Source organism: Hetaerina americana, unplaced genomic scaffold (assembly GCF_022747635.1).
Source record: "Hetaerina americana unplaced genomic scaffold, ioHetAmer1.1.p SCAF_8, whole genome shotgun sequence".
NCBI classification, from domain to species: Eukaryota; Metazoa; Arthropoda; class Insecta; order Odonata; family Calopterygidae; genus Hetaerina; species Hetaerina americana.
Window position 1 is genome coordinate 64,246,990 of NW_027287427.1, and position 72,089 is coordinate 64,319,078.

A 72,089-nucleotide genomic window follows, 5' to 3' on the forward strand; every position below is an offset into this window, starting at 1 on the left:
GCGAACCTTGACAGGAATTTTATGAGGTTCGGCCGGTCCAACAACAGGAATTTCATCAGGCTTGGCAGGGGACCTGGAAACAATTTCATGAGGTTTGGCAGGGGCATGGAGGTTGAGGAGGAGGACGACAACGGATCGGGTGAGCAGGAGGCACTCGACCAAAAGAACGGGGAATCGAAGGACGTGGAAACACGAGCCAATGGCTTGAGCGAGGCCTTTGCTGAAAAGGTGTCGAGAAAGACTCCTGGGGACGCGTCTGAGGTTTCTTCGAGATCAAAGCGGTCCGCGCCAGAAGAGGTGGAAGAATCTCTCGGCTACCCTCTCCCTGATTCCACAGCGGAGGAGACTCTAGAGAACCCATACGGTTCGCCATCCCTGATCGGAACGTCCCCTCTGTCTGCCTACCTATTCTCGCCGGAACTCCTAATGCTGCATTCCCTTAACAAAGACTCCGAAGACGGGAGGTACAAGAGGAATAGAAATAGTAATTTCATTCGGTTTGGTTAGTTCCAGGCTACCCTGGATGGTTTTTGCATCTTTACAGTCCGATAAAAAACATGGAAAATCCAATAAACAATAGCCAGGTTGGAGGTCGAGACACGAGTGTAGAAATAAATAGTGCCGATGGGTGGATTTGTCCAAGGCAAAAGATGTCTTCCTCATCAACAGGGAAAGAAGTCTCAATGTGAAGAAACTTTGTTCTGCTCATATGAATTATTGATTGATATAACCAAAGAGAGTAAATTATTCAAAATTGTTCCATTGTAAACTCTAAAACATAGTGTAAAAAATAAAATCTATTTGAAAAATGTTTCATAACATCACCAATGGTATAACCTTACCCAAGAGCTCATCTTCCGTGCAATATTTCAATAAGCCATTTACAAAGGCCAAGCCCTCTTAAGAACGGTGCTTGAAATATTAGTAATCTATTAATTTTCAACTGTATTTTATTTTACTTAAGTTCCAATTATTTTAAATGGGCAAATGTTATAATGTTATTTTCATGTCTAATTAAAATTTCTTATAAACATCGAATAAAAATGAGTTCAATAACTTAAACAGTTTAATTCTTCGTATTGACCAGACAATGAGTGTATTTTCTTATGGTGAAATCGTATTACATGGTATATTTTCTATTTAATTCAATTATTTATAAATAAATTGTTTGTACTTTTAGCCAAATCTAGAATAAAGAATGGTTAATATTTTATCGTGACATCGAGAATAAGGTAAAATAGCTTAAATGCCAAAATTAAGTAAGCAAAAGTTTTCCCTACTCTTTATGCTCTCCCATGTGTTATAAGAACCAACTTAAATAAGACACTGCTAGGATGATTCACTGACTCTGTTTATTCATAAAATTAAGATCAAAAGCAAAAAAACTTAGTGCTTGGTAAATGATTATACAAATCACTAAATTTTTTCGTCCATTTTAAAGTTTCACGACATTAAAAACACGCTATGGTAATCAATATTGAACAAAAGGAATATAAAAAGTTGAAGATTTGAATGACATCTTTAGGAGAATGAGACAAAAAGGGGGTTAATTATTAATAAGTCAACAACTCAGTACTTTCACATATGATCATTCAAAATTTTAACAGAGGTCTGAAGTTAATAAGGTCATAAAATGCAGATAAAATTAAACTCATAAAATGATTTAGTTTTGGTTGGAGACACGATAAGAGAAATATCTCCCAAAATTAAAAGTGGGAAGTCCGGCTGACTACATTGTTAGCATTAAATCAATGACTTAAAGCTAACAATTGAGGAGTCAGTCGGACTTCCAACAAAGATACCAATAAGGATGGCTGAGTGAAACCCAACAGAGATATATCCCAAAGTAATACCGTTGGTGAACGATAACATGGAAGCCGGACTGTTAATGCGCGTATGTGTACAAGTATGCAAGTCAATATATGTTTTAAAAGAAGCATTCAGGTGTTATTCGGTCGAGTTGTCGGATAGCGATTTTCATTTGATGCAATTAGTGCAACCAGCAGATAACTAGAAACTTAAGTGCTTAACCGATTCATCAGGTAAGGTACACTAGCTAAAGAACTTCTATGGTTTTAACTTAAAAGAGTCCAAATTTGTATTTCTATAGTGTGGAAAAAGCGGTATAATTTGCGACCTACGTCTTAGCATAAATACGTCTTAATTAACCTCTTCAAAAGGTTATCTGCGTTTGGTTTAATGCTATTTTTATGATTATTAAACATTAAATACAATTCCAAAGAAACTGATGGAGATGCCGCAACAGTAACTTTTAACGGAGTCATCCGCTAATGTGCATTTCAATGCAACAATTTCAGAGTGTAAAAATCATTCACCTTGACTGGGATCCCAAAAAGGGGACTGATTTTTACAATCTGAAATCGTTGCATTAAATACATAAATCGTGTTTTGTAATTAATTGCCTAAGGTACAAAAGAATTTGAGTTAGCGAACAGGTTCTTGGATTTTTTCCAGCTTCCTTAAAGAAGATAAATGGAATCCACTCAAATCACGGCATAGCATACAGAGTGCTGGAGGATAGTTGGATTAATTTCATCAATTCTGTGTGGGAGACACCGATAATTGTTGCTGCTAGTTAGACACTGCTTATTCAATGATACAGCCTCAGTGAGGTGATATTGTTAATGGAACACTAATTTCCTTAGAAAGGATATCTATTGACGATAGGAAAAGGAATATTTTAATATGGAAACCTAATCAGTTTATATCCCATTTTACTAGAAATACAAACAATAAATATCGATTCGTATGATATGATATTAAATATGACACATTATATGTGAACAATAAAATGTTATCGATCCATCGGTGCGCACATATGGGTACAGTTGGCGGAACCAGGGCGGACTGATTAGGCTACAGCCCCCATCCCGGCATTTTAAGCCTATAAAAATTGCTGCCTCAGTTGTGAAATCGATAATTTCATTCTTAGAGTAATTTCCACGCGTGTTTAGAAAAATAACAAAAAAATCGAACAAAAATATGAATGAAAAAATATGAACAAAATTTTGTTCATAAATAATTATATAATTCTCCACGTTTTCTATTTCCGCAATTCAATGAAATTTTAAGGGAAAAAACAGGTTGTCAATCAATTGAATTAATTAATAGACGAAATGAAGGCGAGTAGGTCTAAAGTTAGAGAAATAGAGAAAATATTTTATATCAAACATTGCATAAATGCTATAGGTAGCATAGCATAACAAACGGAGATAAAAGGTGCATTGTAAATATAATAGATAACAGGAGGCCACGCGATACCAAGGGTTAACAATAATCGAGATCCTGCTAATGTTTTATCAATATTTCGGTACTTATTGCTTAAATGACTTCATTAGATTTCATATATAAATAACGCAGTGGACTTGTTGATTCGGCAACTAGTGTAGAGGATTACTATGGCGAGGGTTTATTTATGTCTGCCCGAGATTTTCGGGAATTCCTTATTGCCAAAACGAGGACAACCTGGAGAAAATCCAAGATCTACATCTTCCGTTGAACTTCCTAATGGCCCTTAAAATGAAGATCTTCTGTGCTCAATTCCCTAAAGAGCCCCTAAACGTAGCAATCAGATACCTCTAAAGCATATCTCCCCTCCAAGAAGATCAATTTATTCTCAAATCATCCACTCATTCCTCAGAACGAAAAAAGTTCAGAATTTATTTGTCAGTGTCAGTAACTACCACACATTATTCGCCCCTCTCTCCAAATGAAAAGATCACAAAATTACTATAAAGACTTTTCGTGGAGGTTAAAATTAGTTTCATTGAGTGGAGAGTAAACACAGCTTCAGTCATATAGTGCTAGGTATGTAACAATGACATAAACCAACCATGAAAAATACCTCAACATAATCCAGATTTCATCCTTATGTGCATAATTGTCCTCATCTTTAAGATAATGACCTTCCAGGTCTGAATCTCTCAGTGCATCCGACCACGTCTGCCATTGAAACATAGTCAATTATTTCAATTACAGGCTGTAGCGAGCATATTAACTTCCTGGTCTGATCTGAGGCATTAATGTTTTTGTGCGACCACTGGGAACCAACGTACACAGTAAAATCAATATCGACTGGCAATCGTTAAGCTAAACAGTCACTCCGAATGTGGCCGCTCACTGAACCTCGACTAAATGATCGCCAACTTTTAACTTATTCCATGGGGGATATAGAACCGTATTCAATTTGTCATTACAAGTCATAAATTAAAAAAGAAAGACGTTCCAAATCCAATATGACATAATGAAATGGGTTGCTCACCGTTCGTTTTTAGACAAGAGCTGAGGATTTCGATTTATGTTCGATATTACATTAAGCACAGAAAAAAAGCATTCCTCTCTTCCTAATCAAGAAATGATAAATTTTAATACTCAACAACATAACAAATTAAAAAAAAGTTGAGCCAAATATAGTATTTTGTAAAATAGTGCTAGTTACTCGGACCTTCAGAGAAATTATATTTCACCAATAAGTAGCGCAAGTATTATATTGTATTTTAAATAAATGTCTTCGATTAATAGCCAATCATTTGATTGGAGACGATTAAATTTAATATCGTGATCATAATCAGTATTTTTGAAAACAGGTTTTTCTCTACTTTAGGGCAATTATTTATGCTTAATAGATGCAGAGTTTAAGAATTTCACTTCAAGTTGGTATAAAATCATAGTGTTAGCTTCAAGCAGAAAAAAAACTTGGAATAGATGTATACCGCAACAAATCATTGGAGAAAAGAATAAACATGACTAGAGGATCTCAATACATGTGTTTATGTAACAGTATCGAGAACCGTACTTATCACGAAAATAATACCTCCCTTCAAAACACACTAGAATGATGCAATAATGACCCTAAGTAGTACGTCAATTAGTGTTGTTATTCACTTCAAAATCTCATGTCGATGTATTAAATATAAAGGCAATCTTCGTGAATAATATTCCACAAACTGTGGTATCATATGTAATTTATTTAAAATTGCCCGTATCTATTACAAATGACCGCAATTTAAATGGTCACCCCATATCACGATTCTCAAGTCTCCCATAATGAACGTGAGAGTATCGACATCAAATTGGTGAGAATCGAAGCAAGTAGGAACCAGCGTTTCGTACAAGGCGGGAACGCGGCCAGATGCCGCGGCGACGAGAGCTTTTGACTCATAATTCGCGTCTCCCCCGAGTTGGAAACATTGACCGCGTTGGTTGGCGTGCCTGAAAAGCTCCGCTGTGGGCAGCGAAACCGAAAACTCCCACGACGACGCTCAAGACGTTTGTAGGGTTTCCGCTAATCCCTAACCCGTCACTCGCACGTCGTGGCCGAACCTCACCCTCAGGCAACCATTCTCCCCCCCCCTTTTTCACCCCTTCGCTCCCCAACCCATGTACACACACACACCCACACAAACACACTCCTTTCCCTCAAACTTCGTTCCCTCGCGCAAGACCCCACGCCTCCCTACGATCCCCCCACCACTTTCCCAAAGATCCCTCTTTCCCTCCTATCACAGCCACTTTTTAACCTTCTTTCGTCCTCCTAGCCACATTTAACACTTTTCCCACCCGGAACATTCATCTTTCTCCCAATTACTTCCCCCGAGGACCTTGCTTTTGCTTTATTTCCCGCAGTTTTTTTATGAGTTTTACACCACTAAAAGGGACGGCGTAGTTTCGCGTTGGCTGCATAAGAAGCTTTCGTATATCTTCAGGGCGCAAGTCCATTGCCAAAGAAACAGGGAGGAATCAGAGCTAGAGAAAACGGTTTTAGGCAATCTAAGGGACCACACAATAGGTAAGCATATAGTTGATATCCCTCTTCCCCTGAAAGTCAATATACGCACCCTGATATAAGAACGATTGCTTGCAATACAGTTCACGCTGCCGAAAATGGTGAATTAAATTCGTGCAGACCTAAGCGTGTCTGAATTCCTTCGCTTGACTTCCACCTCCGAAAATCGAATGCCTCGTGAGAGAGAAAGAATTTCGCTCTGAATAAAGGCATTAAAATCGACCCGGCCCAACGGGAGCTTAACTTCCGAGTCGCAACGTAAGGCGATCTCTCACTCATGCCAATTTCCATTAGGAGACTAGGGACCTCAACTTGACCTTCCTCTTTAAGGAGGGCAAAAATAAGGAATATTACGTAACCCTTGTCGTTGTTTCCTTATTTTTTTATGAAGGGCCTTCCTGCGAGAGCGTGCCAACCCACCCCAACCACCTGCACACACCCCCACCTTCCTTCCACCCTCCCTCCCCAAACCCTCTCTCTCTCCACTTCCCTGTTCTTGTAATCCCTTGCCAGTTCCCATCCACCGCGTCCAAGCGTTCGTACTCCGTATTCGTCCGCGAAAGATAAAGCAGCTGAAGAGGCGGAAACAATTTGCGTGATGAATCGTCACTTTCTTCCGGTAAAAAAACAAAATAGCCGAATAGCTTTGGAGTGCTCTTTAAATGTGCTCTTCATAAATTACCCATTTTACTTCTGGCAAAATTTTTTTTTCCTTAGCAAACGTGTTGGTGGGACCGAGTTAAAGATTTGTTAAACATCAAAACTCTTCGATGTTTTGTAGGAATCCAGTTTCCCTAAAACGCATTGTTTTAAACATATGTTAACATTGTCGACACAAAATATTTCACTGAGAAAGCATACCCTGCTTTATTGCATCACCTACGGAATAGATTGATATCTACCAATCTCGTACGCAATGGGCTGTTCGATTTTCGGTAATACCCCTCTTTTCCTTGGGCATATATTATAATTACATCATCAAGTGCACATTTTTTAATTTTTTTAAACGTGAGTAAGCTTCTTATTTTCATGTCCGGACCGATTTCCACATGGCTTTCTCGTTCCAATATTATGTTTCATCTTTCGTCGGGTCATTTTAAATAGTCATTCAACCGTCATCAAACTCAGTTTCGACATGGGTGTACCATTTGCTTGTGATATCCCTTGAACACCCTCGACGGGGTGTCGTTTTCAGATCCCTTCCTTCAACTCATACCCAGCCGCTCTCCCCGCTTAGTGTCGTGCGGTGGGCGATCCCCTCTCCTCTCCCTCCTCCCTATGCACCTGCAGCCATCAAACATCGCCCTCTGAGACCGCACGTGGGCGTCTCTCGACTCGGCCGACAGACGGGCGAGAACGTCGACCGAACGGGGGAGGACTTCTCTCGATCCCCGCCGGGAAGAGAGAGAGAGAGAAGAGCGGAAGAGAGTTGACGTTGAATCGATCGAGTGAAATCCACGCGGATATTCAAGGTGAAACCGGGTACTCTTGGAATGGACTCAGCGCTCAGGCGCGCCTCTCCAGGTCTCCGTCAACCGGGGCAGTCGAATGGGTAAGTTCGGATTGGGCAAGAAAGGGCGGTCCTCGGAGTCCAAGCACCCGAAACAGCCATCGGACGCGTCCACCTCGGGCAAGGGCCCCTCCTCCTCGTCGGAGCCGTCGTTCAGGCCTCCCACGCCTCCGCCGCGACCCCCGACCCCACCCCCGTTTAATCCTACCTTTCCAGCCCTCAGCCCCCGCTTCGGAACCCCTCAGCTGAGGCCGCTGCGGGGCAAGCAGACCCCACCACCCGTCCCCCCAAAGAGGCCATCGTCCCACATTCCCCGTCTCTCTCCCTCCGCGTCCTACTGCAACATCCCGCCTCCCCCGACCCTCCCTCCACCTCCACCACCCGTGACACCCAGAGCCTCCGCCTACGCACCGGTCGCCGGTAAGTGGTCGGCCCTTTCCCACGTGCCGCCCAGGGCCCTCCGACCCGCGCACCATATCCGTACCGGGAGTCTCCCAGTCGTTCCCCTCCCAAGGTGTTCCTCCAAGATACCGGTGTGCCGCTCTCCTCCACCTTCATTCCCAGCCCCGATCCCCGTCGCGTCCACCTCGCGCACCGTCCCGTTGCGAATCAAGTGCCCTTATCCGTCGGTTCACCCAGCAGCGTTCCAGCGACGGTAGCCTCACCTTTCCGCCAACCCACCCTCTTTCTACCGAAACCCACTTCAGCTCTTCCTCCTTAGGCATTACTCGACTTTTCATAGGCGAGACACTTCTGAAAATCCCATTTGTTCGCGGCAGGTTATTTTTTTCTTTAATACTCCGCCCCTAAGGTCTTCCTGGTTAATCTTTTTGGGAGGTGGTTCCATATCGACCTGAAAACGCGCAACATTCAGCGCTTTGTTCGGTAAATAACGAAGGTTTGATTTCTACTTCAGGATCCTTGCTGTATTTTGGAGCAGTATTAGTCGCTTGTTGAACTTCGAGATCACTACATATTTATAGCATTGTATAGCATACTAATTACGTCTTCCATAAAGTTGTGTCACAAATTTAAAACAGAAATTTTTTTATGGGTAGTTGGAAATATTTATATTTCATCGCAGCTTGATTACTGCCCTCTGTTTGAAGCTTTATAATTATCCTTTTTAAACTCCGACGAATAGTAAAGTGATATTTATATATACTACTTGTGCATAATATAATATATATTATCTATGTGCATGAAGTATAATAAGTGTTTTGTATATATTGTCGATAACTAAAAAGAATTTCACTTAAACTTTCACTAATAAATGTATATAATTCCTTGTAATTTTAATTACGGCATATTTCATGGCCATCACCACAGCAGAATTATTGATATTTCATGGTGATTCCCGCTGCAAAATTATTGCAATTCAAATAGTACTTTGATACTATCCGATCGATTGTGTAAATTTAAAAATTATTCTTACATTTGAAATTGTTGGACTGGCATTATTCAATGCGCCGCCAAATTTTGGCCAACGTAATAGATTAACTCTTCGCAATTATAAAGCATAGTATGTTAATTTTTCCTTTAAAATGCAACAACTGGCAATAATATGCTAGATCATATTTTATCATTCTGTTACCTCCGCACTAAATTTAAATCTACAGGCCAATTTTTATGATTTTATTTTCATTCCGACTATATTCTCATCTTTATCGGCTCTACAAATACAAACAAACAAATACAAACTCTACAAATACAAACTACAAATCAAAAACCAAATTTCCGCATTTCTCCCTCAAAAGATGGGAAACAATGAGATTTAAAAGTAGTTGATTTTTTTATCCGATTCAGGAGAATAGTGTTGATTTAATACTCAATTCTAGTTATTTGTATGAAAAGCGGTAATGGGTCATAATGAATATCTTCCAGTTATTCGTGCTGATCTGCATTATTTACGTTTTCCAGGAAAAGTTGCGATTGCCAAGTTGATTCGTTCTTATCACTGAGAGGTGCTCACTAAACATGGGTTTATTTTTCTCTGATTTCCCTTATTTAACCCACAAATACATTATTGATACATGTTTAAGAATAATGACAATATTTAACAAGTTCTGCGCGGTTCTCCTTTTCAAATTGCATTGGAAATTACTTTGTACACATCGCATCAATTTTTAGACAGTCACCACTGGGAGAGCATAGGGTAATGCTAACGCCCGAAGAAACAGCAGAGAAGGACTCAATTTTTTTAAGCCCTCTTGGACGTTTCCCAAACGCTCTCTCGAGACAAATAAGGGGTGTCTCCTGAGGAGCGAAAACACCTTACAGACACCTCGACCCGTTTTGAAGAGGGAAAAGGGAATGGGGGTTTGGCAAACTGGGAGGGGGGATGTTAAAAAACGAAGGATTTGGAGAAAATTTTGGGACGCAGTTCTTATGACCGAAACGGGAAGGAGGGTGAGCCGACAAGGTGTGTGGATAGGATAAAAGTACCCACCCCAGTCCTCGAAACAATAGGATTTGTGGCGTGTGTGTTTGTATGAGGGAGAAAGAGAGCAGGTGAGGTTTAGGTGAGGGACACCCTCTTTTATTACCCCTTCTCCCTCCTTACCCTCTTCCCCTAGTCCTCCCTCGCGGGCCTCCCCTCAATGCGTCCCAGCCAAATGTCCGTCCCATCCTTCCGTCCCACTCCCCCTATCGAGACCAATAAGGTGTCCTCACGGGCCGAATCCTCGGGCATTCCCGCTACCGGACTCACCAAACACTCACGACAGCGAAGCACCCACACAATACAAACCCCCACTCTCTCCTACAAGCGACGTCCAACTGGACCCCTCCCCCTTCCCTTTGGTGAGTCACCACGCCGGCCGGCCGCATGACGATATCAATCGCGACCCTGAACAAAAAACCGACACCCTCCACGCCGGACACTAATGACAGACCGCGGACACCCCTTGGCATGAGCATAAGGTAGACCTGACTTCCGAAACTCGCCCATCTCCCCGACGACCCCGGCAATCATCACTCCTGAGTAGCGGCCGGACGGACCAGGGACGCCACCCGCTTCGTGACAGCATAATCGCAAAACACCCCCCACCCCAAGAAAGAGAAGGGATAAATTAATCTCCTATCCCGCTCCCACCCAGTGAGACCTACGGAGGACACGGGGGCAGGGGTAAGAGAAGGACTGCGAGCGGGGAATGCTTTGGGAAAAGCTCGAAGACGGAACGGCGATAGTCAAGACGGGGAGGCGTGGTGCGGGTGCACCCTGGTGCTCCGGCAATCCGTCTACCGGTGTCGCTACCCTGGAGGCTGCTGGAGTGAGGAGAGGGATAGACCCTCGCAGCCTGGAGGTTGACGAGGAGGGGAGAAGACGCTGACAGTGGAAGAAGGAGATATAAAGAGAGGGGCGCAAGGAGGAACTGGCAAGGGGGCCGAAGAGAGGATCCAAGGGAGGCGGGGGTCCCGGCGCGCCTCGTGGAAGGAACACCAAGGTGAGCTTTTTATTTTGTGGCTATGCTACTTCCTTTTAAATTTCTAATGACCCATTGAAGTACTTTAAATGCCTTCCGTGTCATATTACCTACTTAGCCTCCCCACCCAAGAACCCTGGTTAAGTATATGCCTAAATATTTGCAATGACTGCTACATGGTATTCTTTCTCCAAATAGGGTGTAAAAATGCCCATGTTGTTATTTGTAACTCAGTCACCAAGGCGATCGATGTCATTTTGCAGTATTACGCGGTCATTTACATGTGCTACCCGTCTTTATATAATGTAATCATTAGCAAAGAGTCTTATTTGGGAATGTAAACTGTTTGGTGGATCGTTTACGTAAAGTAGGAAGAGTAATGGCCCTACAACACTACCCTGTGGAACTCCTGCTATAAAACTCGCCTCTTTTGAAAATGCTTCCCCTATTTTTACCTTTTGAGCTCTGCCTTGAAGAAAATTTTTAAAGAGATTAAGAATTTAAAGAATGTTCACACAAATGGAAAAACTTATGATTAATTATTTAATGAGATAATAAGGCTAAAGAAAGCGGTTCAAATATGACTTCACCGAGAAGGAACACGTGACAAACTGACACGATCATTTTCCTTCGATATAGCTTCTTTGGCTTTGAACCTCAAAACTGAAAATGAATCGCTTACAATATGCAAAAATTAACATTTTAATTGATAGTCTGCCGATGAATAATGAATTTTAATGCGTACAGAGAATAATTGAGATCTTGAATTGAATTTAATCGTAATTGTATATTCTCCTTTCAAGAGATCCTCCGAAAAAAGTATTTTCTACACATTTCTCCCACCAGCTGTCTCTCTTCCACAACCACAACTAGGAATTCATAGTTGGCATCCTCTCCATCTATTTCATTTTTTTCAATTCTTCCCCAACCTACGTACATTTAAAAACTCTCAATCTACGTCTATGCCCAGCCTCAACGACCAAGTTTCCGAAACATGCGCTCCATATTCAAGTTTTCTCTAGTCTTTTCTTTATATTCCAATTAGGGTGTTGTCATCAACTTCCGCCTCTTTGCAAACGCTTAGCTAAAAAGCAAAATATCTTTCAATGCCACGATCACTCTGATCACTCTCACCTCTCTCAACCAAAGCACTCCCTATATAGGTGAACTGTTCTACCTGACAAATTTATATTCCATAAATTTTACATTCAACTTAGTCCTTTTCTGGAAAAAATAGAACATTGCATAGAGGAAAATTTATTTGGATTTGGAAAAAGGAAGAGAAACTTTGGGAGCAATCCTTGAATTACGCTTAATATTAAAAAAATAATTTAAATGAATAGAAGCACAAGCATTACTGTTATAAATTTAGTAAAAGTAACCTACAAGGTAGAGTGGGACAAATTCTTTCACAGTGTGAGAAATACTGAATTCGATTGGAAGTGCAGTAGGCTTATTTCGAATGTTATTGATCTCAAAACTTTGAAATTGATATCAAAGGGAAAATAAAATTGATTAAATTACAAAAAGAGCAAATGGCAAACAAAGATTCGAGTGGCAGAATTTGTATTCAATTTATTTATCAAAGAAGCTATAGTGATAATGAAAGATAAAACAAATGGCTGTAACAAATTTCAAAGAAACTGCGGGAGATGCCGCAACAGTAACTTTTAACGGAGTCATCCGCTAATGTGCATTTCAATGCAACAATTTCAGAGTGTAAAAATTATTCGCCTTGACTGGGATACGAACCCAATCCCTCAATATCCGGTCGAGTGCTTTAGCCACTTAAGCTACCGAGGCGTCCTGTCAAGGCGAATGATATTTACACTCTGAAATTGTTGCATTGAAATGGCTGTAAATTAAATGGAAAAAACACCCGCAGAAATAGTTGTGCTATTTTATTAGAGTCAGAAAAAACATTGGAAGTGCAATGAAAGGCTTTAAATGATTGCAAATTGAAAATAAATGTAAATAAGACAAAGAAAAAGTCAATTTCAAAGATGATAGAGGAAAGAAAAAATGAAAAACAAATCAAAGGAATATAAAGTACTGCAGTAGTTTAACTGGATTGCATGATATCTCATACAAATAGTGATATGATAGGGATATACACCAGTAATATGTGTAGGTTTAGAAGAGAGAACGTATGGCAGAAGAAGTCTTCCAACGACTTATGATCAACAATCGTATAGTTATAAATAAGAAAGGATTTATTTGCAGTGTGGTCACATGCTTCTGCGAAATCTGGGGTATTAAAAAGCAAGAGTGGAATAAAATAGAGGATGTAGAAATGTGGCTATGGTTCCAGCAAAATTAACTAATAAGATTAAAAACAACCAAACTCAAGTTAGGAAAGGGGTAAAAGTAACTCTCAAGTAGTGAAAGAAGTGGAGGAATGTAGATTATTATTAAATGCTATGTAAAAATTAAAATCAAATTTAAATACACCTTATAATGAGTACAATTAAGTACGAGTAAGTAATGATTGCGTTAAAATATCCCCGAAAGTAAACTCTTTGCTAGAGGATAAGAAATGTAGCATTAAATATGGAAAATAAGGTATGAATTCAACTGTCTCAGGCACAACTTGGTGAAAATTCATGAGCACTGAGTATGTGAACTACGAGTAAACAATGTATATGTCCACCTAATGTGAAAATACTTTGAAAATATACATAGTTCATTTATTCAGCGAAAATATGGGTTTCCATTGCTGTGAAGAAATGAAAAGAAGAACTTCTGACTAGTGAATATGTATGCAGCGACAAATCTTTGACTTTAGTGATTGAAAACAATTTTTGAAGCCGCTGAGGTAGAAGAACCCACTTTTACTCACATAAATCTGCAAACCTTATGAGGAAGGAATCATGTCAAGCGAGAATCGAACCCTCAGCCTCCAGGTTAACAAACAAGGATGTTACCTCGCCCCTGGCGAGCTAATGATGGTGATAACTTAAGCAGTCCAAAGGCTATGAACCTTTTCTTTTAAGTTCCATAAATCAGGTTGTTTTCAAAAGAGTTCAGTGACTTCGTCCTCTCGGCATTTAGCAGCGTTGGCGCTACCTGTTTTTCACGCATAAAAAGGAGAATGAATCCCACAAAGCGCGAGTGGCAACTCGTGGCAAGAGCGTAGGAACATGTTTGGAAAATGTGAACGGCTCAGTAACCGATGTTAAATTTTCACGCCTACCTGCTACAATCGTTATAGGAAATTTGACTCATTCCACATCTGTGATGGGTTAACCATTAGCAAGAGTCAACCTTCTATGTCAAACAGTTGATTTTACATTTGAAACCAGTGTGCATTTTGACTTGAAGAGGTGTTCCCAGACCTACGAACTAATTTCTTTCAATGTTCTGGGGCAATAGTTGAAACTAAAGAATTGATTCGGTAATATTTTGATTTATTTCTTTATCTCAGTACTCTAAACTACTATTCATAAGTACTATATATATCAACAATAGATTGGGGATGATCTCCAACAAATATTACTGATCGCGTGATTTTCATCTTGTTGATCATATCTTATTTCCTTCAATTTTTCATTAATTCTACCTTCCTTCATTTCGTCTGAATAGCTTAACCTATTCTTTTTTCTTACCCACGTACCAAACCTCCTCCCTTATAGACTTCTTACAAACCTCACTATCTCTCAATATCTTCTACATCTGATTTCTGGGGTTATCTGGAATTAGAGCGCACAACTTTCACCCATCTTCCATCATTGACTTCTCTATACCTAAGAGAGTACATTGGTAGATTGTGTTGAATGGCACTTTCATACACTTTTATGTGTATATGTATGTATGTCAAACACACTTGAACTAACTTAAAAACGCCAGGAGATGTCAATGAAATGAAATATTTCAGCTCCACATAATTTCTGCCAATTTTCATTTTTTCTACTCCTCACCCTTCGAGCTTGTGTTCCACTAAATTATATCATCAAAATAATTGTGATAAAATAGCAACTGCAAAATAGGACATGATATTTTATGATCGCTTTTATTTGTCTCATCATAAATTTGATTCTTCACCAACTTTCGCCAATTCCTTCTTCATTACTCATTACCTCACTATCTCATTACTTCACTTCCGCTTCATCTAATTATCTTGTTACCTTTGGCAGGTATACATATCTATTTTTTTCATTTTTAACGGTACAGGTTTTGAAAAGATTATGAAAAATTTGGTGGCGGAAAAATGTTGCCTATATTGCGATATTATATGATGCTAACTTTATCGAGGTTGAAAATGCTACCATTTCCAACTTGAAAATATATCGGCTTAAATATAAAGTCTCTATCTACATAAAATCTTGCAATGTTTAATATTTATTAATGTTAAATAATTATTTAGACCAGTAGAGTTACTTGTTTAAAGACTTAATATCGTATCGTAAACTCCACTCGAAATCTGTGACAGAATCAAACATATTCCAAAGCAATGAAACGTCCAAGACAGGGTTCGAACATCACCTTGAAATTAATCGGGAAGCGAGTTAAACTTCATTCATTTCTTTCAAGTTATTTTATTTAGCTACTAAAAGTAGGTTTTCGGCGGTTCCCAATGACTACATATTATCTTCTATGTATTATGAGGACTTCTTTTGTTTGCCCTACATTAATCCTTCCATCATTTCATCGTTACTTCTTCCAACCTACGTGTTACCAATAAAGCCTATTCTCTGCTTTCCTTCACTCCGCTTAACCAACATTCTACCTTCTATCACGACCTTCAAAATTCCAATAACTTTCAATAATTCCTCCATCTACCTTTCCCATCTTCTTCGAATTTTCGTTAGCAAATTCTTCATTTCGGCCGCTTAATTTCAAATTTTAGCTTTTCTCTTCCTCTCTGTCCAACTTAATTCCTCTATTCTTCGCCGCACCCCCGTATGTAAAGCGTACAATGTTAAACTATCATCTTACCAGGTTACATATCTATACAACGATATGCTTTACATTTAACGCCTTACAAATCTTTACTTTACGTCTACACCTAGTGCAACTGTCATCAGTTCGCTTTTTTGAAGTTTTTATTTCGCTAATTTGATTAATTTCCTGATGCCGCAAATAATATGCGCACCTTTTTCTAAAATACTTCCGGAACATTAAATGAATCACTCTTAACGTGAACGGAAACAAAATATTGCTCAAAATGAGGTTATTTACATGAAAATAATCGGTACTCCAGGAGAAAATGTGATGAAACATTGAATGCACGACGCGGTTGAATTGTTTGGCTGATGGTTTCAGCCAATCATTTGCAGCTCTCGAGGTCACGTGCAGGAACACACATTTGGATTTCGGCTCAGAGAGTGAGAGAGGGAGGAAATGCAAAATCGAGTTAGCCCTCTCGGGAAACCTTATTGGGTGATTTTCAGAGCTGTGTCTCGAGAGCAGGGAGTGTGTCTCTCCCATTACCAGACGTTAAAAAAATGGTGGTCATAAATCCTGAGATATCATAGCGCAAAAAGAAATAGCTGACCACGACCTCGAGTTTGTGGTCATGTTAGTCATATCCACGTGAAAAAAAGTGTGCCAAATTGTTCAATCCCCGGGTAATTAAGTGTCATTTTTCATCCATGACCACAAAATTTAGTGATATTCATCAGTCAATCGACATTGTCATACTTGAGGAGCAATTTAATTAATCGATTGCAGGGAATGCAAAAAAGATGTTGATTGTCATTATTATGGTTACTTTACCGTGTAAGGTAGGTTTTTGAAGGGCACAGACTGATTATCACTGCATTCCTTAGCTTCGTCTAATTAGACACAACCTGATAGGTCACACTACATTGAATCCCTCTTCAATTCCGTTTACTTCCGTCCTTCCATCATTTAGACCAACCTTTTGTTACTCCTATTTCGTCAGCCTAACGTTCTCTTCTATTTTACAGTCTTCAACATTCCATCGCTAATAAAAATATATATTGAATCAATAGTTACTGACTAATTTGGATTTCTCCAAAAAAACGCCATTTCCTCCCCCACCATGTACGTACTTCATGTGATTTCCAGCCCGTTTATTTTGCCTCTATTCTTCCCCACAACCACATCTAAAAAACCTCTAATTTGCGCCTTAATTCTTGCTTCAACAACCACGTATCCGTGCAGTGCAAAACTACGCTTTATATCAAAGTTTCTATTAGTCTTTTATTAAAAACGTCCCAATTCCCTCTTCCGTGTGAGAAGCTCCTTTACCTATCGCAGTTCATCCTTCCTATGTCCCAACTACAGTGACCATCTTGGTCCACTGTCAATCCATATGCCCTCTGTCAATCCACTGTTAAGTTCGGTGAACTGTTTCAATCACTCTAGCTTTTGTCCTCCTCTTTTTATGCATAGCTTAGCCCTCCTTGTAAAAGGTAAAGGCTAAGGTAGACGTAAAATTATAAGGGTAAAAACAAGGGTAGATGGAACATTTTGCCAACTTTGGCAAATATTTGTTGAAAAACCCTGAAAAATTCATTTCCGAATCCAAATGGCATATTTTGCACGATAAATTCTTGGGTGAGTTGAAATATTCGATCACTTGGAGTGCGCAAACTACTTTTTCCAAGTTATTTGCCAAAATGATATCTTAAAAATTGAAGATGCTCGTGCTGGGTTTTCTAAGCCTTCACTCTGTAATATTCACCATTTTAACACTTAAAAATTTATTTTTCTCTATCACTTAAAAACGGTACCTAGAAACTCCTTTTGCTACAATTCCAATCAACCTTTCCTGATAAAACTTTGTCATACATAGTAACAAATAAAGAGTGGTAGCAAATAAAGTATACTTTAAATGCATATAACGCTTAACCAATTCTTCATGGATGTAATATAGCATATACGTAATAATGATTTCGATGGTTTAAGCCTCAACTCTTGAAATTTCATGTTCATGAAATATGAATCCATGGTACAAAGATACCCGATGATGACGCCGAAGCATTTAAACTAGTCGGATCTTAATAAAATTTTGAGGATGACTACACTATGTTCATCATTTCATGAATATATAATAATGAACTTTTGGAAGCGCACTATATGAGTAAGAATTGCACATTACTTGACTTATGTCTTTCACTTCGATTCCTCGATCTGGTTCACCACATTAAGCAACCTGAAGGTTGCTTTGATTATGGGTGAAGCTCACCTCGTTCTAAGCTACATACGCCATTTGCAAGGCACGATTAGGATAGGTGGGTCAGTTCCTTCCCGTGTCAACTTCGGTTTCCCAATAATATCTTTTTCACGAGAAAAACACAGCTTGGGTGAACATAAGAATTGGAATCCAAAATGAGTCACCCGGGATTGCACCCGGACCCTCTAATAGCTCAGTGGCTCAGCACTGTACCCTATGGATTGAACCACAAAAATCAATACCGCTACGAGAACTCGTGGGATTATGACTCAAACACTGACTGCCAAGACCACCTTTACCTATAAAACATGTAATGAATTTTTGTAAAAATTATTTGAAATCACAATAGATTGCGATCGTTAACTCTAGTTGCGTTTCTTTTCAACGTCCACTCAGAAAATTTAGCTCAAAAGCCTTATTTTAACTATTGCTAAAAGTCATGGCTAGACGAAGGTTGACTGATGGATTCACTGAAGGTCACGTTCACTAGGGTAAGGCAGTTGTTGCGAGCAGGAATGAGGGATTTTAACTGATGGAGGAATGTTGAAGGCAGATTTTAGGAGACGCATGTCTTTTCGAACGAATCGACATTTGTACGTGTTCCCGTCCATGAATCAAAATCTTTTAATATATTAGCAGCGATACCTCGAAATCAAAGAAGAGTACGAAATGTAAGCGAAACGTCTCAATCACTACCTTCTCTTCTTCTTTAACCAATGACGATTTCTAAGCACAAATATTCTTGATAGTTTTACATGGCCGATATAACTAATTATATAACTAATTATATAAGTAATAATTCGTGTGACATTTATAATCTCAGTAAAAATACTCAAATCAGAGACACGGCCATCCTTTACCACCATATTGACGCCTTTGTTGCAATCTATCATAGACTTTATCCGTCTCACACATTATACGTAACTCTCTCTCTAAATCCTGCGTTTTTGGACCTGAAATTCTAAGATTTTGGATAAAGAGTAGAAAATTACAACTTTAAATTTTGCCTTTTCAGCGTTTGACTTTAGTCCAACTGAAAACAATGGATTAAAGAAACCTTAGTGAGAAGAACTTTTAATAAATGTGCGAAGAATAATTGTTTCAATGAGGCTGTTACTTACTTCCTATGGTAATAAAGAACGGATAGCAGCAATTTTCCACTACAATTTATAATATTCAATAATATCAACAGTTCTTATAAATGTTTCCTTCGTGAATATTGGTAATAATTTTCACGCAAGTATCTGCCCTAGAATTTATTACGGAAGCTCTTTGAATGCATTTTAACAGTGAGGTACTAATGGTAATTGCGTGATAAATATTATTATTCTATCATTATTTGGTGTCCACGACAAAATGGTTAACTGCTAGATACAACTCATTTAACCGAGGTATCTCGTAACTTTCGATGCTAGTCCACTGGGTTAGTTCACTAGTTTTTAGCGCACGACTCATAAGTATCTACTAAGAGAATGGTATACTGTATACATTTCACTACGTGGATATTGAAAGAGTAAAAACCACAATACATGCATTAAGAGACTACGCAAATAACTTTAAATTTAATTGATGTATGCAAGAGTAAAATGAATTGTGAACTTATGGGAAAAAACCACTTTAAGCCGCGTATTGATGGTGCATTGATTAATATTCTTATTAATTATTTATTTAATGAAACTTTAATTTATATAATTATATGGCTACAATTTTTAAATAAATCTTGGCTCTTTTACAAATGACAGTAGAAGTTATTATTATCAATTTTCTGATTAATTTATGTTGTAGTTATCGGCACATTCATTGCATAATGAAACGTAAATTTTTGTTTTCACTATATGAGAAAAAAATAGTGGCATACAATTTGAATAATATCTAAGATGCTTTAGGAATGATTAAACATTAATTGGGATCACAGAGACTTGTATTTCGGTTCCAGGGGATCGAGATGGTGCGGGGGCTAACGTACTGGCTTCCCACCCTGAGGGCGCGGGTTCAAATCCCGGCGGTGTTGAATATTTTTCAGAGGTATCTCGATCCCTACTTGAGGTGCTTTGTGGAGGGCACTTTGAGTGAGTACGCCGTCCGTCGGATGGGACGTTAAGCCGCGGACCCCTTGGCGCCTTTCGTAAAGAGTAGGCTAATGCCGACGCCGGGTTTCTCTCCACCCTTCATCCTTTCCTGTCCTTCCCCTATGGCGCAAATGACCTTAGCTGTCGGTCGCCTCCCCTCAAAACTACTACTACTACTTCGGTTCCATATTATTGAATTTTTCACAGAAAAAAATACTCTTGGCATTTTGTATACATACCAAGAAAGCATGATTACGTGAATAATAGTTTTTTAATTCCATTCTCCCATTTATTGACCCTGAAGTGGACACATAGCTCATTCTTTAAAGAGGTACTCTTGTCTCTGAGTCATAGTGTGGATCGACTTAAATCACTTTTGTCATTCCCGCTCGAGGTAAGAGTCATCTTTCGAGGAAGCGCAACAGGTAATCTCTTTAAAACCGTAACGTAATCTTCATGTGCCATCATAATTGTCCGTTGCGGTTGAAGACATCTATCGACCTGAAAGCCGGAGTCATAAGAGTGGCCTCAAAAGAGCAAGGCAATTGTTTTTTCAAAAATCTTACACATGGACATTTAATTTCAATTTTAATTCAAATTAAAGAAATGAAATGCATCTACAATAGTGACGTGTCCGTTTAACTTAGGCGTTTGAATACTAATTCCTTTTTCACTTCCCTCTTTCAAACTTCCGGCTTCGAACAAAACTTTTAAGTTTGCACTGAAGGTTAGAAGTTATTGCATGTTAAATATGTTGTTATTTTCCCTTAAATATTATATATCCCTAGAAGATGGATGTATAAGTCTCAAGATCTATAAAAAAATAACAGAAATGTTGAATGAAATGCAGATAGGCAAAAAATGTGCACCAGAACAGTAAAGATGAAACTCTAAAACTATAACCTTTACAACTTTTCTCACGTATAATTTTACTAGAGGGACTTCCCCCGAAGTCTATATTAATTTCCATGATATATGTTTTAATGTTTTCATAATATATTTAATACATTTTTAGATAGTTTTGATTGAAATCATTGATGTTTGTAAACATAAGTTTTTTATTCGGTGCACCATTAAAATCCCTTGATCTGCAATTATGTAAAATATGATGCAATACAATTAATAATTTTTAATTTATCTAAGAGCTTAAATCAATTTGTTCCCCAGAATGTGCATGATACTGTTAGATTTAATTAGTTTAAAGAGATGTGAGTTTTCATGAGCGTGCACCTTTCATGATCTGTTATATCCTATAAAAGTTAAAACAACTAAAAATTGCTAATTCATAAATTCAGAAGAAAATGAGTGTCTCAATGAGTGACCTGAATTATAAAAGTGGGAAACTTTAATACAGTGTTATAACAGGTCACGGTAGCTAATCGTGACGAACTAGACGAGATTCTTTGTAAAAGCTACTAAATATGTGACATATTCAATGGAGATTGGACCAGTCAGACTTCGGAGGCACAATAATTACAATTCTCCCCAAAATACCCCAGCTTCAAAATGAACTTAATTGTTTAAAGATATTCCTTAAGAGTAGGGTATAAAATTTCATCAAATATTTTCATTTTAGTGCAAATAGTGAGCATGAACAGGTATATTAGTAATATTGTTCAAGATAGGTTTGAATTTTTCATCGAATATTGCAAAGCATGTATATAAGCGGATATTTGGCAACCAATTTATTATCGAGCAACAGGTTGAGCGAATGATAAGTTTAAATCGTGTCAAAGAGGAAAAATTCTAACAATATGCAATATTTTCTTGCTGGAACATTGAAAATAGAGCAAACATAAATTCATCATCCTCTCGATAGCGATTAGCCTTTTAAAAAGACTGGCGGTATGTCAACTCAGTTATCATAAACAATAGTAAACTATTAACATTTCCCAAATGCATGATTATGGTGATACACGTATGTTTCACCGTCATGATCCCATGACCATGGCAGGAACACTTTGTTGCCTTTTAATATTTTAATCAGAGTTCACTATGATTAGTCAACCCATATTTCATGGCATCCATCATATCAACATGACTTGAGGCTGCTCCAAATTTGATACTTGGTACCCTGTTTAGCAGACAATTACTTATATTAATTGTACGCTTAATAAATTATTTCTGGTCGACATAGGTAAGCACAAACAAGACGAGTGTTTGAATATTCGTTGACTATTCTTTCGGTAAAAACAACACTATGCCCTTTTCATTAATGATAGTTTTTCCTAGTTTTCCTATCTCTTATTACTTCTGTGATTGTACAGATCAGATTAGTATGTCTGAAAGCAAGAAATACGCAAATGATGGCAATCACAGCGCAAATTTGGAAACTGAAATTTCTAATTCATTCCGAATATTTCCTTCATAGCATAATAATAATATAATGAACTCTGGCAACCATTATCATTTATTTGTCCCACTATTGATGTCACCATGTTGACAATATTTTAAGAAAATCAAGAGAAAACTTTTCAAAAAACCATTTTGGAAATTACTCGTAATACTATATATTAACTAAGGTGTCTCAGGAATTGGTTTAAATTTGAAAATATACTTTTCAAGTTAATAAATTCACATGTTCATTGAAATGATACTCCCGGAGAAATACAGCCAAGGCGTAGTGGAAGGGTATATGTGTCTTTATTATCCTTAGAAATATCAGTGGCAGGGATGATCAATCAAGATAGAGTAACTCACGACGGATAGGTCAAGGGCAGGAGCAAAGATAAAAGTATTGGACGCGGCAAGGCCAGCTGAGCACCTATGCCGTAGTCTCAGTGAGGGGCCGGCATACAGGTAGGTGCCCAACTCAAATTGCGTGGCCATTGAACGTGGTCAAGTCAAAATCACTATAATGGAATTCACTGACTCGCGTGGATGTAGTACCTGGCAGTGAGGGAAACGAGAGGTCATCATAGTTACAAATCCAAGTTGACATGAGTGGGAGAGAAAACAGAAGAGAACTGCAATCGTTAGAACAGATACCTTGGGGGTGCTGAGGACAGTTGAGTCAGAAAATATTTAAAGATAAATAAAAAAAGGTACATTAAATACTCAGTTTGTTTTAGGAGAGATAATGAAAGAGGAGATTATTGGATTGATAGCAACATAGCAATTTGCTGAGGGGGGGGAGAGAGAGTCAACATCGGATAGTCGTAGGGTTGAATAGAAAATGAGAAAAGGGGGGCTATTCTAGTTTTCTCATGGAAGGTACGTATCATTTTAAGATTAGGCAGAATGAAATATTTGATACAACCAGTGAAAATGGAAATATTATTTGAAATTTGATCATTTTTACATTGGCTATCGTGTTGTGCTGCGTACAAGACCTATTAAAAATCAAAATTAAAAATAAGATCTCGGTTCAGATAGATGTTTTTAAAATCTGAATTAAGGCAGAATAGCACATCCACGCTAGAACCATTGAACAAAACACGAAGACGTTTCTTTCGTTATGCCATTGCATTTTCAATGCGTTGCATTTTTTAATTTAATCATTTTATTAATACTTTATTTTTTAAATAAGTTATTATTATTTCGTATTCAATTAGTTTAGCTAATATGCCCATATCATAGGAATAGCGTGGTTAGCGAATTGGGGGTGGGGGTGGGCAACGGGAGTAAGTTGGGGAATTTCACTTACAACTGCTGTTTTCAATAAACATGTGGAGAAAATGTTAATGGAGGCATGGGAATAGATGATGAAAGGAGTAAAATTAGAAGTGGAAATTATTAAATCAGTTTTATTCGTGGATGATCGAGCGTTGCCTAACCAGTTAGCCAAAATTTTACAAACAATACCATGCGCATTTTACATTCAGTGAGATAGATATAGGGAGAAAATTAAACAAAAAAACAACGGCAATGAGATTCTAAAAAAATAGGAGGTTTAAAATAAATATTAAAGTTACAGGACCAGCGCTAAAATATGTAGAAGAGTTCACCATTTTAGGATTTTTTATAAAGGTGGAAAAAGTAGTTCGAGTATAAAAAAGAAATGCTGCGTAAAGTAAAGTAGCTTTAACAAAGAGGTGGGAGTCGGAGACATATACGAGTAAGTTAAGTAAATACAAAAAGAAAAGACCAGTGAACTTTTTAATAGAGAGTCTAGTTTTGTATTGCTCAGAAATTTGGTCGTTCAGTCTAGACAATAGATGTAGATTTGTGGCCTTTAAATGTGGGTTTCGAGGATGTTTTGAAGACAAAACCTGTTGATAGACATTTAAAGAAAGGAGAAAAACTGGATTTAGGAGATTTTGAGAGGCAATGAGATTCAGAAGATGGTAATCGAAGAGAGAATGCTGGAAAAACGAGGCAGAGAGAGGGAAAGGATGGGTATTCTTTATGAGATCAAAAGAGGTAGAGGGTATGAAGGAATAAGGAACGAGTTATGGTAATATAATTATAGAATTTAAGTAAAATGTGTATAATGTTAGATCTTAATAAGTACATTAGTGTGTTGCCACGGGTTCCATGAAAAACCTAGTGTACTACCTAAACTGTGCACTACTGCAAAATTAAATTAATCCAAGGAGAAAAATGTTTAAATATATTGCTCGAAGCTATACGGAGGAGTTACTATCCACCCTATGCGCATACGCATACTTAACAACGTCATGAATATAGGTGGAAACAAAGAGATCCCATCTCGCCACTCGTTCACAGGTACCATTGCTCCGAAGGTCATCCTGTTTTGCCAGCCCATCACCTCCGGCGGCTCCTCAGTCCGCCGCCTTGGCCTCTACCGCCGGCGCCTCGCCTACCTACTGCTCTTTGCCCATCCCCTTCCCGTCATCCTCATCGCCCTGAGCGCCGTCTGCATCTTCCTCGCGGCCACAGCCTCCCTAGTCCTTAACACCACCGGGGGCGAAGGCGGGCCACCCGCCGCAGTCGTCCCAGCCCTAAGGACGAGAAGGAGGACGAGCAGCTGAGGCAAGCATGGCGGGCATGAGTCAGTCGAGGGAGAACTTGATCCAGAATGGGGGGCCGGGTGGGGTGAGCGACCATTTGTCTCGGGACTTCTTGGCGAGGGACTTGGCGACCCGGCAGAGGGAGAAGAGGTTCCTATTGTCCGCCGAGAGGGGAGACTGCGCATCCGTTCGGAGGTTAGTCGTACCAAGTTTGCGTCCAAGACCTCGGGCTTTCTCATCTTTAAGGATTCCATGGATTTGTTTAAGAATATCCGTAGTTTTATTCATAATTGTATAAAATTATATTTAATTTCTACGCACTTTCACCACACCAGTATGCTAGCGGCCGATATGATTCTCTCGATTCATAAAAATGTCATATTTTCTCAACGAATAGACAATCTTATAGGAATACTCGGAGAATTATCAGCCAAATCAAATATTAGACTTTCCCTTTGGGTATTACTATTGGTTTTAATAAAATTCAAATTAAATATTTCTCAAATATCCGACACTGCGTTTGAATACCTGCCTTCCAACGAGTACAGAATTATTCTATGAAAAAGCGCCTCTCAATCTCTACGTGTGGTGAGATTAGGTTTTGACTGAACCCGATTTTAAACTTTCAGTCGGGTAAAAGTGTTATTAAATAATGTATGTAAAACGACCGCCCCTCATAGGTTTCTAAATCCACCACTGCTTCAAACAGTTAATCATGTTTCTCCCGATAAGCAATTCAGTTTAATTTTTGCCGTTATAAGTGTTGTTATAATGGTTTTCTAAATGTGAATTTTTATTTATTATTGATTTATCAATTCAAATGTTAAATTCAATATGATATGGACTCTATTAATACAACGAACTTCGAGTTCTGGGGATTTTCCATTTATGGTTGATTTCTCTATGATGCGTGCTTAACAACAGGTGGCTAGGTCGCAAACAATAAAGAATATACCTATAGCAGTGAAGATATTGAAAATGATTTGCAGTGACAAACTGGATATAATTATCTAAAAATTATTTCATAGGGTTAACTCTCTTCTTTCCATATCCCTATAATAAATAAAATTAAAATATTTTGTTAACTTTTCGGTATGCTTACTTGCTACGGAATATTCTGCAAGTAACTATAATTTGAAATTAATAACATTTACTGGCAACATATCCATGTATTTTTTATTTATTCTACGAGAAATCTTTTGCATTGATTAACTACGTTGAAGAAATATTTAGAAGTAAAAGAAATGTTTATACCACAATTCCAAAGAATATCTTTAGAACTGTAATACCTATTGCGGACGCAAATAGGACTGGCCCTATTCTTCCTAAACATATGAGATTATGCTAAATGTTTTCAAATTATTTCAATCTAATGTCAGAATTATTCATTTTAATATTATATTAATTAATTTTATTTCATGCTCAACAATGAATAAGGAAATAACATTATTTTAGGTCTTAGCTAAAAGGAGCATAAAAAGGTATTGATTGGAATCATTACTTTGATCAATAAAATACCAAAATTTGAATCCATGCTCTTTGATGGCATTAAAAAACTAGTATAATTGCTGATCTACTTTACCGAACAGAAATTATTCTTTCCATATTTAGATGTATAATCTAAAAAAAAACGATAATTCTTGTAGTTGTGTATTTTATTTTCGATTACAGGAACAGTTGCAAATGGCTGTTGAAATTATACTCATTTTACATGTTCTTGATTGCATTCATACTCATAAACAAATGATTGACATAGATTTTCTTCCAACAAATCAGCTTTAACTTATCATATTATGCGATCTTAAAAGTTGTATTTCATTATCATGTCACCATCATTAATGTAAATTGATTTTCATTATTATTTAAATAATTTAGGCCAGATAAATTGAAATTTAAGCATGTAAAACGGTTCTGTGGCGTGTAAAGTATCCTTTTGAATATATTTTTTTTATAAAAACTATGACATTAAGTTAAACCTAATTATATGCCGCAATACGCAAATATCTTCCGGATATGAAAGCTTACACGAATGGTTGAAAATTTATTTTCCACATAGACTGCTAGAAGAAGCCAAAGATAATCCTGAACTGCTTGACATCAACTGCGTCGATTCCCTCAACCGCTCCGCTCTTATTGCTGCCATTGAAAATGAAAACATAGAACTTCTTCGTATCCTCCTCGAGTATGAAATCAAAGTAAAGGTATGTCCTTGAGTTCTATAAAGTAGTCCCTTCGAGTTATTCTCAAATAAAATGAGAAAATGCATTAAAGGAATGCTTCATTAATGTTTTGCATTGGATACAAAACATTGATGTTACTTAATGCAATAGGTGTCAATGTTGAAACTAGTTTTTTTTTTCTTAAATATTTTCTGGAAGTTTGAATTGATATGTTCCTTATATTTAGAAGTACCCAGAGATGATATAATTTCTAATGATACATTTTAATTAATATATACTTAAGTCTAAACTTACTACTTGAATGACCACCATAGAATCACTATTTATGTTGCAAATATTTTAATAAATTTGCTCATGCCTGTAAAAAGATGGATATTTCATTTTTTTAGAAAATGTATTTTAAAATACGTAAATGTATCTAAAATAAAATTATTAGGTTGAAAATCGATAATTACTTGCTGCAAGAACAAAAAAGCTTGGAAACACATTTAGTAAACATATAGAAGAACATGAAATGCGATTATGATTCATATGTGCTAATTATTTCAGGACTCCCTACTTCATGCTATCAAGGAAGAGTACGTAGAAGCCGTTGAAGTTTTGCTGGAATGGGAGGAAAAGAATCATGAGCCAGGAACACCATACGTGAGTCAAAACAATTTTTTTTATTCATCCGAAGTAATAACAGCTGTGTCAAAAATATCCATGAGTTAAGAATGAATCGGCGATACAAGAACCTACGTACATTTAGATGAAGGTAACGATGTTTCACTGGAGAAGATTAACCATAGAAGAGGTTACTATTTGAGGTACTCAAAGGTGCGTGCTTCACGTTAGTATGCAATGAGTTTCCATGTAAAAAGCAATGTCTGGGTGTGCTGTTTCCAGGAGCTGACCAAAAAATAAATATCGCTATGCTCGTCATCTTCTTCGACTCAAAAGGCCTTTTCCACAAAATATTTGTGCCTCAGGAAGAGAACGTAAAGATTAAGTTTTACATGGAAGTCCTCGAAAGACTGCAGAAAAGAGTGTAACGCGTCAGGAAGGTGAGCTTTGCCAACCGGAGGTTGTATCACGACAACCCGCCCTCAAACACCGCCTTCCTCATGACCCCGAATACCTGGCCAAACGCAAGAATTCAACGCTGCCCCGTTCGCCCTACAACCCCGATGAAACACTGCCAGAACTATTTTTGTTCACATGAATAAAAATGAGCTTGAAAGGCAACCATTTTGGAACGCTGGAAAATAAATAAAGAGGCTGTGATGAGGTGTTTGAACGAGGTCTTCGTCAAATGCCTTCCTGGAAGCGTACCGCGAAAGGCGCTAACATCTGTGTGTCGATGCACAAGGGTGAACTTTTGAAGAATGTTAGTAATTTTGACTTTGATCAGCAGTAATTTTTTCTCGGTTATTGTTGTACTTACTTTCGGGATCGACCCTGCATGCAATGACATGTGGCCAACTTACATTATTTTCCCGGGAAATGTTCTCAAAAGCCTTGATTCCCAGCACAAAACCATGCCAACCCATTCTACATAATACCGCTTTCGTCCGCAGAAAGTCGATAGTGTACGGTAAGTAAAATGCAATATCTGACGTCAATGAAATGTAGAGAAATACGAGGGTAAGTTAATAAATAAGTCGCAAGAAAAGCTTAGAAGTTGTTATAAACATTTCATTGGAAACGCTAGAAACATCCAAAGTACAGTCCCGACTTAGCTATCAGTGGTTTTCTTCTGCTCGGGCCTCTAAAAAATCATTTGAGTGGCCAATGTTTTGAAAATAATTATGCCGTAGTCTAAGACTCGTCGGCTGCGACAGCAAACAAGACTTCTTGGCTGCCGGCTATCAAGGACTTGTAAAGAGATTGGATGTCTAAATCTACACAGTAAATATAGTAATTTATTATATATAAAGCAGAAAAAGAAATGAATTTCAGGACCTTACTTTGATTGTTATTGCCCCTACCTAGTTTTGCAAGTTACTTATTGACTTACCCTCCTGCATTTTCATCGGTGAACTATCGATTTTGCAATGCTTTTAACAACCCATATCCTTACTGTTACGTTACTCTCTCTGGAGTATTGAATTCTATTGTCATAAACTTCCTTTTTTTCCATCACCAGACTCCTAAAATTAAAATAAAATACTTTCATTTCATTGATTCATCAAAATCATTAATTCCGTTAATTAATCAAAAATTACAAAATAAACTCTCAATCAAGGGGAAATTTTTAGTGCGTAATTAAGAGCCATACGTCTATCGACCATATCAATCGAAAAAAATAATTTTTAGTCATGGTTGGATATTTCAAATTATGCTGAACAACTTCATTTTTTAAAGAATAACCGTGTGTCCCATTTCTTTCAGAGTTGGGAGGCCGTGGATCGTTCCGCATCAAACTTCACTCCCGACATTACGCCTCTCATTTTGGCAGCACATATGAACAACTATGAGATCCTCAAGATTCTATTGGACAGAGGTGCTACACTACCAGTCCCTCATGACGTAAGGTACGATACAATTGAAAAGAGAAAGATTAATTTTTTAACAAATCAAACATTAAATATCAACAATTAAGACTTATTCTTGAAAAAAGGCATATTGATAGAAATTTTGAACACTCTTTTGCAATGATAATGGGCATCTTACTCTCTTCTATGCGGAGTGCTACGTAGACTGCTCAAGTGTTTAATCCAAGTCAGTCTAATCTTCCACGCAATAAATATTAAATCTTCTTAAAAATTAATTTTATCTACAATTTTACATTTTTCATGACGTAACGCAAAGACACCGCTTTGAGTTAGGCCTCTATTAAAAGTGAATAGCGAAAGCTTACTTACCAAATTATAACTAATTCTACAAACATTTTTCACAACAGAACACGTGTGCAGCATCAGAAAGTGTTGGGCAAAAAACAAAATTAAAAATATATTCCATTTAAATTTAAAAATCGTTAAATAAACGCAAAAATGTACAATTTTTTTCTAAAATACTGCAAAATTCTAGACCAAATTATATATATATATATATATATATATATATATATATATATATATATATATATATATATATATATATATATATATATATATATATATATATAAGCTTTAGAAGCTTTTGCTTTCTTAACTGTGGTTTTCCTTTCACATGTTTTCTATTTATATTTTTGTGTTCTCCATTGTGTCGTTCATACTGCTCTCGAGAGTGCTTGGCATCGTCGAAATGTACGTATGTATAATGTATGTTTGTTATATACAGATATATATGCATACATATATAAATATATATATATATACATATATATATATATGTAAGGGGTAGAGCGTTGGACCGGAGGCAACCGGGTTCGATTCCCGGGCAAGTCTCTGGGTACCTGCAGCTCCACCCAAGCTATGTGATTTTTCGGGTACTAGATCTTCCTGGGAAATCATAATCGGCACGGGAATCGGCATCGGAATTTACATCAAATTAACACACAATAATATCTTGAAATTTATGTTTAAAAATACTGCGCTTAATAATATTTATTTAATATTTCATGTACTTAATTAGAATCATTAATTGTCTTTGTGCGTTTTTATAAAACCTTCATGCAATGCACGCATGTAACGTAAACTTGTCTATGTTTTAGGATACTAATTTTGAGTTTAACATTTTCGTTACAGTAGCCACTTTGGACAGCCTCTGGAAATGCTAATATCAGACTGTGGTGGGCATTTATTCCTAATCAACTCTCTGATGTTAAACAACAATATTTTCTCTCATATCTCTTCCTTTGATTTTTTTCAAAGTAATGTACAAGCTTTAACATATTTCAATTTAAAACGATGAAGATCGCAAAGAAGAGTTAAGTACTGGCTGTGGTTTAAATTTATTCACCTACATCCCTCCTTGCCACACAGATGCGGTTGTGACGAGTGTGTGTCGTCGAGTGAGACCGATTCCCTGCGACACTCTCAGTCAAGGATCAACGCATACCGAGCCTTGACTAGCCCATCTCTCATATCCCTCTCCAGTCGGGACCCGCTCCTCTCTGCCTTCGAACTCTCCTGGGAACTGCGGCGACTGAGCAGGATGGAAACGGAATTTCGTCTCGAGTACAGTGTAAGGCCTCCTCTCCAGACATCTTTCTCTCTTTAATTCGTGATTAACAAATGTGTAACCATATTCTGCTGGATTGAGTTCATTTTAAAAAATTGGCCATCTCAACAAATGCAAATGGATTTGGAAAGCTAAATAATTTCCTAGATCTGGTTCTTCCTCTACCCTTCACATATATTTCACTACTATGACAGTTATGAATGAGTCGTGAACCACTTGAACTTTCATTCCGAAGAATGCTTTTATCTAATATCAAAGGTGGGCCATAACATCATCATATACGTCTCGTCCCCCAGCATTTACAAGCATGGAGATAGATATTTTAAAAAACTACAGTAACATTCATATGCTTAGTTAAAATTGTCAAACAAGATCCGCAATTTATTCGTGACAAAGTGTACGAGTATCTTTGGTACTTCGTGATCAGCCGTCACGTTGAAATTCTTTAATATGTAAAATATTATTTCTAGGAAATGCGAGCAGCAACACAGACCTTTGCAACTTCCCTTTTGGATCATGCAAGGACGTCGTTTGAGCTTGAAACGATGCTGAACCACAATCCAACCGGTGAGGCATGGGAGCCAGGGGAAAGGCAAACCTTGGAGCGTCTTAAACTGGCTATCAAATACAAGCAGAAGCAGGTGAAGTCCGTTCAAAATTTTGTATATAATTGGTATGAAAACTATAATTTCAAAATTAATTTATGCTAGATAGTTGGTAATTGTAAAATTAAAAGAGGTACCAATGAATGCATGAATCATAAGAGGTATGCATAAATACTTCGAACACTACCGAAAAATGTAATAAATATTTAATCTTTAAGCATTTTTAACAACCCATCTACGTTTAAATAGACAGAGAAAGTCAAATATTTTCAGAAAATAAATTATTGAAACCGCTACAGATGAGAAGAATTAAAATTAACTAATGAGGTATCATTGGACGAATTAATCCCCATTAATCACGGTCTAAATCATTGTTGCCACGTCACTGATATGTTCAGTAAGTTTGTTTATTCAACCAAAGGAATACACCTGGCCGTTGAAATATTTTTCGTTGTTTGGGTACATGAATACACAATCAGGTAGGGTTGACATGAATTGAAAATTTTAATGCATGCAGAACTTCATGCAAAATAAAACGTCCCGTGATAAATAACACAACTCTGTTGTGTTATTTATCACGGGACGGCAACTTGGGAACAGTACTATAAAAGGATGGCTGCAAATATACCGGACGGCGAACTTCAACAAACAATTCTTAAGCGACGAGGTAACTCTCGTTTGGTGCGGCTCCTGTCGCTCCCTCAGAATGTGCTTTTACAATTGTCATCAATACCCAATTTTAACATGGACAGATTGGTGGGATTTATGCGTGCTGAACCTTCCGCATGTATTCGGGCAATATCCCGAATTTCGACAGTGCCGTGTGAAAGATGGCCGCAATACATCAATTTTTCGATGTACTGTGGAAGATTGTTGGCTAGACAAATTCGGGAATTAGCTTTATTTAGTATTTGTAATGGTTTACCAGTGGATATTTTTTTGGCGTGTATTATGTTTTATCGTGTAATGCCGTATGATGTTGGTAAATTGGTTACTATTTTCATTGTAGTTTCGGGGCGTCTGGATTATATTCCATATGCCATTTATTTTGATTTGAAAAGGAATACCATTTGGGATTATAACCGACAACGTTTCACGATGTCTTGGGGACGTGGTTTCCGTCGTCATTATCGTGGCGTTGTCGACTGGGTGGGGGGTCTTCCGGTTTGTAGATAAGGGGAAAATGGGCGGGGCTATTTCCGTACGCGCACTAGAATAACCTATGCGCGTACGGAAATGAAATACTTAGAAAATTTTCACTTCCTTTCAGGACATCGAACGGGTGGGTTGCAGTTTTTCGTAACCCTGAGCGATCCCCAGAAAAGTCTAACTCGTGTTGATGTGTTAGATGTTTTCAGAAGTGATCTTACAAGTTATTGTATATCTAAAGAAAATTCTGAATCATCTAATTCAGTTGATTATCATGTACATTGCTGGTTGAACTTTAACCATAAACTGTGTTGTGCACAAGTCCGTGAATTGATTGAATCATATTTTCCTGGTGTTAATGTTGATGTTCAACCTTGTAGATCTGCGAGATCTTGTTTAAAGTATATCTCGAAGGAGGACACTGGTTTATTAACAAATGTAAGTATTAGTAAATTAAATTTTAATTATCGTTTATTTCATTGGGCTTCTAGTAATGAGAAGTTTTCTTTTTTGCATCCCTTTGTAACGGAACATCATTCACGGTATAAATTTTTGCAATCGTATTTTAATGAATATAAGGCTAATGCGAAGTGTCCTTTAACTTTTAAAAGTGTGGAAGTGACATATTTGGGATGGGCGTACGAGGTTGCGATTTGGTTCAACGAAGCCATAAAAGACTTTTCTCATAAAAGGAGTCAATTGTTTTTATATGGGGATAGTAATTGTGGGAAAACGTCTTACGTTGAACATATTCTTGGTTCACGTAATATGGAATACGTTTTCCTTCCTGATGTAGGTAAATTTGCTTACCAGGATTTGTATCCTGGTTATCATAATGTTGTTTTGTTTGAGGAGTTTGACTGTAAATATCATTGCACGTCTATGTTGAAGCGTTTGTTGGAAGGTAAAGCTTTTATGGCCTCGGTGAAGTGCGGGTTGGCTAGACGAATTGAGTTTAAGGGTCTTGTTATATTCGTTTCTAATTATGACAGTTTTACCGAAGAGGCTCTTCGCAACCGAGTGAGATATGTGGAGGCGACGAGGCCGTACTGGCTTGAGGAGTTTACGAACCTAATTCATCTTCTCGTTATATAATAAAGTATGCTTCCATCCTTACAGTTTGTCGCTCATCCGAACGTGCAGCAACTACTGGCGAAGATATGGTACGACGGTTTGCCTGGGTTTCGAAGAAAGACCATGGCTGCGCAGCTGTTGGAGGTCGGGAAACTTGGAGCCAGCTTCCCCATCAACAGCCTGTGCTCCCAGTTGATGCCAGACTCGGAAAAAGCGAAATTCATGCAGAAGCCTTTCGTCAAATTCATCTCCCATTCCTCTTCATATGCCTTTTTCCTGAGTAAGTGTAGAGGCCAGATCCGCCAAAGGCCCCATCTTCGGTGAGGCCAGTAGTGGATCTAGAAAATCTATAACGGTCAAAAATCTATAATATATCTATCTATGATATATTCACTTTCACCTGAACCAAAATAATTCTATAAAACTTTTTCCTAAAATTAAATTGAATCAGACTAATTCAGAGAGCGCACGCACCCAACTAGATAATTAAATGGTCGGGACGTAACAGGTATTGAAAAGTAATATTGGGCAAGGACGTAAATTCATTAAACTTATTCTTTTTACCATCATTAAAACCAAAATGATTCCCCATACGGTGGCATTTCCCACCTCATATTTGATTGACCCAAGCGTAGAGCTCAAATTCTTTCGCTGACCCTCAGTTCAGGTGTCAATTAGATAACATGAAAGGGTTAATCCATTAACGACATAATTTATTCATATTTTTACCTATTTATGCCTAGTAAATTTAGATTTATTGCTAATATATTTTCTCCACAATTCTTCCCAGGCATGATTAAAAATGCCTTCAAGGTAAGGCAAGTTGACATCGAACAAAATAGTATTACTACTTAAATATTCACGTATAGATTACCCTCTGAAAATAAATTCTGCAAAAATTGTCAACTATGATATATACTTTTATAATAATATGTACTTTTAAAATTAATGGGTATAATTTTACGGTAGAATTTGGCAGTAAAGCTAATGCTGTTACCTTAATATCTAAAAAATACTGAAAATTTTAATATTTTAAGCATATGATCGGTAAAAAATTGCGTGCAACTATTTACAGTTAATACTCAATACAGATTTTAACAAATGATCGCAAATTTTTAGTTATAGCGTAGACAGAAATATCCTGATAAAAATTACTTAATATAAAATAATATTTTTAATACTGCGACATTCCTATGGCTTTTAATACAGTTAATAATAATATTTCGAGTCAATTTAAGCATTTCATCAACATATCCCCTCATATATCAATGCTACTAAGCAATTCTTCCCAATAGTTCTAAAATATAATGACTGAAATTTAGATTTAATCAATTCATTTTACAATGGCTTTCTGCGATTCTGATTGCCAATTTCCCTGTATTTTTAGTGCTGCTGGGCCTTGCTTCTCAACGGGCTGAATATCTGGTGATCGAATGGTTTGGTACCGCATGGATGCAGACAGTTTTGGAGGACTGGAAACGAAGGGAACGTGGCTCATTACCTGGCCTGGTGGAGTGGGCTGTCATGTTATACGTTATCAGTTAGTTTTAAATGATTAAATTAGCTAATTATAAGCCAAAGCACATTCTGAAGTTTAAGCACAAATTGTTATTCAAAATTAGTCAGATATCATTTATATTATTCATTCTACGTCACCATCAATATTTAAATCATAAGGTTGGTTTTCCAATGCCCTCCATTCTTCTCTATTCAGTATCAATTCCTTTGTCCTGTGATAGCTACATGGTTTTACACCGTCTTAATATTTCCTTTTTACCTATCTCTTGTTCTACTGTACGGGATATTCCCTTCTATATTTAATTCTATTACCTTTCTAACTATTTGTGCCTCAAGGTGTTCCCAACTTATGTTTATCTTCACCCTAGAGTTCTCATTATATGGTCCTTTCCTCTTCTAGTATACAATACTTCTTCGATCGTCACTTAGTCTTTCAATATAATCTTCAACGTTCCTCTACAGCACCAAGTTTCATTGGTTCACATTATTCGCTGGCTCACTTTTCCCAAGTTTCATTCCTCTGGTCCGTAGAGTGAATTGTTTCATACGAACATTTTGATGAGGTTCTTCATTGTTTGCAACCTTATGATCTTCGACCATAGTATTGTCCTGTTAATCATGAACGTCTTTTTGGCCGGAGCTTTTTCTCACTTGATTTCGGACCGCAGATGTAGCTTTTGTGGTTCCCACAAGGGGAAACCTCGCCACATTCCGTCTAAAAGGCTCTCTGCAGCTGGAGCTATGAGCGCCTAGAGCCGGCGCTAATGGCGCCGGTGGCGGAACGCCAGGGCGTAGTTCTGATGGATCGATCTGGGCTCGTCTCAAAATTATGGAATTGAATTACCGCATAACTCTCAAGTTCACCATCATGCTTGATCTCTGATTAATACATTCCAAGTTATACTACCACCACCCAGGTAGACGAAGGATTTCACTTTCTTTATTTAGTCTCACTCCTCAAAGTGTGATACTTTCCCCCAGGTTCTGTCTTCCACACAAGAGAGCTTTAGTTTTGTCCTTGATAATATCATATTCACAAAATACTTGGTCCATAGTATTCAGAGTTGCTAGCAGATCCTCTCACGTTTCTGCTTCTACTGTAATGCTATCTGCGAATCAGAACCTGCTAATTTATTCACTATTCGCCATGAATTCTTTGATGCTCAAAATTTGCGCTTCTTTTATTCCTCCTACACTCCTAACACGTACCTTGAGCAGCTTGTTCCATTTGACGTTGTGGAAGGCCAACTCAAAGTCCACAAATGCCACATATCATGGCATGTCTGAACGTAACTTTTTTTCAGGCAGTACCCTCAAGCTTAGCCCCTCTTGTTCCTCGGGGTTTCCTTCCAAATTGGTTTGCCGTGGGACTTTCTTCTACCTTTCCTCTCATTCTTCAGCTAGTTTTCCAAGTGCTTTTGATACGTGAGACATCAGATTTTATTGGAAATGAAAAAAATAACTTTGTGATTCGACTGAAAATTTATTACAAGACGACCCGGTTTTCGACGTCCAACGTCCTCTTAAGGTATCCTGACGTAAAAAGTCGGAATCTCAAATGCTCGCTGATCTGAAGATGACGCTTAACATCGAAACCCGGATCGTCTCGTAATGAATTTTCAATGGAATCACAGAGTTACTATTTTTTAATTTCCAATATGAATCGATTCCATAAAGTTACGCCGGCAACCATCAATTATATCAATCAGATTTGATGTCAGATAATTCTTCGTATTTACTTGTTCTAAGTTCATTCGGTATTGTAAAAATCAAAGTCTCATTGAATCTATCTGGTAGCTTCTCTCTGCTGTAGCTTAATTTGTGGGGGGCTCATTCTAAAAAGGGTATCCTTTACTTTGGACCCGAATACCTTGATTAATTCTCCGTTTATTTCAGTGACTTCTAGTGGCTTGTTTCTTCAGGTCCTTCACGGCTCTGTCGAATTCACTTTTCAGTATCTCTGGGCCGCGTTTTCTTTCTTCTATCCCGATTTCGTCTTCATCTTGAAATGGTTTGGGCCCTTGGTAAAGTTTTATATCTAACCCTTCATCACTATTTACTACCTTCATCTCTCACTATTATATTTACATTATTATATAGGACGCTGTGAAATTTTGTTTTCCTTCTTCCGAATTTTCTGTTCCCCGGTTCATTAACCGTTTCCCTTCTAATGTTGCCTTTGATTCCATCGCTCTAGCTTTTTACTGACTCTTTGTTGACCTTATTGCGCTCTTGCATGGCTTGGATTAGTAACTTTTTATAATTTTTTTTTGTTCCTTCTATTTTTCTATAGATAGAACAACATCTGCCTTTTTCGTTTTTCCTCCAAAAACTTTGGGTTCCACTTCCTGTGCCACTTTCCCCATCTTTTTATATAGCATTCAAATGATATACACACTAGGTTGTGATTACTATTTATATCTTGATTTTTCTCGCTACATAATTCTGTTAGTCTTTCTCCTGCAGCGTTTTGTTTCGCCACGCTGCTTCCCTTTCGGCCATTTTTGATCTCAGCGTTCCTGTCTCCCATCGCAATTAGGTTCTCCTTTCCTTTTACTTCTCACCTATTTGTCCGCATATTTCTTATATTTCTTCTTCTGAATGCCTGGAAGTTGGTATAACCACTTCCACTTGCACTCCCTGACGTAATTATCAGAATTTTCTCATTGAATTTGAAAACGTGACTCCACGGTGAAAATTGATCATGGTATATGGAGTAGAAAAGTTAATTATTTCATCACGTAAATATTGACCTAAAAGGGGATGAACGCGGGGATAAAAGCTTTTCTTTTTGTAATATTCCTCATTTTCTATGTCAAACAATGCTTTTAATTTGCCTATTTTTCTCTAACCACTTTGAATGCATTAGAAGTAAATTGTGAATAAAATCAACAGTGACGTCATGATCAATTATATGCGCGTATACAAAATTAAATAATTTCTTCATCTAGTCCATTGGCATGAATGTGGGTCATATCATTGTTTTTTATATTTGCCTCGAAAATATATGACTACATGAGTAAAGCATTATTCCTAATATACTTCCATTGTATAGGAATACCAAGACTAAATAGGCATAATATTAAAAGCCAAAATCCAACCTCCGTAGATAGTATCCGTATATTAAGCAAATATTCTCCTTCTATTATTTTTAGGCTTAATATGGAGTGAAGTTACAACTCTATGGCAAGATGGGTTACTGGAATACATATCGGACCTTTGGAACATTGTGGATTGGATAACAAATATATTTTATACCATATGGATTATGTTGAGAGCTGTATCATGGTTCATAGCATTGGTAAGGAAATATGTGTTAGAGAACGAATCCATACGGTCCAAATTTCTGAGCAACGATTTAAATTGCAATTGTAATACTACTCATTTATAGATCAATTACATGCAAAGGCCTGAGTTTCGTTGAAAATTAAATGCATAACTAGTTTACTAAAATTGATTTGACTATAAACTCAGTAAAATGGCGTGACTGTGTTAAATTCAGTGAATAGAGGGGTACGATCAAAATTTTCATGAGAATGAGGCTCTTTATTCACTATTATTTCAAATTTTATTCGACCTATTGAGAAAATTAAAATGTGTGATTTTCGATGAAAAAAAGATTGCGTAAATTATTACGTCATGAGTACATGGAATATGATTCTCATTAGTCTCGTGGCACACTACCGTAAGAACATGGTAAACTTATTCCTCTCTGTATAAAAAAGGCTTTAAAGGTGATCTAATAATCAATACATGTACATAAAATGAACATTTTGGTGAATTATTAGGGGTTTAGCAAAACATCATATTCTTTGGAGAATTTTTACTGCCTTTTTATTTTCATTCATATCAATTAAGCCTTTCACTCATCAAAACACATTATTCGTGTGTTGCAGCTCACTATTACAATAAAAACAGTCAAAAATTTTCATGGAAGTCGGAGTGGTTTCACCCACCTTAACACTACGCTAACAAGTATATATAATTTGCGAACTTTTTTCGTTTTGTAGAGGGAATATTGGAAAGGGGGTAACCCTTGGTATCCCAGAGAAGAATGGGATCCCTTTGATCCAATGTTACTTTCAGAGGGCGCTTTTGCAGCTGGCATGATCTTCAGGTGAGACATTTTGCTTATTTTTGGGTAAATAAGGGCTGGGTATTTCTTAGAACATTTTAATTAGATGTTACTTATTTTTTACTAGAGTTCAAAAATATTTTTTTTATTTTTGTATAACTCTTTTGTATTTTAAAAAATAATTTTTAAAAGTGTTCTCTGCGTCATTCTTACCCTAATACAAGCTAATACCCTAATACAAAGAATTTCTGACACCACGTGTAAAACTGGACTCATTTTGTCCTTTAAGTCACCATTGCCTCGGGTATCACCTCCAACCTAAGTTTCCAGAGCATCGATCTAATCAAATATTCGGTCTAATTGAATCTTTTCCTAATTGAAGATTGAAAAGGGTAATTTTTTCTTAATCATAATACTCTCTATTCTAAACTCTGATACGATTTAATTATCTGTAGTAAAAAAGAAAACCACCTCATAATTAATTATTCAGACTACTATGGAAATAAATCCCTTCTTAGCTAAATAACTAATTTGTAGGTGAAGACAGAATCATTGCCATTTTTGTAATTATTCTGCCTCATGAAATATTTTATACGTTAAAATTTGTTCAAAATTTCGACGAGTAAAATATGAAAATGAGAGGATTTTTCATGAAAAATAATACATTCCAGTATTATTAATACTTGCCTTTTGCAATGGGTAAATGGGCGATGAATGATGGATCACTAATGGGAAAAAGCCCCGTGGCCACGGAAGAGAAGAATATATACAACAAGGTCTAAGTACAACAGCCAGTAGGCAGTAGAGGTGTTTGTTCCCGGTGAGGAGTTCGTTTCAAGAGATAGTTTTCACTTAAAACAAATTATCAGTGCAACTGGGAACTATTTCATTATTATTTACAATGAAAATGCTGTGGGCTAAATCAAGAGAGAGAATTCTAAGAAACATTTTTCAAGATTCAGCCCACTGGGGTGAACCATCATGCCAAACAGTGGCAGTGGTAATTCTGTCGTCCTCACTACAATAAATCCTTGGGCAGTCCAATTAAAGAATTATAAAAAGGAAAAATAAACAGTTACAAATGTTGACAGTATTAAATCTTAAACACCATCGTCGATTAATTCACGGTAATGGCAACACTTTGTATTTATATGACCGAATTATTTTACTAATATTTATGAAATAGAAAAAAATTAATAAAAGGATGCACTTGCAATAACGAGGGAACTTTCAATTCGAGAGAAGCAATGAACATATTCTAGTTAACAATTTAACATTGAGTGTAGCATAAAATTATTAAATACGTTCTTTGATAGAATAATGTGTCTCATTTGATTGATTTTTGGACGACGGTGTGGAAAAGAATAGAAAAATTAAGTTTTTAAAGAGAAAAATGAGAAAGTACTTAGAAGTGTAGTTGAAGACTATTTTAAAGATAAAAAGATAAAACGTGAACATTACATATGAGATATGCTCAAGGCTAAAGTACGTATAATGAACAATTTAATGGAAAGGTAAATGGCAAGACGAGAATGATATGGGAAATTGATATGAGGGCGGCATGAAAGGGGCAGTTATGGGGACCTGAATAAGGCAATACCGTAGACCCAAATCGTTTTTACGAATATTGTCCAGAAAGTAACCTCTGTTATGCTATAAAAAGTCTAGTAGAATAGATACAGAAAATATATTATTTTCATTTCAAAACTATGCATCGCCACGATTTGTATACACATTTTTTAAACATTTAAATATTCGTAATATCTCTGAACGAATTTTCAAATTCCTTCAACATCAAATTCTGCCGCTTTAAAATCGCAGCCAACCGATTACGGCATCTTGAAGTTCCTCGTCGAGAGTAGCAAAAAATAAGCAGTAGCCTAACTTTTCACTCATGTCTCCATGGAATAAAAGTGCAAAAATCGGTGGACAACTTTCTAAAGATTTCAAATATCGTAAAACACCTGTTACCACGAACTTTTCGTCAATTTTCCGGAGCAGTTCATTGTTCACCGCAGACGGACGGCCACTTCTGTCATCATTATGGATATTTACGTTCACTCTTAAACTAATTACAACACTGACTCACGACTCATGTCACTCATCACGTCTGGTCCGTACAGAACACAAATTTCCCGATAAATGTCAGCAGCTTTGAAGTTTTTTCATCGGTAAAAACCTTATCACTGAACGACCTACACATTTTGCGTGATTTTCAATTGTGTTTTTCATTTTGGCTCGCTATTGTTAACTAAGGACAAGCCGCGCGACCATAGGTTGAGGCGTACTGCCTTCCTGTGTGCATCAATACAGCAATAATTCGGCTCCCTCCACTACCTCTCAACCTACACGAAAACGAAGTTTACTTTCTGGATATTATTTTTGGGATGATTACCAATTATAATATATTTCTAAAATTAGCAAATAATTTTAAAGTCATAATAGATCTTTGAAACCATTTAAAAAGCGAAAATATGTTTTTGGTTTCAAAAAATCTTTAGCATGGTCCTCCTGTGTTGGTTGCTGAATCAGCGTAAACGAAAAGTTCCTTTTTATACATACTTGCCATGTCCTATTCTGGCTATTGCTTAACTATGAAAAAATAAAGCAAAGGAACAATATTTTCGAACGGTATGGTGTCTTGAATGGTACCTCATTGGGTAGAAATCATGATTTTTGTCCAGAGTATTTCGAATACAAGCCGTGGGTGACGCATTTCAACAGTCCGATTTCGAATTCAAGCAGGGCGGTTTTCTAATTGATAGCAATCCTAGTAAAACCGAGAGGTAGCACAGGAATAAAAAGTTACCCCACCACTTTCAAATACTGAACTTCACACGGCTCTCACCTGGTCTCTCGAAACCCCACGATGATGATAAAGAACACCATCAAAAATATAAATAATGAAATTTTTATGTATTTTTTTTACTTTAACTAAAAATATTTTTTAATATAAATATTAATTCGTTGAACTATTTTTCCTAGTTTTACTTAAACCCAGCCCATATTTTTTTAAATCGTCCACATCAACAGCGAATAGTATCATAATCAATTCACTGTAGCATTGGAAACATATATCTACTGCTGAGATTATAGTAAATCCTGCGCTATTCTAAAGAAGAATGAAAACCATCAATCGTTAAACAAATAAATAAAAACATAAAAATCCAGCATCAATGCTCTTCAATTAGTTGAATTAATAATCTCTGGAAGAAGGAAGATTAAGTATTTACCAAGTATAAATATTTTTCAACTAATTATCACATACATTGTTTCTTATTTATCACATAAATGTTGGGAAAGTAGCTAAACACGTATTATTAATTTGAATACACGAATAAAAATGATGCTTGAATCAAACTAATACCAATTCAGAGAATAACCTCTAATAAATTGGTTAAACTGCCCTGTAAACGGAGAGGACCAAAATTATCCATATTCTAGTAAGAAAATTCGAAGGGAGGAGAAAGTTGAATCGCTATCCCTTGGATATCCATTTATTTTCTATGGTATCGTTAATATCAATAATTTCACGACGTTTCTCCGTTACATTACCTAAAAAATGAACAAAGGTGGTGACTGGTTAGTATCTATTCTTATGTAAAATTATATCTTAATCGAGTTATTACTGTTCTTCCATTTTGACGAGTCCAATCGTAAATATTCACGATTAATGTGTAGCCTGGTTTATAAAAAAATTCATTTTATTAAATTAAATATCAATGAAGGAGTCGCTAAAACAAATATATAAACTATATCTTATTTAACTTATTTAATATGTAAAGTTTTCATGACTGAGTGAGGTGATGTGACAGAGGAAACTTAAAATGAGAAATGTTAACTCTAATGAAGAAAATTTAGCATTATCTTCCGAGTTAATGTTTTAATGGTTTATCTTGAATCTAATTCAAATTCCTAACATTCACCACTTGTAACCGCAGGTGTAAAATAATGGGGTCGAAAGCGATAACTGATGCGATGTAATTATAGGATTATTTATTGCCTCTAATTTTAAGTAACTCTAGTTATTTCCTTAGAACTATAGGCTGTCGGTTTCACGGAAAGAATTTTTTTTATTGATGTTTTAGCGGAGTGGATTTTATGCTCTATTATACCAAAACTACGTACTGTGCGAGAATTTAAGGCTTTGTAATTAAATTTCACATTAATAGTGATAGTAATTATGACCCTGTGAAAATTATGTAATAAATGTTTCATGTTTCTTAAAATGAGAATTATCGGTGTGAAATTGATACCTAAATAAACACGCATAGCCTTATTTTCTAAGAAGATAGATTGCATTTAAATCGTTAAATTTACAGCTTTAATGAAGTTTCATTTGTTAAACGCTTAATAAGTTTGATTATTTCAAATGTCCCCTTCTGTTTTCAGCTTCTTGAAGTTAGTGCACATATTTAGTGTCAATCCACATCTTGGACCGCTGCAGATATCCCTCGGAAGAATGGTGATTGACATCCTGAAATTCTTCTTCATCTATACGTTGGTGCTCTTTGCGTTTGGATGCGGTGAGTCACGATATTCTTTTCATTTGCTTTCAACGTGACTAGAGAAATTAAAAATTTCAACACGAATGAATTCTAAGGCACTAAAGCGAATTGGAGCATTACAGAGTTAACTGTTGTAATTCTGTATTCTTTAGTTTTATGTGTGAATTAAACTACCAACTCATCTCCTCTTTGGTATCGGTTTTTCATTTGCATTTCATTTGAATTTGATCATTAATGGAGTGCCATCGTGAATGCCTTTGCCCATAGAGAGAGACAATGCCTTTTCTTGATGATCTGGATAAAATCGGTTAGTTTACATTAAAATCGGTAATTGTGTGTTAAACTTATATTTTTACTTATTTTTTACGCACTGCATAGCACACGTATCACATTCATGAATAATATCGAATTCGGGAGTTTAATGCGAATACACGTTTAGAATTCTATTGAGTGCACGGCATCATTCTTCCCCTGATCAATGCTTGCGCGGGTGGGTACGTTACCAAGATTTTGCTTGCAAGCTTACAAAAAAAATTATACTGTATCCCACTATATTTAACGTTTGGCGTTATAATTATTATAAGTAATTATATTCTGGTCAAAATTGACGCCCCAGAAACTTTAGGAAACCCCAGAAATTTTAGGTAAATTACCACACTTTACCGTGTGGTAATTTACCTAAAATTGGTCTCAATTTTCTCGTACTCGTTTCTCAATTTTTTTTATAAGAGCGCATATTATTATATAGATTGCACGTAAATACTTCGAGTGAACACTCTATGGACAGGATACATAACTGTAAAAACCGAAATCTTTAATATTCACTTGAAACAAATCAATGAAAGCTAGATTCGAGATGAATCGCAATAAATGTTTCCACCGCAACCGAATATTTACTGTTGCGAACATTTTTTTGCGTTCACTTTTTCTGAACATTTATTGAAAATGAATTAATCAATTGAGACATTATTACAAGATTTTCCGTCATTTTTATAATTTTAATGGAGGGTGCGGCGCTTAAATCCGGACAATCACGCGTTTCCTCGAATGAGATTTCCTCGCCGGGTTTGCGAAACCTTCCCCAGACTTCGTCGATGTATTATACTTAGCCACAATATCGTAAAAAGTTAATGACATTTTACTAGAGGCCTATAGCTTTCAAGAACGCCAATCGTGACCTCCAGAGGAACTACGATATGGCGGGAAATTCAAATGTAAATTTGTCCGGATTTAACTGTCGTGCCTTGTGTATAATACCTATTAGTTAATAAAAGATTTTGCAATTGAAATTTTTTTAATTTAAAAAATGTTGATATACCAAGTGACGATTATTAAGGATCTAATGAAATTAACTCTACAAAAATGTAATTTCTATTTTTCCTTTTTCACTTATTCTCCTCCGAATAAAATAATTCATTTCCTTTGGAGGAGTACATAGGAGAATAAAGTGGGGTGTATATTGCATGACACACCCCACGGCACACCTCAGGTCTGTTCACCTAAAAATCCATGAGAAAATATTAATGAAAGTTCGTTAACTTTGACAAGAATCTTGCATATGAGATAACAATCCCTCCTTTTTTTATTTCTTTTGTTCAATTGGTTACATTATTAATGTTTTTCTCCTAACTGATTAATATTCCAAAACCTACTCTCAATGCTAATCCATTAAATGTATCCAGTTGTCTGATCGATTTTATACCTCTTCTCCGTTGATGAATAAAGGCATGAATCAACTGCTGTGGTATTATGCCGACTTGGAGAAAAAGCGCTGCTACCATCTACCTAGCGGACTAGCTGACTTTGATAATGAAGAACTGGCTTGCTCAATTTGGAGACGGTTTGCCAAGTGAGTATAAAGGTTTGCAAATACATTTAGATGCAGCAATTTTATTGCATTATGAGTGGAAAAAGGCGATGATGAGAATTGTCACAAAAATTCTTTGCCATAACATATTGTTCACATTAGTCTCCTCTCTCTCTCTCGTATTTAAATGACCTGCAACGCTATGAAAGTCGGTTTAAGTGACGCATCTACGTTAATGGAACTTTGTTATTCATTGATCGTGCTTCAAATTTGGCAAAAATATTTTAATGGATATTTTTGTCAATATTTCTTTAGTTTCACAGAAAAAAATTATTAATTATTTCGAAGAATTCATTAAATTGATATTCTCCAAAAAATGCAAAACTCTTTGTCGTTTATCACATGATCTCGTGAAATACTTCATCAAACCTCAATTTCTTCTCAAGTGGAAATGTCTTTCGACAGGTTTCAACTTGATGTCCTCCATTGCCCTCCACCCTGAGCACCTACTTTAATTTGACTGCACACTCTACCATTTCTTAACCCATCAAAACTTCTGATCCTTGTTCTTCCCTTTCCTCTCTTTCATTCAAAGTTTCCTATGATGGCTTTTCTTAACAAGCACTTTCGCAGAACCATGTCCAAATCAAGATACCATTTGACTTTTTGATTTTTCTTAATAGTTTTCATCCCTATACTATTTTTTTCAGACTATTCCTCTCTTTAATTATTGTCATTGCTTTGTTTAGTGTTGGTTGAGTAATAACTATTGATGGCAAAAACATTTGGATGTTAGTACATAAACGTTTAATGAATCTGCGGGTGCGCATAATCTTCATTGAACCTGGGCATATTGAGTGATTTTGCTATGGATCTATGAAAATAACGAATGTTAACTTCAAAACTTTTCAAATTTAAATTTATCTCCCATGTTTAAAATTTCCATATTTTCACTGTTTCAATTGTGGATAAGCGAGCAAAATTTTAATCAACGATGTGAATGTTACCTATCTCTCCTAACAGCCTATTTAGAGAGTCAGTTAATTGCTCTGAGTAATTCGTATTCGGGCTGATTTCAGCGGGCCCCATTTATAGCACTAAATTTTAATGAAAAAGTACAAGTTTCAATGAAGAATAAATTCAACCCTTCATAGAGATAAATAAAGCGCAGTTTCATCTATAATGCTTTGGACTCAACTATTTACCCCCGACTATGTTTCGCACTAAGCAGTTCATTGAATTTAAAACACTGATACTTCATATTTTTAATCATAGATTAGTTATAATCAAACTAAGAATGGTCAAAAGATAGTAAAGTTATCTGAGTTATCAAATGTGGATTTTACCCTTTTGACACAAAGAATTTGAATTATTTATCTTTTCCTGAAAAAAGACAGTTTAATCCTTGACGAGGCCTCGTATTTGACACAAAGTTTATGAAAACACTTCAAATATTTCTTATAAGTATTTGTTTTGTCATTGATTGTGTGAGTAAAATACTAAAACAACTGCGTCTTGCCCTTCCTACAGGAATAGAATAAATCGTTAGTAATTTTGTAGCAATGGCATAGAATGAACTTGAGATTGTCAGTAACCTCCAATTTTGATAAAAGTATGCGAACCATCGGAAAAATACTTTTGTAGTAGAATAAAAACCTTAAATTGATAATATATACCAGTGACTAAAATAAAAATCCGCAAAGCAACTTAATTCCCGTCAACCTTGTGCCAAATTGATTGCATAGGTCATTCCCAATTCCCATTCAATTTACTAATTTTCCTAATGATTAAACTAATTTTCCTAATGAATAAACTAATTTCCTAAAAATAAAATTATTTCCTAAAATTAAACTAATTTCCTAAAATAAACTTATTTCCTAAAAATAAACTAATTTCCTAAAAATAAACTAATTTCCTAAAAATAAACTAATTTCCTAAAAATAAACATTTCCTAAAAATAAACATTGCCTAAAAATAAACATTTCCTAAAAATAAGCACCTCCTAAAAATAAACTAATTTCCTAAAAATAAACTAATGTCCTAAAAATAAACTAATTTTCCAATATATATGCGTGAATTTACTTTCGTCGAATATTATTAATTTCTATATTTCATGCCCTTTAAAAGACTTAAAATGTTTTTTTAATAGTTTCCATGTAATGTTTTGCATATACCGCAAAAAGTCTAGTATTTCAGACTTAAGAACTTCTTTTCTCTATTAAAATGGGTGTACATTTCAGCATTTTTATTTTTTGTTCATGAAATATTGTTTGATGACGCCATTTCTTGTTTTTTCCAGCATGTTTGAAACGTCGCAGTCCCTTTTTTGGGCTAGTTTTGGACTCGTTGATTTAACGGCGTTTGAACTCACCGGCGTGAAGAGCTTCACCCGATTCTGGGCTCTCCTTATGTTCGGATCGTACTCCGTGATCAACGTGATCGTGCTCCTCAACATGCTTATTGCTATGATGTCCAACTCATACCAAGTCATTTCCGTAAGTAATTTAAAAATATTTATCAATACAGCGTTAATATACATTTTCAAACGAGAATCTTGAACGTGTTATGGACTAAAATACATGGTAACTAATTGTATTTACAAAACTAACATACTTATAGACTTATATAGGTACTTAAACGCACGTAAACTTCATACTTGCCCGCCTGTATTGTGAATTAACGGTTGGGTATGGTAAGAGCTTCAAATTTTGCTTTCTGAATTACACTTTAGGTGCGCATAGATTTGATTTTATTATAATCATGCTTGTTACGAGGGTAGAACGAGTTATTGTACTATTATCATATTAATCCTATCAGTAATGCATCATGTCTCTCAACTCATTCTGGTGGTCCATTACACCAATGTATCACATGGCCACGGTCAATCCCTCGGTGTCAAAAATACATTCTCGTGCATTGCATCTTTCTTTACTTTTCGCCATAAATTATCTTAGATTTTAAGGAAAGTTAACTTCATCTTATTTAAGAAGCAGCTTGCAGTAACACTCCTGGCACGGAGCAATTATCATTTCTCAAAGAGCGGAAGGAGGTATCGCAGATCTTAGTGTAAATTACGTTTCCTGGAGAGCTCAAGTGGTTAAGAGCGTCCGCCCGGCGAGTGGAAAGATTCGGAGTTCAAATCACGGTCTAGGAAATATTTTTACATTCGTGATCTGCTTGATTCCGCCTTCCTCACCTCTCCTGTGTCCGTCCTTTATGTGTGTTCCAATCCCTTTTCCTTACATCTGTTTCTATATAAATGAGTATTTATTCGCCGTTTGGCGGGATTTCGTGTTGAATGTGTATTAGGCCAATGTGGCTCGTCTCTTCTTCTGGCTATGCGTGCCACGAAACGCACTGTTCTTATCCTTTATGGTGTTGTATGATGGCTATACTACTATCCTTTCTTCTTGTGTGTTTTTTATTTCTCCTTTGGTGGGTGAAACAGATCCCTAACGCCATCTCTTGGCCAAGGAATTGGGGCACTTGGTTGCATAAAGCATCGCAGATTTCAGTGTAAATTACGTTTCCTGGATATCTCAAGTGGTTAAGAGCCTCCGCCCGGCAAGTGGAAAGATCCGGAGTTTAAATCCCAGTCTAGGAAATATTTTTACATTCGTGATCTGCTTGACTCCGCCTTCCCCACCTCTCCTGTGTTCGTCCTCAATGTGTGTTCCTATCCCTTTTCCTAATATCTGTTTCTATATAAATGATTATATATATATATATATATATATATATATATATACATACACCTGTATACATGCATATAAATACCTGAATATATACATACCCACATTATGTATAAATACATGTAAATATACCTATATATATACATACCCACATTATATATATATATATATATATATATATATATATATATATAAACACAAATATCATGAGCATATATACAATCGATACTTAGAAATATTTGTATCAATTTGCAATTACAGTTCTATGTAGATCAATTGAGATACATTTCAAGTCGGCACAAATATTTTACCCTGTCTCATCGGCACCACTCACTATTCATCAAAAAAACAAAGAAAATCTCAAGTTCCAATTGTAGCTATATTCTTCGGAGCAGAGAAAACCCCATTTTACGGCCGTGCGCAATCGATCCATGTCCTTCCCCAGCCACCTTCTGACGACCCTTAGTACCCTTTCCACCCCCTATTCGCTGTCACTTCTGCCTCCCCTACTTTCCTAGCAGAGTCCCTACTCCCCTCACATTTAAATCCTCCGGCCATCTTGTCGACATTTCTCCCTCGAGTCTCAAGCCATACACTTCACTCTTGGGTCTTCTAAAGCTTGCCTAACACAATCACCTCCTACAGCATATTTCAGCCGCCACGGAGAAAATCCTTCCCCAAACACCAAACGTGAGGCGCAGGAAGAGATATACTCTCGTTTCATCTTGTCACATATTCGTGCGTTTGCATAGAATGAAGTGCCATTTCGAGGATATTGAACATCAGTCATTTTTGTGCATGGTGAGAGAGATTAGAATTCGATACCGTAAACAATTGCACTGCGCATCGCATCATCTATGATGATGCTTCACTGAGTGGAGTTTAACATGACAACGAAGCATTTAAACACATCATTACCGCGTGGTGAAGGGAAACAATCATTTATTTCACTATGCTGACTTACTTTTTTCAATAGAGCGAGGCATACGACACGACTCAAGATCAATATTACACGAATCAGCAAGGTATTTAGGGTGGGAATGTAAAGGAGCGATATTACACTTCTGAGGAAGCATCGATCAATAAACTCACGAAAGAATCCGAGGAATCTCATCGTTAGTTACGAAGTGACAAAAACAATTCCTCGCACAATCGTATGCGATAGAACAAAAGATCGAAAACTGATAGAAATTAACCAAAACACTTGGGATTCAACGTCAAATTTTATTCTTAAGGCAATAGAATATTAGCAGAGATTTAACCTGACGATCGATCCGTCCGAGAAACACAATGGGCGCGTCAAATTCAAATCAAGGTTCAAAACCAGGCGTTAACTGTCTGACCGATGGCTGTTCCAAAAGCTACGATAAGTTGCCCGAGGGCGACAAGAAAATCATAATTCCTGCATCACTCGCGACCATGTACCACTTCCGCCCGCCACAGGAACGCTCCGACACGGAGTGGAAGTTCGCCCGGAGCAAGCTGTGGATGAGCTACTTCGAAGAAGGAGACACGGTCCCGCCTCCATTCAACTTAATGCCCGGCCCCACCATGCTTGGGTGCCGTGCGAAAAAAATATCCAGTGGATCAATCATGGTGAGCGCAAATTTGTGTTCGGCACAACGAACCCCTCTGAAATTCCAGAAAATTGTTTGGTGCTATTCATTTCTCACACCAAACCGTGCCTAACTATTACGGTTTCCATTTATTGACGAGATAGTGATCATCCTGCTTTAACACGTTATTCAAAACAACAAGACGGAATTAGTCTCGTTATCTTCTAAGTCACGCGAACCCTTGAACTCTTATTGGACTCTTAAGTAATATATCATAACGAATGTACGACCGAGCTCAGAAGCAGCGTGATCACTTTCACGACAATGGACGGAACGAAAGTGATGCCAGATAAATCAAGTACTTACCCATACCCTGAAAATAACTTCTCACTTTCTTTCATTTCATATCATGCAAATGTCTTTTTCACTCTTAATTTATCTCCTTTTTTTTCAATTTTACCAAAAAAAGACTGTCTGGAAAAGTACTCTCAGTCAAGTATAATCAACGTAGTTTTTCTGAATGTTATGTCAATTCAATTTTATGGTAAACATTCCCTGAATATTACAAGGAAAATACTAGACGATTATTAATATCCTTGAAATTCGCATATAAGCACTCATAGTTGAGGGTTTGGCTGGCACGAACTTCTCATACAGGGTCGCACCCAAAAGTGGTAGGACTGATTTTTTTACAAGAATTTTATTGACGATATACTTACATCGACTTAATAATCTTCAAAGCATGCTCCTTGAGCTGCTACACACTTAGTATAGCATTGCTCCCATTCCCCGTACGCCCGCTGGAAATTTTCTTTGGGGATGCCGTTGATGACCCCCGTCGAAGCCTCTTGAACTGCCTTTATCGAGTCAAAACGTCGTCTCTTGAGCCGAGTTTCGCACAAAACCTCACGGAATAACGTTGCTCTAAATTCAGATTCATTTTGTTTTTCGACGCGGACAAAAAACTTGCTTCACTAAAAATGGTGTCCTCACTCAACGACAGCCCGCAGGCGACTGAGGTTGGTGTTGGTCTGTTGCTAAGAGCCCCCTTCACCTTACCCTGCCAGGCAGACCCCCCTCCCCCGCTCCGTTCACGCCAGAGAAAATCAGTCCAACCACTTTTGGGTGCGACCCTGTATTTAAGCTGTTTAATAGCAAATACGGAGTAAACATTATTCAAATTCCCATTCGATTACTAATCATTCCAATATATCTCCCTCCCAACTGTAACTGCTAGCGGAAGTCTCGTGAGGCAGCATTGGATCGACATGACCACGTGATGATGCTACTGGTACGACGCTACGTCACGGCGGAGCAAAGGAAGAGGGACGAATTCGGAATCACGGAAGATGACGTCATGGAGATCAGACAAGACATCTCAACCCTTCGCTTTGAACTCATTGACATCTTGAAGAACAACGGGATGAAGACACCCAACGTTGGAGATAAGGAGACACGTAATGCTTCAAATATAATTTTTATTTTCATCGCATAAAACAAACGCGGGAAGAAATTAAAGAAAAAGCGCAGGTATTTCTAAGAGTTTGGTTTGCATCAACCCGAAGTTGTTGTTTTGATGATTTTCTGTTGTGCTCTTGACTTAATATAGACGATCACGAAAAAATGTCCATGTGAAACTAGTGCACATCAGATTTAAAGCGTTTGAAGAAAAACGCTCGGCAAAGTTATTTTGGGAAGTAATGGAAAATTTAACGTAAAAAATTAGCTTAGATTAAAAACTATACTAATATCATATATTAAATGAAATATATTCCTTTCATATCAATTTAAATAAGGAATGAGAAAAAAATATTCATGTGTTAAAGGAGAATGAATTAATAACAGCATGAAAGCAGTCGGAGCAATAGGTTTATGAGGAGGACAGTCTAAAAAATATATAAATTATTTTATTCATTAAGTTCTGTAGAACAGTAATACTCTTAGATATTATAAAATAATTGAGTTTGCTGTGTCCATTCCCAAGTTAAGCTCAAAAATGCTTTCAAATTACCCTGATGCGTTGAAAATAATAATTTCATTTAAATTTATTGATGTATGATTTTAATATTTGTTGTTTCATATTAAAACATCTTTCAATGTGTCTAATTTTGGTACAGTTATAAATTGTAAGCTTTAATGAACATAAGAAATAATGAGAAGTGAATTTGCGTATAGAATATACATTAAAACATTTAATATATTAATTACTGAGGTTTTGTTTGTTCAGGATGGATAAAACATGGTTCATAATTAGACGTATTTAAGTAATAAAATTTATATGTTTCAAGAAATCACAATTTCCGATACCCCAATATTAATTATGACCTTTTATATGTAAATCTGGCAGAATGAAACTGCTCATTCGTTATTTGAGATCATAGCTCATTATAATGAATTAATTTTTAATGAATTTAACATCGACTCCCATCATCTTCTCGTTTCTCCCAATTTGTATTTTAAACATCGACTTACCCAAAATTTTAACCTCTTCTCTGAATTCAACTCACTCCGAATTCATTTATTTCAGTCATTTTTCTTTGCAAAATAAATATGGTAAAGTACACGTCCTTAAAATCCTCTACGTGCGTGGCCACCACCATTTTATAGCCAAGTTTCCTTTTATAACCTACCTCATAAAAAATAGAAAAAGCTCATCCAATTACAATAATTTCTAATGACTCTTCAGTTAAGGGGGCAAAAGCGTGAAAAAATACTCCTTGAAATTCCAAATTAAAATGTTGTGCATCGTTCAAACTGGAATACTAACTGAACACATTGGAAGGGAGTACAATTATGTACTGACGATTGTAATGGAAGAAACGAGAGAGGGAAAGAATTAAAGAGGAAGGTGGTGATTGTTTACAAGAAGCATGTGATGGGATACGTCAGCGCCATTCATTAATGGGAAGATCTAAGCAGGAAATCAATATAAAATTATGAAGACAATCACATAATTACTTCAAACTTTTAAGCCGTAATATTCAATTTAAAATTAAGCGTTAAACATTTTTTCCACTCTTTTATTTAAATCTCATATTGAAATTTTAAGCCTTTTAGTATCATTGTGTAGTAATAATACCTCAGTTGACAAAGAATAATCACCATAAGCGAACTCTGAAACGTAATGATATGAACGGTATATTGTTGATGATAGGGTGGATATAAAATTTGAAGATTCAATTTTTTCAACTTTTAAAAAGACTAAAAAGGTTACGAACTAATTCAAATTAAAACAATTATAATTGAGCTTGATTATAGTTTAATCCTATGGTTGAATGTTAATCGAATTGTAGTATCAATTGTTTAAGATAAAAATACTTCATTCGTTTGCTTCCGAAGTGAGATGAAGCCACATCATTAATTTTATGATTGGCAGGTAGGAAAAAGGGAACTCTATTCATTGCAAAGATTTCAAATTACAAGGATTGCTGAGCTCTTTGGCCCCACACAATAAAAACCCACTTTACAAACATAATACGTATTTAAAGACGATTTCACTAAAATTGGAAACGGTGAGCTAAAAAATTGTTTTAATGTTGTTTAGCCTATTTATTTATGGATATTACGAGGAATTTTGAGGTTTAAACAAAAGCAAATCATAAAGCAGTTAAGAGCTAATTTATTTGAATAAATTTCGTCTCTGGAATTCACAGCTGAAATTTTTTAAACTACAGTATAATACAAAAAATATCAACTCAAATACGTAATATGTGCCGTGGAATGGACCTTAAGTCTTGTAATCAATGACATTCACGCAGTAAGTCGGGGCCAAATCCTTACCCTCTCCCGTTTACTCACATTTTCCAAGAAGGTAACTTTATTGAAGAATCACAATTTGATCTAACATTTATATTTATACGTAAAAACCAAGACAACTACAAAGGTGTACCCCGGGCCACTTTAAAAGTGTTAAAAATATTGCCTAGATATGACCACGATGACCCACCGCGAATCCTTCCATAAGCTAATTCAAGTAACTAAAACCTGACATGTCTTGAAAAAATTGAAGGAAGCATTATATACATCAGGTCAATTTTGTAATTCTAATGTCTTTATTAACTAAACGGCTACTCACGACACTGTTTAAGGGAGAGGTACGGAGGGGAAGGGTGGATTACGCGTCAGCGTATAATAATGGTTGTTATTAATTATGAAGTGCCCACCACAGGACAATGTTTCCCAACCCTCAACTCAATAGATCTCTACACCCTATTAGTTCCATAGTCCTCGTGAGTCTTAAGATGACACCAATAATATCCTTCCCTCTCATCCGAAACAGTCGCTGGAAAGAAGGGGAGGACAATGGAGCGACGTCTACTCAAGGATTTCCAGATTGGTTTCGTAGAAGGAGTCGTCCAAGATGCTATTAAATCTGGAAGAGAGACCAAGGACGTGTTCAGCAGAATAGCCAAGGCTATCGGCAAGAAGAGAGGCAGCGGGAAAGATTGGAACGCAGAGGTGAGGAAGAGGACAATGAGGAGGGACCCGATTGGTAGCACCAACGAGATGGTCATCAGGAGATCTCAGCAGAGTTTGAGGAGGCACATAATCCAAAACGAGAACAGCGCACTGCAGTCAATGGACCAAGAGAAACTGGTCCAGTATAACCCGAGGGTGAACGTCCTCCCTCCCGCAGCCAGGGTAGCCTACGCTAAGTTCAAGATGCCGGTCATCAAGCAGGAATACCGAGCCACCGGCGGGGATGAAGATGGAGATGACCAGGTTTTCAAGGAAGGCTCAGAGAAAACCGAGGAGAGTGAGGAATCATCGAAGCCCCGGCCGTCATCCAGTGCTTCCATAACCTCGGTGGCCAGCGTCATCGCCCGACCGAGGCCTCAGACCAAGAGGAACCAAGAGAAACAGCAGCAGCAGGGCGGTTCTGACGTCGGTGATACATCGCAGAAGCCTCCGGAGCAAACCGGCTCATCCACCATCCTGAAAAAACCCTCTCCGGTCAAAGCAGAGCAGACCGAGGCCAAGAAACCGGATTCCGTCGTCGTGGACATAGAGCCGAAGGAAGCACCGCCTCCCCCGCCACCGAGACCAGCGCCGCAACCGAAAATGGAGGAGCCAAAGGTGGAGAGGGTGGTGGCGGGGCCGAGCTTGGGAGCGCCCGCGGATAGCAAGGTCAAAGCTCCAGAGCCGCCGAAGAGGTCGCCGACGCCGATACCCGAGGAGCCGGCGGAGTCGGGAGGGGACAAGGAGGAGAAGTCGCCGCCCAAAAAAGAGACGGAGAAGCCGCCAACGAAAGATTCGAGTCCGGACACGTCCGGGGAACGGACACGAAAGAGTTCTTCTTCGGATCAAAGTGAACGGTCGACGATACCAGCGACGAAGACACCGGAGCCAGTCAAGAAAGCCGAGCCGATCAAGCCTGGCAAATCCAAGGTCACGGGGGAAATATTGTCTGGCTGGTTGTAGGAGGACGTAGTCTACTGCCCTACCAAGCAAGCCACCGTCCAGTACTGTCGACTCTAGCTTAATAATTTAGGCTAAAAATGGGGGATGATTTTACACTCTCATCCACTGATTTGGTAATAAATATCGGTCCTTTGAACCTATGAAAATCAGTATATTCTCCCGCTCATTTGTTTACATGTATATAATCACAAGTTATCCAATGCATATAGTGTTCAGCTCCAAAGAAAGCGACCAATTAGAAAGAACTTTCATGTGAACTTACTTATATCGGAAGAATAATTCCATCTGCGATGTAAGTTGAACGGAAAAGGTATGTTAAGTTGACAGAAGATTGAGTCTTATGTGTGGCCTATTGACTCATGTGATAGTAAGATTAGTGAAATGCAGCTGAAAATTCTAACCGATTCAAAGTTCATTTTTATTTTTGAAAAAATACAATTCAAATCAAGAGAAGTGCAATAGTGGTATAATATTCTTTGAAATTTTTTCATGAATGCCATTATTACACTGTTAATTTTTGTCACTTGTATTCATTTTATATTATGGAAGACTTCAGGAATTATAATGAATCAGTTTACTCACAAATTGGAATACCTCAATGCAAATGATATTACACAGCATTAAGCATAATTTATATAGCAAAAATGGTTCATGGTGCAGTAATTACTGAATTTTAATAAGTTATTATGAAGATTGGGATCAATTAAAAGAATCGATTAATCTTAAAACTTATAAACTCGGTCATGTTACACCTGAATGTGTAATCAATATAATGTGTATAATAAATGTAACCAAGAGGGTATATGCAAAGAAATTAAAATACACATTACATAACTAAATATTTTTCGTTGGCAAATGAACTTTTGATGCTTACACTCACACTGAACCCAGATCAATTTCAAACTTTTTTGTTTTTAGACAAAATTCCACTTGCATTGCATTTAATCATTGCAAAACTACTGTTTAATACATTTGTTTTCGTGTAGATTGACTTGGCAAATAAATAAGACTGAATGTCATTGAATTCGATTCAAATTAGTAGATGAATAACCGTTCTGGAGATCGTGCAGATACAATTATTTGTGTTATGTGTGGATAACGAGTTTTTGTTCCTGTTCGGTGCTGTAGCAAGTCGAATCTTTCTTGCATAGTTCATTTCATTTTCATAGTTCATTTTTCTCTGCCGCGTAAAAAATCATGCTTACATCTTACTACAATGAGCATGTTTATTTTTTCGCGTCTCATTAGCATACTTTGCGGTTGTCCATGTGATAAGAAAATATGACTCTTTGGCCACTGAACATCCGGCATATTAAAAAGAATGAGCCTACGCCATATAAAATTTATAAAAGGCACTTAGCTTTAACGAAATTCATTGTTCTGTAGAACATAAACTGAGATAAAGGGTTTAAAATGAAGCTTCCGTGGTCTGACTAGAGTATTTTTTTAAACTTTATAGTTTCAAGCTTCACCTCGTGGAAGCTACATTTCTCCATGACACTGGTAGGAACAGGGTACCTTACTGCAGAATTACTGTTGTTACGGCACGCTTCAGTGTGAAACGGCTCGTCTTATTTTTTCGTTCCATGGTGAAAAAGTTGTATTATTAAAAATTTTTAAATATTTAAAAACCGAACGGAGAAAATCACTAAATTGCGTATACGTATATATTGACAACTTTATTCTCATGCGCACTTTATAATTATAATATTTAACAATTAAATATTACTTATTTTACAATTTCACAGTAATGGACATCATTTTGGTACACAAGTGGAAACCTTGAAGAAATTTTCAATGACCTTCCAATATGTATACGCTATTTCAAATATTACCTGCCTGTGTAAGATATTTTGACAGTCATCATTTATGTAGTCAAAATACGATATTACGAGTATTAACTAACTAAATTATTAATTTTTACATTTTCTTTTCTTCACATGCGCATTGGTCAATCCACATAAAGACAGAATATCTAATCCATGTATAATTTCAATTTAATCCAGACTGACTCAAATGAAACGCAAATGTCAACTCGGAACAATATTTGGTTAATAATCTATAATTCAAAATTAATATTTTTATAGACTGAAAACATTCTTCATATGGACTTAAAACCAACAAATTAGTAGCATGATTCTGGCATAAAATATGCGTCTGAATCTTAATATAGCATTTCATTATTTTATCTAGAGCATTTTTTATTCACATGCGTCAAGTGTATTAGACATTGCTCTTTATGGCTATTTCACCCTCTAAAGTGATATATTTCATGAAAACATTTTGGCATACATATACCAGTCAAGCACTCCTGAAAAAATGTGACAAACTCTTTCGTCAAGAATATTCCCGAAAATAATCATAACTATTAGAGCTTGCCTACTTATTTCTTAAAGATAGGAAGTACCCGTTAACGAAGACAAACTTGTTACGGATAAACTCGAATCATTAGCTGTGAAGGCAAAAATAACCACAGAGCACCTAGTTCCACGAGTAGATATCACTCCGTTGGATGGGATCTTTAATAACAGTTATTACTCCAAGGTCGAAATAAACGAACGCTTCATCATAAAATACAAATTCAACACAGTCTACAAGAGAAATTGCGTGGAGGGCAAGATAGGGGGGGGGGGCCTTTGAAAAGGATGAAAAATTGTTGCCGTAGATGAATGGTAAGCGTTAAATGAGAGGAGGTAATCGCCCAGGAAATTAAGGTGAGGAGACTGAATTGCGAAAATTATAGTTGTTAACGTGACGGAGCAAACTCTAACTTGGGCAAATGAAAAGGTGATATATACTGGAGAAAGCAATAACACAAACGTTGGTTATTATTTGGGCTATTAATCTCCTTTTTTTCCAGCCACTTACGAAAGGAAAAGTTCACGTGTATAGTTCAGGCGAATGCCACTCAATAATAACAACATGACATTAATTTAACTAAATTATATAAATGCAACAATTTCAGAGTGTAAAAATCATTCGCCTTGACTGGGATTCGAACCCAGATCCCTCAATATCCGGTCGAGTGCTTTAGCCACTTAAGCTACTGAGGCGTCCTATTAAACTCTGAAATTTTTTGCATCTCCCGCAGTTTCTTTGGAATTTGTAAATTATATAAACTAAACATACCTTGTAAGTGTGATAATATCCCTAAAAATATAAAATAATATGACGCTTGAAGATCATACAATGGTGCGCATATAGGGACGAGCATGGGCATTGACATTAGCAATGCCCACTGAGAAAGAAATTATATCAGAAAATATGCACGCGGAAAGGTTTAAAGGAAAAAGAACTTTAAAATCTACCCCCACAAGAGCTAACAGAGTTTCAAGGTATCGTCGTAAACATTGAAAATCCTTCAACGTTGAAAATCTCCGTCGCATGCCATGCATACAACGGTAGCGCACGGCATTGCCGGCCCCGGTGGCGGCGGGGTAACGTCCTCGTCTGCGTCGCGGGTTCAATTCCCACCGGGGGGGATTTTCCTTCGCCTAGGGCTTGGGTGTTTATAACCGTGCCCATTCCACAGTGCGATGGAAAGGCCAGAAAGCGTTATTTTCGGATCAATGCTAAATAAATAAAGTATCAGAATCTTTGTTTTTATTAAATATTTATTATTGAACATGCAGTATGAAATCGAAAGAAATTTTTTAGCGCATAAGTCAGGGTGAAGAACCTTGTACCGCATCAATAGGGCTTAGTCAGTGATGTACAGTGGCTGGGTTGATTGAAAACTCTACATAACTCGTAAAATTACTGATAATAATATTTCAATATCGAGGATATGGGTAAAAATCATGGATACGAGGATAAATGATAGCATCTAACAATAAATCAGAACACCATGTAAAAATTTCTCAGACGGATAACATGTCCAATCTGAACCCATTTTTATTAAAGGCGTCTTCGTGATTCCCCTTACATTGGTGACCATTTTATGACACAAATCTCGTGTTCGGCACAATTACAAATAATTCATAAAGCATTAATGTCTTGGCTGCGGAATGGCCTCGTTCTGTACCCTTCATACTGTTCGGGAAAACAATTCAAAATTACACAGAAGCCAAATACTTCATGAAGGAAATCAATAATAACAGACTCTGAGCCAATGCGCACCATGCTGTATGAAACTTATTGAATAGTAGACCAGTTGCCAAGAGTTGACAAGCTCATTTTTCCGCAAAAAACACGACTCTCACCCTCTGCTTACAAAGGTTAACCATGCGTTGTCCGACATATTGTAAGCAACTCCGCCCGAACAATTTTCGTTATCGCAAACGCACAATACCGTCATTTGGTTCTATCGAACGTAAAGCCATTACTCACTCAGATAATATTAAATTACTACAGTTTTGTATTTAAGATGTAAGAATAATATGGTATGACATCTCGTGCTTCGCCCTGGATGGGAACGGGGTAATATGCAACCGCCGCACAGCTAATGGGAAACAAAACTACACGCAAGAAAATTAAAGAGGAAATTGGATAATTGGATTTTCGAAGAGAGCTAACTACCTATAAAAAGGAGACTTAAAATGGTATTATCAGATTTGGAGGCAAGAAGATCAGAGCAGAAAGTGATTAGGAGAGAAAGGAATCGTGTAACAAATGTAGCCGTTATTTCTAACGAGTAACGATGCTCATGAAAAGTTGGTGGCAGTAGTAGTAGTATTTAGGTGAGGTGACCGACAGCTAAGGTCTTTTGCGCCATAGGGGATGGACAGGAAAGGACGACGGGTGGAGATAAACCCGGCGTCGGCATTAGCCTACTCTTTACGAAAGGCGCCAAGGGGTCCGCAGCTTAACGTCCCATCCGACGGACGGCGTACTCACTCAAAGTGCCCTCCACAAAGCACCTCAAGTAGGGATCGAGATACCTCTGAAAAATATTTAACACCGCCGGGATTTGAACCCAGGCCGTCTGGGTGGGAAGCCAGTACGTTAGCCCTCGCACCATCTTGATCCCAATGAAAAATTGGCATGCTATCAATATCATTATGGTAATTACCACGCACCAATGTGTGATCTTCACCCGTCTCAATCCCAGCAGCCCATGTCTCCACCCGCCAACATCAATCTCTACATGCTTCGTAGTATTACTTAGGCACATGCACATATGTATGCGCGACAATACTCCGTGTCTACATGATGTAGATTTGAGGATCCAACCTAATATGACTGGAATATAGTATATACACAAAACACCAGTAAGGCCTTCGATCGTACGGTCTTTAAATTCTTAATGCCGCAAAATATCAATGCCACTTATACAAGTTTCCACTGCTCCACTCATCAAAAATCACCTCTCTCTAACCCCACATATCAACTTTAATATTAACCCTGGTCAACTCAATATTAGATCATAATTATACACATAATAATAATAATAACAAACTCTATACACCTCGACTTTCTACGTTTTGACCCATAACAATGTCTAGTCGCAACTCACAAAAATAAAGAGCCATGTTGTATAATAAAATATGTATTAAAGCGTACTAATCAATAAATAATAATTAAAAGAATGACTCCATTCCCAAATAAAACACAATGGAAATTTGATTTTTTACGCAAGGGTTAATTATAGCAAAAATTGTGAGTATTCAAAAATCAAATAAGTATACTTTGATGTCATCACAATGTGTTTCAATGCAACAATTTCAGAGTGGGAAAATCATTCGCCTTGACCGGGATTGATTTTGCGAATAATTTTTACACTCTGAAATAGTTGCATTGAAATGCATATAAAGGGATGACTCCGTTAAAAGTTACTGTTGCGGCATCTCCCGCAGTTTTTTTGGAATCATAGAATGAAATAGAAAATGAAAAGAAAATGTAAAGAAATGAAAAAGAAAATGTAAGTTAGCTTCAACATTACAGGAACAAAATATATTCTAAATGGCTGAGTGAAGGGAGACTTGGATTTCGACTCTTCACAAATTCAAGAAATAAATTTTCTCACAAGCAGCAAGTACTTCCTGTGAAAGGGATAACGTACATAGATGATATTTTGACCCCGATGGGTATTCATCGCAGATTCATTGCATTATTAAAAATGTGTACCTTGCTGTTTAACTACCTGATTCCTACCAGGTAAGCGTTCCCACGATGGCGAAGAATTTTGGGACCCTGCTGCGGTCAAACAATGTTATTCTTATCCCTAACCGTGCGTGGAAAAAATGTCATCTTAAATCTATTTGTTCTACACTTAATCTCTCCAACTTTATTGACATGGTCTCTCCTACCGCAGCGCGATGGGGGTAAAAATACATTTTCGACATCACTGCTAAAGAGACGTCTTACCAATGTATGCAAAAGATTTAAGTTTAGCGTTTGCGTGTGAAGTTACACTGAATTATTGATACAAAGAGGTTCACTTAAAGTTTCTCAGATTTATTTCTCTAATTATGAACATTCCCCCAAGAATAACTAGCCATCACTTAGGCTCATCTTCAAGAACATAAATTTTATTTGTACAGTATATTACTCATTAAAAATAGGTAACAGACAAGTAAAAAGCATAATCTTTAAATTATCAATCTACCTTTAGTTTTTTCAATAATTGATAAAACTGCATGAATCGCCCACTTTAATCAAGAGTAAATTAATAGGCCAAAATATCGCTGAATTCGGGACAAAATCACTCCAATTTGTGGGACGGAATAGTTAAGTGTTTTCTTCCTTATGAAATAAACTCGGCCGACTGAATAACTAGAATTTATATAAATACTTGAACTACTATTTATATTTTATCTACTGTTGCGAAAATATTGACTTTCAGGAGTGTTGGTAAGGTCTAGAAGACTGATTCCAAATATTACAAAATGAAGGAGGCAGACTAAGCCGACTCCAAATTGAACTATCATTTCAAGGTAAGTTTGGTGAAGGTACCGATAGTGAAATAGCCAAGATAAACATTGTAAAGACCAGTCCCATACACATTTTGTTTATTATTTTTTTTATTTTATTTTGGTTGAAATTTTCCAAATAGAAACACATCAAACGTATATTTGGTATGAGCTTAAGAGATTAGTCCTCCAGCCGAATTGAAGATACCTAACATAAGAGTATCTGCAATTACTGCAAATTAAGTCTCATTTCAATGCTTGTACTCGTTTTAAATTAGGAATACGAAAGTCTCTAAATGAGTTTTTAGGGAAAATGATGGTTTTCTTTTACGTGAAAAAATTCTTGAAAAATAAAGACATTATTTATAAGAAAATTCAATATAAAATCACTTTTATAATCTCTCATTATTTGACATATTCAGATTATATCAGGCGCTAACGATTGCCCTGCAAGACAATTAATAAAGATTTATTCGGTAAGAAGTACTATACGCAAAAATTTACACTAAATTTCATTGGAGCACTAGTATTCCAGCAACCAAACTGATAATTTCAGTAGCTCAACATGAAAAATACTCCTAGGATTTAGTTATTAGGAATTAGTAAATGGATAAAAAATTTTAATTTAAGAACTATATCGCTATCCCTTAAATTGACTGTTTGTTCCTTTTCTTAATAACTGACAAATAATATGATTTTTTAATATAAAATGAATATTAATTAATGCTGCGAAAATTACTTTTTAACTCAGTCTTCTAATACTAGTTAAATTTATTATAGTAGAAACTTATTGAATGACATCGTGTAACTTTTAACGGGATAGCCGCAGTTATTATCAGTATCATAATGTTGTTCCCTAAGAAAAGAATATTAAAATCAAGAGAGTTTTCCTGGTGGTCACTTCGTCAGTTAAATATCCCAGAGGCTGTGAATGATTGTGAATGTCAGGACCCACTTCAGCAGCGGTAGGTATGCATAGGAAATGGTGGACAACTAACACAAGAAAGGGGATAACAGAGCCAAATTTAGGGGCAACCAATGTCATCCGATAAGCAAAACAGTATAAAAAATAATCAGTCAATTAGGAAAACAAATCAAACCGATTTTTGGAACTTCATTAAAAAGATGTTACTATTATTGTAATTCAAAATACCATCCAATACCTTTAATCCTGATTGCGAACCATGTGGTACAAAAGTCTGCGAATTAGATACAATCTCATGATTGTTACAGCATAGTTGCTTTCCTACTCATGGAAGCCGGAGAAATGGAACTCTTTCATCGTTGAATCAATATTGGAGAGTGTAATCATGTGCCGCAAGATTGCTAAGAAAGCAGATCAAGAGTATAACAGGGATTTCGAATAATTGGTTTATGTAAGCGGTAAAAAACATGAATGCGACGCGAAGTTTACGGTGATCTTGGACTAAATAGTAAATACCAAGGAGAGAGACAGTTTTTCTTTCATAGAAAGCGGCCCTTACTTCTCGAATATGCCTCGTAGGTATTATGAAATCACGGAAATGTAGTTTATCAAGCAGTCGCTTAGTACGAGCATGCATGCCATTATTTTGAAAATAGTTCAAATATTCAGGCATTTGGATCTCAAAGTATGTCCCTTAGCAGTAATGTAATAAGCAAATATGTATAAAAATAAATATTAGTCTACCAATCGTCAAGTGATTGAAAAAACTCATCGAAATGATATTTGAGTTCTACAAAGCTTTGAGGAACCATTGTTCAGAAAATAAAACTTACACTGATACTTAGGTTTTGTAAGGAGGAATAAATAAGGGGAGAATACAGTGGAAATCACCTCGTCCACGAAATATTTTGGTACATAATTCATCAATATTTCCTGCTGCTGCTGGAAATTCCTGCAACCCGCAACGTTGGGTCGCATTCCCTGCTTTTTACAGTCTCCTCGGGGGGTAGAGTGTTTTGTAGTGCATGTTCATGTGGTATTGGAGTTTCGCCTTCTTGCTTGTTGTGTTCTGGCTTGCGTGTTGTTGGATGGCTTTCGTGCTGCATCCTGGGGTGCAGTTGTTTGTTGATTTATGGCATATGTGTTTGCATGAGTATTGGATGAAGGGATTTTTTTATGAGTGTGTGCGCTGCTTTGGGTGTAATTTTCCATATTGTTGTTTTGCATGTGGTATTGTTCCTTTTTACGGTTAGTGACCTAACACCCCCGCCACACGCCATGGCGGTGGTTTGCGGGGTATTATACATGTAGGATGTAGATGTGGATGAATATCCGACTACTATTGAATACGGTAGCCTGTGACGAATATCGGGAAAAATAAGAACATAATGCAATGAGTATTACTAATTCGGTGATTGTTAAAGTATTCTAGGCTGTAAAAACTCTTTTTCCAAGAATTATAATAATTATATATAGAAATATTATAAAACAAATAATATGTGAAGAAATCAAATTTTAAAAACCCATTACGCGTAGAATATGACAGGATAAGTGACAGTGTTGTGCGTCTCAGTGCTATTTTCAGTTTAAGAGTGAACGGACATGTGTCCATGATGTACAAGAGCAGGCCATCCGTCAGTTCATCTGTCACAAGGCTGGGCCGGCCAATGCGGTCCTTGCCGTAAACTTTTTTAAACTGAATGTACCACTGCTTCACTCCGCCTTCACTAATTATTCCGTCTCCATACACTTCACAGGGTTACACATGAATGTCAATTGGCTTATGGTTTTTTGCGAGTAAAAACCTAATTACATATTGCACTTCACAACTCGCGGGATTTTCCATTTTAGTGCACATTTTAACAGTTCGTAGTGAGCAAGGCAGGAGAACCACAGTATGAACACTACAACAGCAAGATGCGTACTAAGTGTACGAACGTCTAGACACCAATAGCCCTACCCACCACCACGCTAGGCCGAAACGTAAGTTACTTTCTTGACAATCCTCGCGTGTGTGTGTATATACGTATATATAAGAGGGCCGTTTATTGGGGATCGGGGGGATGGTTCTGTGGCTAACGAACAGGCTTCCCACCGAGAGGGCCCGGTTTTGAATCCTGGAGACGGTAGATATTTTTCAGTGGTATCCCAATCCCTACTTGAGGTGTTTTGTGGACAATCACTTTGAGTGAGTACGCCGTCGGATGGAAACTTAAACTGTAGACTCCTTGGCACCTTTCGTAAAGATTAGGCTAATGCCGACCCCGGGTTTCTCTGTTAAAATGATTTCTTTCCCATCCATCCCTAATGGCACAAATTACCTAAGCTGTCGGTCTCCTCCCCTAAAACTACTATATATATATATATATATATATATATATATATATATATATATATATATATATATATATATGTATCTATGAGTGTGTACGTATTCATGTGTGTGTGTGTGTGTGTGTGATGAGCCATCCAGTAGTGTTCAATATAGCAATCACATTCGGAAACTCATTATAGATACGATCAAATTTTGTTCTTGGTTTTTTTAAATTTTCTCTTCCGAATCTAAATTAAAAGCGCACCGAAAGCCTATTGTTTTATGTATAAGATAACAAGACCTGAGGCACTATCATGAAGGTATAATAGTATAGAAAAATCAAATGCGTAGGAAACTGGAAAGACAACAAAACATATAAACTAACAATGCGTATGAACACAGACAAATAAAATGTCATTGAACTCCTTTGGGGATAAAGAGGCAACAAAATGGCTAAAAATACGTAATGGTAACTCACAAAGCTTTCTTAATTCAGGACTAGACAAAGAGATAAATAAAAGTGGCCGACAAGATTTTACCGAGGACGAGAAAAAGAGGCAGAGAGAGGCAGAAGCACCCAAATAAAAAGGCAAAGGGAAAAAAACAGGGAGCCACGCCAAGAACGGAATGAGTAATGAGGTTCATGAGAGTCCTCTCCCCGGTTCACCTTCGTTAGGAGTACTTACATCTATATCTTATCCTACAAGCCCCTAAGTCGACGGTTTTTAGGTCACTACTGATTAGTCTAATTAGTAATCATTAGCATCACGTAACATTTAACCCTTTGATATTTAGGATATTTATTTTTCTACCACTGAGCTCAAGAATGGTGCGAGAAAAACTAGATTCCGTATCTCAGTCTGTTTAAAAATCTATTTTCATTACTTTTCATTGTTATGCCTAGCCTGTCTAGGGTGTTGCTGAGCTATCTATCTACATCTATATCTATAGTTATAATTATTACCTCAGAATTAATATTATTCATATGTGGTTTATTTCTATCTGATTTTTTATATCTTGCATGTAATTCTTGAGTATCCAATGGCTACCACATAGGGGTAGTAGAGGCGTTTAAAGATCCCTCAACTCTATTTGTATCTTCTGCGGCCCGAAATATATATATGAATTTGGCATAGGGCATGTATAACATCATCTGATAATGATTTCGGCATTCTACCCGTTATAAACACGTGTAATCGTCTCACAGCCAAATCCTTATAAACTCCTAGGCTTTCTTTTAGAAAATCTAAGATCCTTTGGCTCATGAAGTTACTACCCTAATAGCCAGACGATTTCTCAGGCTTGATCATTAGGAGGTATACGCTCTTCACTAATTCGTACGCGTAAACAGCAAAGCAGTCTATGGCTGCAAGCATAACTCTGTTTAAAAGAGTGAGTACTCTCGTTTATTATTGTAGGGGATTTAAAATCGTGTACTACAGAATGAATGTTGACGAAACACAACGCCCATGGGTAGTTCAGGAATCTTTCTGGTAAAAATAGGAGAAGCAATGCTATGAATTAGTACCAGCGATGGATTGAGGTCGGCAGGGTGAATACATCAGTTGAGTATTAGACAATTATAAATTGACTCTGCTGATTTTTGGTAGTGATAGAATAAATGAAAGTCATAATGTCAAAAGTATAATTTAGAGATGCGTAAATGGCTCGAGGGCAACAGGTGGATCAAAAATGTTACGAGTCAAATGCATTCTCAAGACCAGAAGTGTTTGGCTCGAGGGGAACAGGTAGAGCAAGAAAGTAATGAATCAAATACATTCTCAAGGCCAGAAATGTTTGGGGTTCCAAGGAAATAGGAGCAGCTACGATGTGATATATGAATTCATGTGAACGATACGGAAGAATTACGAAAGATTGGATTGAATAAATAAGGAAAATTGAGAAATTTTTCCTAAATTTTAGCTTAAATCATACTTTTCATGTCTGTTCCCCCAAAAACAAGGAAATGGCGTAAAAATTTCCTTCCCAGTTAGGATAATGCGCAGGTATGACGACCCCTGAATAAATATGCAATGAAATTCTGAAAGACAACCCTACACAAAGCATGAAAAATAAATGTTTCAAAACAACAGGATAACACTGAAAGCTGATAAAACATATTCTCTGGTACTAATTTAATCCTTTAATATTAAACCGCACTGCAATCTCATCTCCATCCAGTAAAACTTTTATTTCAAAATAATGTCAAGCCTATCGTACGTAAATTATCGACATGAGATTTGACTGCCTGTTCCTCAAAGACCAAACACCCTGAAATGCATGTTCCTCTGAGTTAGAAAATATTAGCCTCAGTTGGTCAGTGATAGAATAGAAGTGCATCAATTAAGTGGAATCAACATGATCGTTGTGACGCAAAACACATGACCACACAACTATAGAAGCAATTTAACAATTGATTAACTTTCGAGGGTGCCATTGATTTTTTTCATAGATTTGTAGTTTTTTTTCTGCCAAAACCATTCGTCTTTTCTTCTTTTAGGAGTCGCGAGATTCTCTGTCAATGGGGTAATTACTGGTTTAACTAGGGAGGGCGAGTGATAACCTCAGGCGTGTAATATTTTCTCACTCGCCTCAGGGCCCGTACTCGTGACAGCTGCAGCGAACGCTAAGTAGAAAGTGTCAACTCAATTGCTCCGTAGGTCGGCATTTGTCTCTTTATCCTTCAACAGATTTAGATGAGGAAACATTTTTGAGTCGACTCTAAGATTTAGGTCACTGACATCATGCTTGAGCTAACAACTGAATACAGAGGAGTGTTAAACGATGAATAACTACAGCATGTACTGAGAGAATTCATTACAAGCGTAGCTTTATACTAATATAGAGACAAATATCAACTCCAACCACGAATTATTTTTCTAAAATAATATATCAATGGATAAAACGCTATCCGGTTTTAGAAATATTACCTTTTATTGAGAATTAGCCGTAATTTCATGATAGGTTACTTGATTTAAACTTATTAATTTGGAACTCATAAGTTGTTTAACTTGCTTTCAATGACAAATTCAATGTGTAGTCTACGATTAAATTGTAATTAACTTACATATTCAAGCAAATTAATTTGTAGTTAAAACACCAAATGCTTGCATTTAATCGCCAAAACCTAGAGGTATTGTTCATGGTTTATCTGATGCACTCTTAACGCCTTTAATGAGTGAAAGATATTTTTTAAACCCTAATTTTTTACATGTCATTGTGTTTTCGATTTTCCTCCATATGCTCCATTAAGTCATTAGCTAAGAGAAATTTCCTACGTTGAGTTGAAAAGCTCGTTCCTCCAAAAGGACTGAATGGATTAGTTATGAATGCAAGGATAGGGAATATTTAAAAAAATCAATTGAATCATATACATGTAAGCCGACACTACTTATTAAAAAGCCCTCTTATATTTGTTCAGTGTAGGTTTAGAGGACACCCAACAGAACACAAATATATTTGCACATTTTTGAAGCAATTTCTTAAGACTTACTAAGGAAGGACCAGATAAGGCTCTTTCCTTCTTTTTTGGTGCACAATTTTAAGATGATAATGCAGTTATCTCTAAGAGTCTTACAACATTTCTCTACCAATTATACTGAAAGAAAGATTTTTGAACCAGGGGTCAGTCTATATCAACTAAAATAACGGATAACTGCTGTGAAAAAGGTGAAACGGCTAATGGAGCATGGCAATGTCAGAAATTTGGCGAAATTTTGTTCTCACTGGATTAGAAACGTGTGCTGCAAAAAAATTCGCGCGAGTATCCATTGAATGTGATGCTTGAAATGGATGGTGAAGATGAAATGAGTGTAAAGGGAAGAAATGTACATAATATTAGAAATAAAAAGGGCAATATGGATCACTTAAGATTATAATGACGGGTAAATTGCATTGGCCAATGAAATTGGCATGTTAGACTGAAACGTCATAAGGCATAATTAGCATGTTTTAATGACTATTATCACAACTATAACCTAAAACATAAATCAAGTAATTTAATGTCTCTCCTATTTCTTATTATCTTTAGACTGAAACCTTACGCGGTGGACGGCCTTGTGCTCTCCGAAAATCCCTAGAACTGTATGTGGGGGAGCAAAGAAGACTGCTCCAGCCAGGATCACCGATGCCAGATAGATCGAAGGATGGGAGCCAGACTAAAGGTGGTCCACGCTGCGTCTATTCCTCAATGAGGCAAAGGCATCTGACACCAGTGGGGCTGCCATTTGAGTGATAATATATTGTTAGAAATGATAAAGAGGAAGGCTACGGGAAATCACCTCAGTTATTTATCCCATGAAGCAATGATGGACATAGTTCAGATTAGGAGTCCAACCGACAATGGGACTCGGCCCTCCAGATCGTGTATTGCCGGCAGTGAGAGAGCAAGTCTTTTGTGGTAATCATCTCACGAAATCCTTGCATAACGAAATCAACAGATGAGCACAGAAGAGGACAAAATTAATTGAAATAGGGACTTGAAACTTAAAGATGCGTTTGAGAATGCGGAAATTACGCGTAGCAAATAATTTAGTGGGAGACGATGAGAGGAAATATTGATATTTCAGAGCTTTCTGAGGTGAGATGGAAGGACAGCGGTGATTACTGTAGTGATACTTATGAAGTAATATACAGCCGAAGAGAAGAGATTCAGCGAAAAACTAGAAGTAAAAGCTGAATCAACGAACTTAGTCATTGTTACAGCCTACATGCCAATGAGCAATCACAGGGTGGAAGAAGTCAACAGTGTCTACGATCAGTTGGAGGACATAATCGTGGGACATTCTGGTACCACATGATATTGATGGAGATTGGAACCGACGGTAGGTAAAGGAAGAGATGACTACTGTTTAGGGACCACAAATGACCGTGGGGAGAAAGCAATAGAGTTCAGCAGGAGGTTAATCATAACAAGCACTTAATTTAAAACTATTAAAGGCGTTAACATCTTATATGCCCAGGAAGATATCAGTTATACTACATTATGGTTATGTAACAAATATAGGATCAGCGTTATTAATTCGCACGTTTCCCTGGATTGGATTCAGATTTAGATAAGGATTTTGTACTAATTAATGTCCATCACGATTCAAAAGGATAAAACAAGGGAGACGGCTGAGGAAATGGAATATAGGAACATTAACCAGGACGAAAAGCAAGGACTGGCAGCAGACTTGTGAACAGGATGGCGGGTACAATAGGAGAAAAATGGGAGCATCTCAAAATAGGGGCATCGAAAGTCACAATTATAACCATACGAAGAGAACAAGAAAGCCATGGATTACAGACGAAAGAAAGATATACGAGACCATGAAATGGTATGAATGTAAACTCAGAATTTGGAAGAAAATAGAATAAAGAGTTAACTACTAAATAGGGCGAAAAACTAATACGGAAATAGAAGTACGGTGAAATACAAGGTGTGAGTATAGGGAAAGTTAAC

The 72,089-nt window shown here is 36.9% G+C and overlaps 2 protein-coding genes across 3 annotated transcripts in view; both read left to right on the plus strand.

Annotated features, from left to right (window-relative positions):
- FMRFa (FMRFamide propeptide) overlaps positions 1-996 on the plus strand; it is a 2,301-nt gene extending 1,305 nt beyond the window's left edge. Inside the window, exon 1 of the mRNA XM_071597050.1 lies at positions 1-996. This exon is cut by the window's left edge and continues 1,305 nt beyond it. Within this exon, the coding sequence (XP_071453151.1) occupies positions 1-507 (507 nt within the window). The 3' untranslated portion in view covers positions 508-996.
- Positions 997-8,985: 7,989 nt separating this feature from the next.
- Positions 8,986-56,705, plus strand: LOC139697746 (transient receptor potential protein-like). 2 transcript variants are annotated; one of them, XM_071596573.1, is made up of 17 exons: positions 9,016-10,762; positions 24,620-25,059; positions 26,921-27,065; positions 27,594-27,689; positions 29,418-29,560; positions 30,953-31,154; positions 31,622-31,792; positions 34,025-34,259; positions 35,367-35,519; positions 38,653-38,798; positions 39,508-39,614; positions 43,965-44,098; positions 45,806-45,929; positions 48,187-48,382; positions 51,023-51,175; positions 52,373-52,592; positions 55,415-56,705. In XM_071596573.1, exons 2-17 carry the CDS (start codon positions 24,893-24,895, stop codon positions 56,554-56,556), a joined length of 3,534 nt encoding a protein of 1,177 aa, XP_071452674.1. In that variant the 5' UTR covers positions 9,016-10,762; positions 24,620-24,892; the 3' UTR covers positions 56,557-56,705. The 2 variants fall into 2 exon arrangements, with proteins under 2 accessions (XP_071452675.1, XP_071452674.1); XM_071596574.1 differs by lacking the exons at positions 39,508-39,614; positions 45,806-45,929; positions 48,187-48,382; ... (1 more) ...; positions 52,373-52,592; positions 55,415-56,705 and having other exon boundaries at positions 8,986-10,762; positions 43,965-44,093.
- The last annotated feature ends 15,384 nt before the right edge of the window (positions 56,706-72,089 follow it).

Coding starts and splice junctions, on each gene's coding strand:
- LOC139697746 (XM_071596573.1), top strand. CDS start 24,893: ATGGCGGGCATGAGTCAGTCGAGGGAGAACTTGATCCAGAATGGGGGG. Junction 29,561..30,952: donor CCAGTCCCTCATGACGTAAG/GTACGATACAAT, acceptor CTTGCCACACAG/ATGCGGTTGTGACGAGTGTG. Junction 39,615..43,964: donor GCAGCTGGCATGATCTTCAG/GTGAGACATTTT, acceptor TTCTGTTTTCAG/CTTCTTGAAGTTAGTGCACA.